Here is a 61334-nt window from a genome sequence, read left to right on the forward strand (position 1 = left end):
ATTTAAAATTTTTGGCTGCTAGGCGCCAGGCCGCTGGGCCGCCAACTTCACAAAAATGACAAACTTAAAAAATCTCTGAAAGTGATTTTTTCTTTAGATATATCGTTTAAATAACAATAATTATCTTTAAAACTTCATTAAATGCCGTTTTATTGTTAAAAAAACATTTTTACAACATTAAAATTTTTGGCTGCTAGGCCGCCAGGCCGCTGGGCCGCCAACTTCACAAAAATGACAAACTTAAAAAAATCTCTGAAAGTGATTTTTTCTTTAGATATATCGTTTAAATAACAATAATTATCTTTAAAACTTCATTTAATGCCGTTTTATTGTTAAAAAAACGATTTTTACAACATTAAAATTTTTGGCTGCTAGGCCGCCAGGCCGCTGGGCCGCCAACTTCACAAAAATGACAAAATTAAAAAAATCTCTGAAAGTGATTTTTTCTTTAGATATATCGTTTAAATAACAATAATTATCTTTAAAACTTCATTAAATGCCGTTTTATTGTTAAAAAAACATTTTTACAACATTAAAATTTTTGGCCGCCAGGCCGCTGGGCCGCCAACTTCACGCCGCTAGGCCGCCAGGCCGCTGGGCCGCCAACTTCACGCCGCTAGGCCGCCAGGCCGCTGGGCCGCCAACTTCACGCCGCTAGGCCGCCAACTTCACGCCGCCAGGCCGCCAGGCCGCCAACTTCACACATCTGATTTTACTGTATTTCCTACATTAATGTATGATAACGCATCCGCGCAGCTCTATTAGAAGTAGAGAAACTGATAGCGAACAGCATGGATCCTGATCAGACTGCGCGGATGATCAAACTAGCCGCCTCTGGATTACTAACCCGATGCTCTCTCTATTCAACTAAGCAGACAAACATACACATCACGTTTGTGAATATGGTATTCACTATTCATTGTGAAATTCGTTTTTTTTTTCTTTTTTTTTTTTTTTATAAATTACAACTCCAACTCTAGTTTCAACCTACGTTCAAAACCGAGTACACGAATGCTGGATTTCCGCAGCAAGTTCAATCAACAAATGTTGCTGGTCAAGAATGGCAACAACCACCCGCCATGCACTGCCATTGATATAAGCTAATGGGCATGTTGCCAAAAAAAAAAAAACCAAAACAAAAAAAAACACAAAAAAAAAATCAAATTATTCCGGTGCCTTAAAATAGCAAGTGTAGCTACAAAGGTTTTACTTGTTTGATATTTCTAGCATGTGTAGATATGACAATATTTATAGGCCTACATGTATGTTTGGTTTGTCTCTTACTAAAGAGAGTGTTCTTCAAATATGTTAATATATGTTTAAAAAACTCAAGGCTCATCCTTTCGATATTTTTTTCTCTCTCTAAGTATAAGAATATCTATATTTTGGTTTGCTTTTATACCTGCATGATTGCTTATGTATGTAGAGATGTTATTCCGATGATAAACTTGCGGATGCATAATACAAACTCTCCATCTATATTAGATGCATGTTCACTTCTACTTGCTGAATTGAATTACAGATTTCGTTTATTTTCTTGCTTCAAAAATTAAAACAGCGTAATAATGAAATCGACGTAATAATATTTTTATGTTCACCGAAGGGAGAGCATAAAGTCGCTGCTTTGTCCGTCCGTCCGTCCCTTTGTCCTATGATTTATTGAAAAGAATTCATGAAAACAAACATTTTAATTAATCATTATTATATCTTTGCGCTCAAAGCAATACTTGCTGCTTTTTAAAAATGGCGTGAAAATTGAAGGTTTTTTTACGCTATGTAAAATTAAATTTGATTGGCTAAATAATTTTGGATTCCAGCCCTGACAGATAAATTTTGTAGAAAGCTGGAAGCCAAGCTGCGATTAAATTTTTGGATGGATTCGGAGTTTTAGGTTGTTCTTAGTAAAATCCTAACGTAATACCGGCTCTGCTTTAAACTGAATCACACAACACGGAATAATGACGGATTTATTCGTGTAAACACACGTCAGAGTGGGTGTATTTCATTAATTATTCATAAATCTTCGATTACAATTGCATATTTTGTATTGAAGATGTGAAGATAGGACCGACACACATTCATCAACATTACAGAGGCTTAAATTCAAAAAAGTTATTAAAGGTAAACTGACGGCACCTGGTTTTGTGTTGTTGAATAAAATCGCTTAAAGCAAGCATATATTAATATAGTTAATTATTTTTTCTTCTTTATTCTATAATGGTTATCATAATTGAGGTTCATAGCAAGTACCTTTGTGCTCCGATATACATAGGCGCTAACTGGTCAAAATATCTAAGTGTACGCTTGGTTTTGGTGCGATTAAATAAATGTACGCTGTTAAAAGTTCAATATTTTTTTATTACCACATATGTTATATATGTTATCCTATGATTATTTTAAGAGAGCTTCCATAATTATATGTGTCCGCTTCTGGATTTCTGAGAAAAAGTTTTTATATCTTTTTCTTTCTTTAAGGATTTACTTTAATTACACACCTCCTCTATTGTTTGTGACAGGTCTATATTTTTCAGATAGACCTGTTTAAACAAAAGAAAGCCCGTTATGAGGTCTATCTTTTGCACGTGCACAGGTCTGTTCTAGTCAGACAGACCCGGTCATGAAATACACGTGAAAAATAGATCTGCCCATGCGCAGACAAAAAAATATGAAGTGCAATCAAAAATTAAAAATTGAAATAAAATGTAAATGATTGTCAAAATGTTCCTGTCTTACAAAATCGTGATACATTTTTTAAACAGGATAATGTTTATTGAATGCTCTAAGCAATTATTGTATCATAGCTTGGGGACCTTTCTGTTTAAAATGTGTCAGAGTTAAATCGTATACATATACATGCACAGTGCGTTAACTGGAGTGCAGGTATTAGTTACCCGCACTGCAGAGCATGCCCATTGATTGGTTCATTTTGTCTGGGGTTTACCTATTGTGACGGAAGAGAAAGGGAAAGCGATAGAAATGTCATATTCAGATGCTCGCTCATTGGTACTTTTTCCCGGGGTTTCATATTGTGACAACAGGGAACGTGTTTTTATGTTTGACTATGATACAAAAGGGAAAGAACATCAAAACACTCGGCAATCTGATTAATACTCGGGGGCTACGCCCCCTCGTACAAATCAGATAGCCTCGTGTTTCGATGCTCTTTCTATTACTTCCAGCATCCTTATATTAAATTTTTGAATAAAAATAATGGATAACATATCAAAGTTAGGACACATATAACATTAATTTAATCGCGTCATTTTTTAAGTAATAGTAATCTAAGTGGTTCTTCTGTCATTAAGTTCACAATATAACAAGTTCATATCTATGAAACTATATAGCAGTAATCATAGCATACCTATTACGATTTAAGCTATAAGTGATTTGGTGTAAAATAAATATGATGAACGATCATATTTTATTCTAGAACACTTTATAATCTGCTTCTATATAGTTTCGGTTTGCAATTGCCAACAATATACATATGCAAGTCTTTCGTGGTCTGCTGGGTATCCAGACATTGTCTTTTTGGACAGTTCCCCCCTCGGAAGTTTGCCCCCTTTTTGCAGTGGCGGTCATTTGCCTCCTAATATCATTGGAAGGAGTTGGAAGGGGCGGACATTTGACCCTCCCCTCCCTGTTTTAAAAATGTTAAAATATGTTATTGTTGAATTGTTTGCTACCAAAATTCATCCCTGTTGTTCAAATTTCATTGTGCTGAAATACACAAAAATTCTCGCGCAAATTTGTGAAAGTCGGAAAAGCATCCATAAATAAATGAACTATAATGTTTTTCATTGGAATACAAAGAAAATATACACGAGATTACAAGTGACAAGTCACAACAGCAAAAAAAAAGAAGGGACAAACGTCCGGGGTGGCAGCTGTTCGGGTACAAATGTCCTAGAATCTGCATTGTCTGATACGAAATACTATCAACATAATTATTCATTCTTTAACATACCTTCCATTACAGATCTATTCACTTTATTATTGACAAATTGCACATTTAGCTTTTTTGATTATTATTTTAAAGGGAAAAGCAAAATTAAATGCAAAATATATATTGTATTTAAGCAGAACGTTGATAAAAGCTTACCTGTATATGCGTTGTGTTAAAAATAATATTTGTGCATTACATCAAATGCTTCGGATCAGCCATTGCTCAAGCCAATATAGTTTTACGGTGTGTAAGTTGGATATCGGCCTCGTACATCGATCTTTCTGTTTAAGAAAGACCTGGTCACGAATTTCATGAAACACCTCGAGCGCTACGCGCTCTCGGTCTCACCTGAACAGAAAGACCTCGTACTCGGTCGATATCCTATACATAAAAGTTTCAAAAAGGCGTTGAATCTGTGTAATAATTCTGTACCATATAAGAAAAAAATCACATTTTCCGGCGTTACCGGTAAGCACTATTCACGTACATCAACGTTACATCATAAAAACGACTTGAACCCTATTTTATCATCTTATTTCATTTTTCTATATATTTAGAAGTTTAGTAAATGTCACTTGCCTACCTAAAATCGAAATTATACCGTATAATATGCATTGTTGTGCTTATAAGAGTCAACAAAAAGTCAAAATCTCGCATAAAACGGTTGTCAAGTCATCATTTTCACGAATGATCTTGAAAAGTAAACAATTTCGTGGAAATAATCTTGATGAGGGATAAAGATAAATGTCTTTGCAGCCGTATGCAGCTATTCACTTTTTTCAGTTCGGTTAAATAAAAAATATATCGGCCAATTGTCTTACCGCGTTGGAAATCCTGTCAGGTATCCGCCATTTATTGCACAATTCTGCGTTACTTATTGCAAATCGTGCGTTGTTTTCACACTCCGGCGTTACTGGATATTCACGGTGATACTGTAGGGTAAGGCCCCCACGGTTACACGTTTAAACGGATTCGTTTCTATTTTAAGTCGTAAATGTTTACGATAATTTATCGTTTAATCGAAATTACCATATTGTCTTACAAAATATCTTAATCATGGCCTGTAATTAATGTAATCGATCAATTGTAATTGGTTTATTCCAAAGTAAAATAAGGAAAATAGGTATTTACAACCCTCCACACAGCATTACCGTGCAATAATCGCTCGTGACATAATACATTTTTGGAAAAGTTGGTTTTCCTTGATCTTTCAAAAGAACGAAATGAGGTTACAATGCAGAAAATGTGTGCCGACCCAATCGTGATGAGCCTTGAACGTAATCATTTGTACTTGTGTTAAAAATAGAAAGTAAGTCATCATTTGCGACTTGAATACATGGTGTAGTATAGCACATAGAAGTACAATCATTTAAGCGGTATCGTTTCGGTTCTTAGTATTCGTGTAAACATTTAGAAAAAAATGCCTTACTGTAGGGTATTTGCTTGTTCATGTTGATCGACAGGATATAGTGTCTGATAGCTCATGCCGATAGCTCAAGTTATTTCCCTTGGAAGTAAATCGTACATGAATGTGATTGATAAACACTTCACGTGATCAAAATATTGTAGACTCAACAGCTCAAGGTAGGTTTAATAAATGATAATATTATTTGTCAAATTTAACTTTCAAAGGGAAATAGTAATTCAATTAATTATTACATGCAATACTGTACTCAAACGTGCCAGGTAGAACTGGATAATTTTTAATCCCCTTTCCGCATAGCGTCAATATTTCATGTCCGCTTCATAACTTTTATACGCTTCTTTTTTATTGAAATATCTTGGCACAATTGATCACCATTATGAGGCGATGTGCACGGCGCAATAAATGGGTTGCTATCTCTAAGGTCAAGGTCACACTTAAACTGTTAAAGGTCAAGTGTTAAAAAGTGTACATTTCGTGTCCTCTCTGTAACTTTTTAACCGCTCAAGATTTTTTTAAATAACTTGACACAAGTGATCCCCATTAAAAGGTTATTCCAATCATCTTTCTTAGAAAAGATTATTCCAATCATCCTTCTTAGAAAAGATTATTCCAATCATCCTTCTTAGAAAAGATTATTCCAATTATTCTTCTTAGAAAACATTTTTCCAATCATTCTTCTTAGAAAAGATTACTTAGAATAAGGCTTAGACAATAAACCAGGTGACCTGATCCTAAACTAAACTAAAAGTATCAGCTGGACGAAAGCATTTAAAAATTCGGTTTAGAATCATTATGTATTTTACACCCAATCCTGTCGATTTCCTCTCCGTTAACTTATTGATAACAATGTAAATATTAAAGGGACTCCACTGAGGTTTTTTGACATGATAGGACTGAAAATATTTTTTCCAGATAAATGTAGTATTTGATATAGGTTTAGACCATTAATCTTTGTGCAGAATTTCAGATCATTCGCGCACTTCGTTTTTCCAGAATAATTATTCAAATTTTGAAAAAATGACTCAAAATGAAAAGTGTTTAAACGATTTTTACTCAAATCGTGCTAAGAAAAGCATGAAAATACGATTTTCAATTTATTTCAAAGTATATTTCTTAACTATCTTTGCATATAATTTTGTTTAAAGTGCCACAGCTCATTTATGTAAGAAATTCAAATGTTATGATTTTAGGCTTTTAAACCTTAATGGAGTCCCATTATGCTCCAGTAATGATTAATTTGGTCTTCCGTAGAAAAAAAGAAAAGATGTGTTTTATAACATTTGAATAACTGTATACAAGCATGTTAGATGCTAAATACTTAAAGAAGGAAGAACTGGAAGTGAAATAAGTGTCATAATAGTTATGAAATGTAAACAAAATAGTATTTTGGCTTTTACACACATCATTTTATCAATACAATGGTTTTACAGGGTATTTTTTGTCGAAATTGTGAAAGGGCCTGGGCCTCTTCATTTTGTGCAAAAAGGGCGATATGTCATAAATTTGTGGAAAAAAATGACATATTACTTGGCATTTCGCGACATTTTGAAACCTTAAACGGTCGATTATAATTTCGAACCTGTGTAAAATCTGCTTCTAGTCGGTACATTAACCTGGTTAACATGCGGAAAAAAAACCATTTAACTGGATTAAAACTATTTTTGTGTTATTGCAATTGGCGTACAGAAGGTCAACAATGTATTTCGAAGACAAAGTCCCAATATTTTGTGAAATCTCTTTTGAATTTTTTTCTACCGCTTTGTGAAAAAAGTGCAATTTTGAAATGTGAAGGGGCCTTATATATCGGCCCCTGTTATAGAAGGAAAACGTGCACTGTTTAAACTAAATGCTAGAACGCAACAAAAACTAACGATGGTTTAGGTAATTGGCCATTGAGTATTTTTTTAGGAACTATAACAGGACCCCAAAAATAAAATGCTTTTAAGAAAAAGAAATATTTCCATATCTGAGGCATATTGGGCCTTTACATTTGGTCACGGAAATAATGGAAATTATCATCACATTGTTATGTTATTCTTTTTTTTTTATAACAAAGCTAAAACACAGTTGTTAAGAGGAAATGCCTAAAAAAACAATATTATAACAAACATTGTGTTGTTTTTTTTGTAGGTATAAGAACGAAGACTTTAGAACAAAGATGAGCATTCTATCAACCGATATCGAGAATGTGAAGGAAAACTTAATGTTCGTAAAGTGTGACTATACATCTACCAATCGTAGCCTTGTCTTCACGAGGCCCTGAAGATCTCGAAGGAAGCCGTTAACGAAATCCGATTTGAACGTGTACACCGATCACCAGGTCATATATTACCAGGAAAAAAGAGGACAGTTGTGGCCAAATTCACGTATTTCAAAGACCGGGAACAGGTGCGCAGACAATGGAAAAATTTACAGGGAACGGATTTTCAAATAATATATGAACAATTCCCACAGGAAGTAATTTCTAAAAGGAGAAAACTAGTCCCCAAATTAAAGGCAGCTCGAGATGAAGGGAAAAGAGCATGGATAGCGTACGATACGCTATTTATAGACGGACGACCGATCAAAGATTAGGGGTGCGACGGAGATGAACTTTCGATACTTTCATGGAATGTCCACGGACTTACTAATGATAAGAAAGTAAATAAAGATTTTGTTAATATTATAAGTAAACATGATATTTGTTTCTTATATGAATCATGGACACATTCTCAAAGTAATATTTCTATTAATGGTTACGTCACTCATAACTTTTTTCGAAAGTTTCAAAATAAGAATGCGCGCAGATGCAGTGGCGGAATAGTGCTTTATTATAAAGAACACTTAAAAGAAGGAATTCAAGTTGTTCAGAATCATTTTGATACAATTATTTGGTTGAAATTAGATCGTACTTTTTTAATGTTGATGAAGATATATATTTATGTGGTGTATATATTTGGGGCGAAAATTCACCTGTATATAATACTTTTAATACCGACTTATTTGAAACATTAGAAAATGATGTATTTACTTATGAAAGTCTTGGTTCTATATATCTTTTTGGTGACTTTAACAGTAGGGTAGGCAATAAAAATGATTTCATTGTACATGATAAAGTAAACAAAAACATTGATGACATAGATTATGAACCCGATAGTACCTCATGCAGGGCCACAATAGATAGTAAACATAACAATTATGGTATTAAACTGTTAGATCTTTGCAAATCATCATGTTTACGCATTATTAATGGCCGTATCGGGAACACTAACACTTATACTTTTTTTTATCTCATAACGGTTTATCTGTGATAGACTATGTATTATGCAACGAACGCAATTTTTCATTGATCAGTGATTTTACTATACATCCATTTAATGAATGGAGTGATCATTCCCCGTTGACCTTGTCACTTGTATGTAATAATACGCACGATAATAATGCAGGTCATTCTGAGATTAAATTTAAGTGGGACAATGATTTCAGGCAACAATTTCGTTCTGGCATAATTGTAAATTTACCTGTTTTTAATACTATTGTTAATACGTTAGATTGTAATAGTAGACAGTCTGTTAATGATGCATTGAATAAATTTACAGATACAATGCGGAGTATTGCAGATCCTCTTTTTTCTTATAATTTGCAATATAGAAATGTTCACTATTATGATGCAGAAAAATATATGAAACACACGGAATGGTTTGATAAGGATTGTATCGATGCACGAAACGTATATTTAGAATCGTTAAAATCATTTAATTGTTGTAAAACGGATGAAAATAGAGTAATTTTGTGTAATCATAAATCTGCTTATAAATCTGTTATTACAAAGAAGAAAAATATGTTCTATAGAAAGAAAATGCAAGAAATAGAAAATTTGAAAAAGAGTAAGCCGAAAGATTTTTGGAAATTTTTTAAAAAGCAAACAGGAAAGGTTGATAATAAAATAACTTTAGAACAATTTAGAGAATATTTTTCTAGTTTAAGTAATGATTTTTTTGAGTGTTACAACGCTGAAGCTGAGGAATTTTGTGAAAATAATGATTTTACAAATACTAATGACATTTTTCCTGAATTAGACGAGCCTATTACTTGTTCTGAAATTTTATCGGCTGTTAAATCACTGAAGCGTAATAAAGCCTATGGTAATGATTGTTTATTGAACGAATATTTTATAGAAAGTATTGATATTTTATCGTCTCATATTTGTGACTTATTTAATTGTATTTTAAACTCGGGCTGTTTTCCTGATAAATGGACCGAAGGTATAATTATCCCTCTGCATAAAAAATGGAATCAAAATGACGTTAATAATTATAGAGGCATTACACTTGTAAGTTGCTTGTCAAAATTATTTACTACAGTTATAAATAGACGAATCGAAAAATTTTGTAATGAACACAACACTATTTCTGATGCACAGTTCGGATTTCGTAAGGGAAGATCCACTGTAGACGCTATTTTTATTCTTAATTCATTGGTTCAGAAATTTTTAAATGATAATAAAAGATTGTATGTTATATTTGTCGATATGATGAAATGCTTTGACTCTGTTTATAGAAATGGCCTTTGGTTTAAATTGTACAATTGCGGAATTCAAGGGAAGTTACTCAGTATAATACGTGATATGTATCAAAAAGTAAAATCTTGTGTTAAGTCGTGTTCTAGCTATTCTGATTATTTTCTGTATGCTGTAGGTCTTCGTCAAGGGGAAGTTATGTCCCCTCTTTTATTTTCTCTTTTTGTTGAAGACCTTGAATTATATCTTCAGTCTGAAACTGAAGCAGGTCTTACTTTAGATGACATAGTTTTAATTCTTTTATTATTTGCTGGCGATATGGCTATCATAGGTAAAAACCCAGATGAAATACAAACTCTTTTGAATCTCTTATTGTCTTATTGTAATACTTGGGGCCTTAAAGTTAATACCTCAAAAACAAAAATTATGGTATTTCGAAAAAGGGGGTGCACTTTTAGCATCTGAGCATTGGACCTATGATGGCCAAGAAATCGAAGCTGTTAATGATTTCAATTATCTAGGTACTATTTTTAACTATACTGGTAAATTTATTCTAAATCAAGAACATGTAATTGGAAAAGCTTTAAAATCCATGAACATACTGTAATGTAAATGTAAAGAGTTTGATCTTAGTCCAAAAACATTATGTCAGTTGTTTGATGCCTTCGTTTCACCAATATTAAATTATTCATGTGAAATTTGGGGTTATTCTAAATCTAAGGAAATTGAAAGAATACATTTAAAATTTTGTAAAAGGTTGTTAAAAGTTAGATTAAATACATGTAATACTAGTGTATATGGGGAACTTGGAAGATATCCATTATATATTCATAGATATGTAAGAATTATTAAATTCTGGTTAAAACTTGTAAATACAGACAATATAATATTAAAAACAGTTTATACTCAAGCACTTGAAGATAGCAATAAAGGGCAGACAAATTGGGTTTCTAATGTTAAACATATTTTAAATAACTATGGATTTTCATACATTTTTAGCTCGACTTTTCTATGAAAAGGGGAGCTATCCTACTCGCCCCGGCGTCGGCGTCGGCGTCGGCGTCGGCGTTAGCGTTGGCGTCACACCTTGGTTAAGTTTTTCGTACCACCCCACTTTATTTCAGAAGTATTACAAGTATGGCTTTGAAACTTACCATACTTGTTCACCATCATAACCTCCATCTACAGACAAGAGTACATAACTCTGTCAAGGTTTTTGACAGAATTATGGCCCTTTTTTGACTTAGAAAGTGTATTGAGCTTGGTTAAGTTTTTTGTACCACCTCACTTTATTTCAAAACAATTGGAGGTATTGCTTTGAAACTGACCATACTTGTTTACCATCACGACCTTCATCAACAGACAAGAGGACATAACTCTGTCAAGGTTTTTGACAGAATTATGCCCCTTTTTGACTTAGAAAATACATTGAATATGGGTAAAATCCACTTATTGCCTTAACCCTTTGAGATATTGCTTTGAAACTTTTAATGCTATTTCACATCATTACCCCCATCTGTACGCAAGAGAAGGTAACTCTGTCAAGGATTTGTTTTAAAAATTAAGGCCTTTTATCGACTTAGAATCTTGGTTAAGTTTTTAGTACCAGTCCACTTTTTGACTGAACTGTTTGAGATATTAATTTGAAAGTTGGAATACTTGTTTACAATCATGATTCCCAAACATGTCCAGGAGAAGGTAATTCTGTCAAAGATTTTATTTGAATTATGGCCCTTAACTGTCAATGTTTTGTATTATAGGCAAGCACTAAAAAACTTAAAAAATCTAAAAAAATTCATTCCTATCCACTTGTTCACTTTACCATAAATTATGTCATATAAACATTGCTGTAATATTCAAGGGTATCAAACAACTAGTTCACTTTAAAAATACAGAGATTCTTGTATTGCCTTTTACTGCAAAAACTTTTTTTATTGGCAAGCAATAAAAAAGTCGAGCGCGCTGTCTTACGGACAGCTCTTGTTGATAATTGTAACAACATAGACAAGGTTATGTTTTTATCAGAATTTAAATGTCGCCTTATTGATTCCTTCAAGCAAGAATGGTTCAGTAATCTTGAAAAAAGTCCTGTTTTATGTATATATAGAAATGTTAAATCTTGTTTTGAATATGAATGTTATCTTAATATACTACCTAGGTGTTTTAGATTTTATTTTTGTAGATTAAGAATGAATGGTCTTCCGCTTAGAATTCAAACAGGTAGATTTAGTAGAAATAGGATTCCTCGCGAAGAACGATATTGTTTGTGTTGCAATAATTTAGATATTGAAGATGAATACCATTTTATTTGTATATGTAAATGCTATGACGTTATAAGAAAACAACACCTAAAGACTTACTATTACAGAAATCCATCAGTATACAAATTTACTCAACTGTTAAACTCAAAAAATAAAAATGAGCTTGTACGTTTATCAAAATTTGTTAAAGAAGCTCTTTCCATTAGGTATACACTTTTAACTAATAATGTCTGAATTGAATCAATGTTCATTCTCCAAATGATTTGTTTCCATGCCAATAATATTCATAATTAATCTTATTTATCTATAAAAGTATACAGAAAATGCACATCTTTTTTCATAGCTATATGCATGTTGTTTGTTTGTTTATTAGTTTATCTACTTATATTTTATTATGAAACTATTGAATACGTAAAATGTGATATCCAGATTTTGTTTGTAAATTTTCATGCAGCTAAAATATATGTGAATATAATGTATTGTAGATGATGTACTTTGTACAAGTCTTAATAAAATTTCTGTTCTGTTCTGTTCTGTTCTTGTCAAAGAACACGTGACAGTAGCCATTGACGTGACGAAGTGTCATTGTGAAATATGCGATAATGTGAATTTTAACAACAGTAGCATCAAAACGCATATGAGAGTGGATACAGGAGAAAATATTACGCATGTAAAATATGTGATAAGGCATACGCACATAAAGGAAATCTTAAACAACACGTGTGTTAACACACTACTACTGAAAAGAATTGCAAATGTACAATATGTGAAAAGGCATTTGCAAACCGTGCTTATCTTAAACAACATACAAATACAGTACACTCAGGTGAAAATAGACACAAATGCGAAATATGCGAATATCCGAGTTATAACCTTAGTAGTGTCAAAGAGCATGTGACTATTCATACAGGAGAGAAACATATTAAATGCCAACTTTGCGATTACACATGTGCTCGGAGCTATAAACTTAAAAGACACATGGTTATACATACAGGTAAGAAAGAATTCCAGTGTCACACCTGTGACTTTAAATGTAGCCGACAATCAACTTTGCTTTAACATTCAGCAGTTCACAGAAGTGAAAAGAATTTTGAATGTGACATTTGTGGCTATAGGTGTACCACGAAATCTTATCTTACACAACACATTAAAATACACACCGAGAAAAAATTATCATTGTGAGATATGTTAATACAAATGTTCAGTGAAATCTTATTTGATGATACATATGAGAAGACACACTGGTGAAAAGAAATTCAAATGCAATGTATGCGACTTTAGCACTGTACTTCGTAGTCACATGAACAGACATCTGAAAAGGCACACTGGTGAAAAAATATCCATTTTAAAGAGTGTGATTACAGATGTTACAACACCAGTGAATTGAAACAGCATAATTATGAATAAGCATAGTGACGAGAAAAATTTCCATGCAATATGTCAGACATGAGGCGATTACTTGACAATTGTAATAGATTAAATTATGATTATTTGTCAAAATGCTTGATTAAATTAAATTACTGATTTCTCCATTTTGACATTGTAATTGATTAAATTACTGATTACTGACAGGAGTAATCAGATTACATTTATGATTACTGATTACATGTTCATAAGTTAAGAAATGCAATGGTTCAACACTATCGTTTTATTGAACATTTCAATACAACAAATGTACAAAAAAATAATCCAGCTTAGTTTTACAGTAATTAATTCAGTCTACATATGTTGCCTCCTATTTACTAAGCTATATTCTCATATTACATTTAATGTTCATTAGTTTTTCAAATGTATTTGGTTTCAGGAGGCATTTAGCTCTCACATTGCCATCATCAGCAATTTTTTCTGGCAATATGAAGTATTAAAAACAGCAGGCATATTTCCTGTCATGCTTGCGTATTGCTTTCTTTTCGATATGATGAAAATCTTTTTGTACTTTTTGCTTCTACATGGACTTAACAATACTAAAATGTAACAGAAAATATAACCATATCTCACTTTTGTCAGTAATTGCAGCTTATACTTGCTCTTTCTGAACCTGTAAAGTCTTCTCAATAAGTGATAATATACCTATCCAGGCCATTGTTATAATTTCACAGCTAAATTTAAGTGGTATAATTGTCACCTTATTAAAACACAGGTGTCATCAAATCTGACCTGGGTGACTGCATTTAAATCACCTACACTACCTAAGACAATTAGAAGGCATTGACATTGGTACTTTTTTTACCTTTATATGTATGTTTGTTCAGCATTTTTTTTTTAGCTTAACATGTTTTGTAATCATACATGTAATCATTGTGATTACTGATTAATTGGTCATGTAATTGATTAAATTATGATTAAATTACAGGAAAAAATTATGATTACTGATTACTGTGATTACTCAAAAAACTGTAATCGATTAAATTAAATTAAATTACCGATTACGATTACCCCATGTCTGCAATATGTGTGATTCTAAATTTAAGACAGCCCCTCATCTAAGACGTCACATGAAACTTCATAGTTGGGAGAAAATATCAATGTAAAATGTGTGACTTTACATGTTCTTTACGAAAAGACTTATGGAGCCATACACGAGTACACATTGGTGAAAAGAACTTCCATTGTGACATCTTTGATAACAAATATGCAGATATCTCTCATCTTAGGAGACACATAGTTAATCACTTTCCTGAGAAAAATTATGACTGTGCAATTTGTGGTTTCAAATGTCATCATCTGCAAAATCACATGAAAATTCACTCAGGGGAGAAAGAGTTTTAAATTGAATGTGATGTTTGTAGTTACAAGTGTTCCCAATAACTTACCTTGTTCAACATATGAAAATACATACTGGAGAGAAGACCCATCAATGTTCATTTTGCGATTTCAAATGCTGTAAAGCATGGAATCTAAGAAAACACAAGAGCACACACACTGGCATGAAAGACTACCATTGTTCTCTATGTGAATACAAATGTAATACAGCATTTAAACTTTTCAATCACAGACGGTAACATTCTATAAAAACATCTAGTAACGATGAGAAACTTGATATTTTCAAATTTTCAAACATGTATAAGAAGAAAACATATATATACAAGTATATGTAATACTTTGAAATACGACCTCTTTCAAAAGCAGACTATAAAAATGATTTTTCTTTTCTCCCCTCTAAACAAGATAATTATATAGATGAATAAAATCGTGTTATGGAATACCTCCCTTACAAATTATGGACATTTCAAATGACATGACAATTTACGTTATACCTTCAACAGATTATCAACATGTGCATAATTCTATAAATCATGAACTGTTCTTACTTAAAAATGTATTAACAATTATCAAATAGTGCTACCTTTTTAACAAATAGACTTTATTCCAGAAACACAACGTAAAACTTGAATATCAGCATTGTTGACAGTTCTCTTTTAAGAAGAGTATCACATTAGGATAGATAACTCTCGTCACAAAATGGTCAGATGACCCTAATTTATTTCCTGATGAATATCTAATAATTTAGAACATTTACAGTTACTATTATATATCACAAAGTGAATATTTACAGACATTATTGGACGATTCAGACGGCGCTTTCTTCTGTCATTTTTCATGTTTAAAAACACAGAACTTTGGAACTACTTATTTGTATTTCAGTCTGGCTTTTTATGAATGTATATTTGTTTACATTTAAACTTTCAGGATTTCTTATTTATGTAAAAATAATTGTAAGCCTGATTTGAGCCGGATGATTTTCTGTCATTATCATATTTTATTAAATGAGAACTGTATTATATCTGCGTAATGGAATACGCCTGCATATATTACTACGCTGGAGTATTTTGGACCGGCTTTTTGTTAATATGTATTTTTAAATGTTTTTTTCAGATATGTTTATGTGGCTTTTCAATTAATAGACTGATCACTGGACCTAGTCTTAAGCCGGGATTTTCATTGGCTGGAGCACTCTTTGTAGCGTCCCAAAAGTTTATAAATAGGGGTGACTGTCGTCATTTGGTATCTTCTTCTCAACCGTAACAACTTGAGAAGTACCAAAGCTACAAAGCTTAAATTCTTTGAGCCTTAAGTCACATTAAGTCTGACATATATTTCCTGCAACCACTTACTGGCTTACTTACAAGGTATCTACTATATATTGGATAAATAATAACTTACCTTTATTTGCTGAGCGTTAAGCTATCCAGTACTATCGTAAACAACAACAGTTTACTTACAGAAGTCTATTACAAATTCATTTGATGCTGAACCTAATATGAATTATCACGTTATGGCAGACCCTAAAAGATGCATTGGTCTTAGAAATTTCCAACATCCTGTCATACTTTACATTTATGTGTAACTAAATGTTCATAACCGAAAAAGATCCCATTGCATAAGCCTAGGTCCTCTATTGTCGAGTATTGTCAATGCCGGTATTATATCCATCGAAGAAGAATTGTTCATGCCGATATTAAATCGTTTATATCGATAGATCTACGTCACAGAGTAGTATTGTCAGCGGATATCATATACATATTTATTGAGATGCACTTGTTATATATGATGTCACATTATTAAATGACGTTTACATGTTAATCGAGTTACTGATGTCTTGTACCAGTTTCCTGTGTAACCAATGCAGGACTTACCTATATTTGTACACTCTATCCTAAGTAATAGGTTGTATAAATCCTGGTTATATAAATATCCTGACAAGATGACCAGATACTTACATGTACAAAGGATCCCTTGATGAAACTATGATGTCTCTATTATGATCTGAGTCTACCTCTTATGATGTATTGGTATACTACAAAGATGGCTAAGATGTGTTAAAGCTATGTCTGATGTTTAAAACAACAGCTACTTGTAAGTGTATGTAATATGGGGTAGAAGTATTGCCATACACTTACTAGTTAATACAGTGGCCGGTATCCTGATTAATAAGGATTTGGTAACTACCCTAGGGGGGTAGGTCCTTACAACTTGGTGTCAGAAGTGGGATATCCTTTTCTTACAGGGTATCCAGAGACGAACTCACACTTGGCAGACATAGCTTAGTCAGATGGTAGAATCTTGGGATGATAGAGTGGCGGGTTCCAGACACATATTATACTAACTATATCGTTTACTTTTAGATATTCAGATGATTGTGACATCACTTGCTGAGACAGTAACTAGACAATAGAAGGCGTATGCAGTGGTATTATTTTTAGTCTTTGGCAAAGGACCTTGTCAAAGACACATAACTAATGTATATATGTTATTCTTTATTTTTTAAGATCAAACATGGCAGATTCTGATCCTGAAATACAATTTAATACAATGAATAGCTGTGATGAAACAATAGAGGCAGCACATAATGATGACAGTGGAAATGAGGCAGAACAAACAGCATATTATACTTTACCATCAGCAACTGACACTGACGAAGATGACGAAGAACCGAAGGACAGTCAACAACGTTGTAATACTCCTATGCGGAATGATAATGTAAATAGCAGCTCTGGGCAGGGAGATAATCCTGAAGAGAAATCGAATGGAACCAGAAACAGTACTAGGAGATCTGGACGAAGAGTCAATTTTAATGAGGAAATTGGTGATGACGAAAACCAATACCATGGCCTGAACAATAGACGAGGAAGGCGAAGATATATCCGTAAACCTGAGAATATTGAACAATATTCTGATTCCGATGAAGACGACATTGACGAAAGACGGGTACATCGTAGACGAATTAAAGTAAACCGCGATAGTAGAAGAGAGCGTTACAACACCGAGGAAATATCTAACCGAAATTATGAGCTGGACACAAATGATAATCAAAGCAATATAAGTAATAAAAGAAACAAACCAAATCTTCCTGTAATTAAACCAACAATTTATGATGGTACCGAAGACTGGGAAAGTTATTTTTCTCATTTTTCTAATTGTGCAGATCTGGGTAGGTGGTCTAATGAAGAGGAGGTACTTGCTTTAGCTTCTTGTCTGAAAGGTTCAGCAATAACATTTTATTTAGGTTTGCGTCCAAAGGAGCAAAGAGTTTATGCAATACTGGAGCAAAAATTGTCGTAACATAGGTGAAGCGGTAACATCATATGGTGATGATCTAAGACTACTAGCTCGAAGGGCGTATCCTGATCTTGAAACAGAAGCTCTAGAGTCACTTGCACTTCACCAACTTTATAAAAATATCAGCCTAGACTTAAAGTATAGATGTATGGATAGAAATTGTAGCACAATAGAAGAAGCCGTGGAGATAGTGGAAAGATGCGAATCAATATTGGGACCAGACGATAGAAAGCGATCAACTGTACGCAATATAGCAAGCAGCGAAACAAGAAATGTAGCCGCAAACAACAAGACTTTAGTTGAAAGTGAACTAATGAGTCAAATGCACAACATCTTAAACAGACTTGAAAAAATGGAAACAAAAATTGAGAAGGCAAGCTTAGCTGAAAAAGACGACAGAAAAAGAACTGGTAGATATGACCGAAAGTTTACGGGGTGCTTCTTATGTAGCGGAATGGACCACTATGCGAAGGACTGTCCAAGGCGGGGTCAAAAGTCGGAAAACTACAAACCGCTAGTTTAATGGGCCAAACGCTAGCGGGTGATGTTTGGCCAGATGATGTTATAAATTTGTATAAAGAAAATGAAAAGAGAGTTGGTCATTTACTTAATTCTGGTATTTGGGATAATGGTCTTTATACTTGTTGTACAATTTTTGGTAAACAAGTCAACATGTTAGTAGATAATGGTTCATCTGCTACACTACTTTCAAAGAATATTTATTTGTCAATAGAGTCTGAAATCAGGCCAGAGCTTAGTCATATCGATAATACAATGCAAGGTGCAAACGGTCATGGTATAGAAATCTTCGGAATGGTTAATACAACACTTCAGTTAGGGAATGGCAACTTTGAGGTATCTATCATTGTTTGTGATATTGTTCCAGATGGTATTCTTGGTCAAGACTTTCTTCTCTGTAATGCATCAAATATAGATTATAGAAAATCTATCATATACACTGATAAAACACCTATATCTTGTTGGATTGGTGGGCAAGCTGAAGCCAGATGTAGAGTCCTGACATACCGTGAAGTGACGATACCTGCTTCATCTTTCGTACAAACACCTGTGAAAATAGAAAATGTTGGTTCATTAGCTAATCTCGCAATCATAAGCACATCAAATTCACTAGTATACGGAAAGTCTACGGTAGCTGTCGAAGGAGTTTTAGAGCCTCACACTGAAGAACCATATATTTTCATTGTAAATACCAGTGACTCGGACAAAGTAATACCAAGGAATGTACCTGTGGGAGTATGCGAATCATACTATGAAGTGAAAGATGCACCTATAATTGCAAATAGAAACATAAACATAGATGCTCACACAGAAAATGAAAATAATGAAATACCTACATATCTTCAGGACCTTTTTGATAGAAGTAAAACTGAACTAACAGATGATCAAGCTGACCAACTATCTAAATTACTAAAACAATACAAACACATATTTGCTAAATCATCAGATGACTTAGGTATGAATAAATCAGTACAACACAAAATTAATACTGGTTCAGCCGCACCAATACGTCAACCACCTAGACGGCAACCCCTGGGCAAAAGAGATATAGAAAAGCAAGAAGTAAATAAAATGTTAAGTAAAGGTGTTATTGAGCCTTCGATAAGTAACTGGTCGTCCCCTATAGTTTTGGTCACAAAGAAAGATGGTTCAACAAGATTTTGTGTTGTATACAGACGCCTAAATGATGTTACCGTGAAGGATGCATATCCTATTCCGCGTGTCGATGAATGTTTAGATGCTCTCTCAGGTTCCAAGTGGTACAGTTGTATGGATTTAAATAGTGGATTTTGGCAAGTTGGATTAGCCCCTGAAGATATGCATAAAACAGCATTTTCAACATGCCTTGGTTTATATCAGTTCACGGTTATGCCGTTCGGGCTTGCAAATTCTCCGTCCACATTTGAGCGTCTCATGGAGAATGTTCTTAGAGGTCTTCATTGGGAAGAATGTCTAGTCTACATGGCGAGGGCTTAACGCGAAACTAGTGTATGTGACATTTTTAACAAAAATCACTTTTTTCTATAATCATGTTTAGAAATAACATATCTGTCCCCTGTATAAGTATTTTCTATGATTTCCAACATTAAATTAGATAATCTCATATTATGACAAATGATGTAAGTGAAAATGCTCCATTTTTTTAAATGTGAAACTAGACTAAGTGACACGGGCACTTACATCAGTTTCACATTCAAATTTTTCCCCTATCCATTTATAAGCAAAAGGTTTAAGTGATGAAAGTATGCAAAAATGTTTTAAATTATTTAATATTAAAAAGAATATGACACAATATTAGTGATTGTAAGCAAGATAGACAACATTTCATTGAAAAAATATGAAGGTTATAAAGCATATGTCACTTACACTGTTTTCATATTCACAATTCAAGTTTTCAAAGAGGTTTAAATATAAATTTAGTGTAAGTGTACTCACCACTTTACATGTGATTACATCATGAGTGATGTCATCAATTTTATAAAACTTTATGTTTTACAGTCACAATGTATGAAGATGAGTAAATAAATAAATACATTTATTTATTTCTTATTTTAATCGGTATTTATGTTAATCATGCCCAAAAACAACAACTTATTTTGATGTCAAAGAAGATTTACAGATTCATAAAAGGTAAGGTATATTTTACTTAATATATAAAGATTCTATATAAAATTTAAACTTTATTTGTTTTAAAATGATATTATATAATAGCTGCAATATACAAATATTTAAGATATTCAAAGAGTCAAAACAGCTAGATCTATACCAAATGAAAACTTCAGTAACAATTTAAAGTTGATACAATTACATTGTTTTCATAAGCTGATTATAAGTTCTCAAATAGAAGTTTTAATATATAAAATGTCTGTTATTTAACAAACATGAATAATTTGCATATGAATTAGAATAACAAGTTTCAGAACAAAATATGCCCCTACTTTTTTGTGTTGTGATTATTTGGTGCATGTTTCTCTCACTATTAATAAAATATAATTATGAACATTTTTCTTTCATTTTATATATTTTTAAATTTCAAACAACATATTCATCTGATAATTATGTACATATTAAAGCCTGTTGGGTTTGACAATTTTACAATGAATCTTACTTATAGGGAACTCACATACAGGGTACACAGGGTTATATCTTCAATTGGTCCCAAGTTTTTTCACTTCTTTATCTTATATATATATAACTTTGTTATCCCCCGCCGATGGAATCAGGAGGGGGATATAGTTTTGGTGTTGTCCGTACGTCCTTCCATCCGAATTTCGTTTCCGGACTAGTTCTCTGCAACTACTGGCTGGAATTCAACGGAACTTTATGGGAATCATCAATATCAAGAGGAGATGCGCATATCGTCGGCTTGTTCCGGTCAGACCCTTCAACTCAGAGTTATAGCCCTTGATTAGTTAAGTAGTATGCATATATAGAGTAAAAATCGTTTCTGCTCTACTTCTCTGCAACTGCTGGCTGGAATTCAACGAAACTTTATGGGAACCTTCAATACCACGAGGGGATGCGTATATCGTCGGCTTGTTCCGGTCAGACAATTTAACTCAGAGTTATGGCCCTTGATTAGTTATGCAGTATGCAGTATAGAAAAATATTCGTTTCCTCACTACTTCTCTGCAACTACTGGCTGGAATTCAATACAACTTTATTGGAACCTTCAATGCCAAGAGATGCGCATATTGTCGCCTTGTTAGAGTCAGACATTTTAACTTAGAGTTATGACCCTTGATAACTTAGGCAGTATACAACCAGAGCAATAATCGTTTCTGTGCTACTTCTCTGTAACTACTGGCTGGAATTCAATGAAACTTTATGGGATACTAAGAGGAGATGTGCATATAGTTGCCTTGTTCTGGTCAGATACTTATAACTCAGATTTATGGCCCTTGATTAGTTATTCAGTATGCATACATCTCATTTGCATTTCCAGATATTACTATTTAACACAAAGTTATGGCTCTGGTATTGCCCTGAATATTTATTATTATCACGGAGCCGTTAATACAAGGTCAAATGAAAAAGTAGACAATTAATAAATGTTTATCTTATTTCATCATTATACCCGTTCCTGAAATAAAATGCTTATGATTTACAATTATGTTGAAAAGGTAGAACTATGTGTATGCATTGTAAAACGACCAAAGCTAAAGTAGCATGTGATTTTAAAATTGATAAAAATATGAAGTTTTAACACCTATATAGTTACAAAGTTCTGAATTTGTAATGATTTGACTATACTTTTATAATAAGAATAAATAACAGTTATAAATATTAAATAGTCGATCAAGTGAGCAGTTCGTTTTATGTTTGCTATATATAAGATGTTCTATTTCCTTATATTGTATATCAGAAACCTCAGATATAGTAAACTAAATGTCATGGTCCGAACAAATTCCTTATAACCGAGTTTCACTGTATATGCATGTTCATGAACACACCTTTGCATGGAACAAATTCATGTTCATGGGAATATTTAAATTTTCATATGATTGCACTCTGAATGCAAAATGTTTGCAATACAATTACAAGTGCTCATTAAGTATCTTAATAGACTTTTATAACTTTCACTGCAGAATGTTATCTATACAAGCAACAAGACATCAGGGTGATGGAATCTTCAAGAGTGCAGGAAAACAATGTAAGGCAAATAGTCTTGCTTCCATGGTTTTTGCAACTGAAAAGTCACCTGCGATTTGGAAAACAAGTGACCTTGACAAAATCCTAAATGATGGGGATGACTTATATCAATCCCTATGTGTAGACAAGTATCTTCTTGTTAGCGAACTTCCAAAACAGACGTCTCATTTTCAGATGAAAATGTTGAATGCTTTTAGTGGAACTATAAATAGGGAAACAACAGAGGAACCATTTTTCAATTTGTTCGACTCTTTAAAAGTTATCAATGACTTTTGCTTTTTAACAGTTGCCTGTTACACTATGGCTGTTATAAAAACAAATGACAAATTTTATTTGTTCGATCCACACAGCAGAAATGAATGTGGGATGCCTTGTTCCGAAGGGATGGCTGTTTTGACTGGACACTCCTCTCTGGAAAACTTAATATGTTTTATTCGACACCTGTCATCAGTTCTTCTCTCATGCACTGAAGTTTGTTTTGAAATTAATCATGTTACAATACTTAAAGGTAAAGAGTCTGACTGCTTTTCAGATTCTTCAGATTCTTCTAGTGATTTTTCAGGTTTTACAACAATGAGTGAAGGTGAATATGCCTGTAATCTTTATTTGATAGAAGAAATGAAAAGTCAACTTTTATCTGAATCAGAATTATCTGATTCAGATGACACAGACAAGTCTGATTCTGAATATTCTAGTTTTAGTGATACTGAAAAAGATGATTTAAATACTGAGCTAGTTAATAATACGGTTGAAGGTTCTAAGTTATATGATGACATAGCCTGTGGGAGTATAAAGGGTGGTGGTCATGATGATAGAGTTGAGGTAGACACAGTTCTAGGAGAAAATATGGTTGAGAGATGCGAGTCAGATGGTGAATTATTTAGTAAGAGTGTTAAGGGTGGTAGTGATCTTGATAGAATAGAGTTTGATACAATGATGGGAGAGGATATAGTAGAGAGTTGTAGGTCAGATGGTGAATTAGTTATTGAGAATATAAATGGTAGTGGTGATGCTGATAGAGTTGAGGTAGATACAGTGCTAGATGAGGATATGGTAGAAAGTTGTAGGTCCAATGGTGAATTAGTTATTGAGAATTTAAATGGTAGTGGTGATGCTGATAGAGTTGAGGTAGATACAGTGCTAGATGAGGATATGGTAGAAAGTTGTAGGTCCGATGGTGAATTAGTTATTGAGAATGTAAATGGTAGTGGTGATGCTGATAGAGTTGAGGTAGATACAGTGCTAGATGAGGATATGGTAGAAAGTTGTAGGTCAGATGGTGAATTAGTTATTGAGAATGTAAATGGTAGTGGTGATGCTGATAGAGTTGAGGTAGATAAAGTGCTAGATGAGGATATGGTAGAAAGTTGTAGGTCCGATGGTGAATTAGTTATTGAGAATGTAAATGGTAGTGGTGATGCTGATAGAGTTGAGGTAGATACAGTGCTAGATGAGGATATGGTAGAAAGTTGTAGGTCAGATGGTGAATTAGTTATTGAGAATGTAAATGGTAGTGGTGATGCTAATGGAGTTGAGTTAGATACTGTGATTGATGAAACTTTGGTTAATCTTAATAACTCTTCTGAATTTCTTCAATCCATTAATATCGATACTTTTGATGACCAAAGTAGTAGTGACACTATAGATTATGAAATAGATCAGACCAATTTTAGTGATATAGAAGAAAGCATGCCTTTAAGCTTTGTTTCAAAGAAATATCGTAGGGTTCTTAGGGGTAGTAAACATAAAAGAATTTCTGTCACAACATCTACACCTAGGACAGTTCACAGAATAGAAAGTGCTAATAACATAGGTCAGGCAAGTAGTTGTGAATATGTCAAACAAAAGGAAAGGGGAAGAAAGCGTCTAAGGGATGAATCCAATTGGAAAGTAAACAAAACAAAAAAAAGACGTAATGAAGGGCTAAGCTATGTAAATAGATATGGTAAATTATTTAGAAAAAGAATGTTAAAGCCAGCATGTGGTGTAAGTTGTAGGTTTAGATGTTCAAAGCAACTGAGTGAAGAGGATAGAAAGAATTTGCTGCACTCCTACTGGCAGTTGGGGTGTGTTACTAGACAAAGGCAGTTTATTATAAGTAATACTAATAAATGTGAGAAAAGTAGGGGGAAGAAAAAACTGACTTCACGCAGGAAATTTTCCTACAAATATTTTTTTCCAAATTCAGATTCAAATTCCCCTGTCCGTGTATGCAAACAATTTTTTTTGAATACACTTGATATTGGCCAGTCTGTTGTAATGACTGCTCATTCCAAAATACAGATACAGGGGGTTGTAGAGAAAGATTTTAGAGGGAGGTCTGATGGCAGCAGAATTAACTCAGTACCAGACACAAAACTTAATATTGTCCGGGACCATATAAAATCTTTTAAAACAGTTGATTCACATTATTGTCGTAAAAATAGTCAACGCCAATACATTGATTCTTCTTTAAGTCTTAAAAAGATGTATGATCTATACAGTGATTATTGTCACAGTCATAATTTTGAAACTGTCCCTGTTCATATTTATCGCAAAATATTTAATACTGAGTTCAACATCAGTTTTCATAAACCTGTAAATGATCAATGTGATCTTTGCAATTCATTTTCAAATGCAATTGGAGAAACAAAATTGCAGATGGAAGCGAATTACAAAGATCATATTAGAAACAGCAAGCTTGCTCAAGAAAGTAAAGTTTATGACAAAAATAGGGCAATATCAGAAAGGGAAATAACTGTAGCATGTTTTGACCTAGAACAGGTGTTACAAACTCCTCATGGAAAATCGTCTGCCTTTTTTTTCAAAAGGCGACTCAGTACTTATAACTTTTCTATATACAACCTGGGTAATAAAGATGGACATTGTTTCATATGGGATGAAACCACAGCTGGTAGAGGTTCATGTGAAATAGCCTCATGTGTCTTTAAATTTATACAAGAAAGAGCTAATCAAGGCTGCAAAAGATTCATTTTTTATTCAGATAACTGCTCTGCTCAAAACAAAAATAGGTATTACATTACAATGCTATGGTATTGTCTACAAAAATTTAATCTTGAAGCTATAGAACATAAATATCTGGAAAAAGGTCATACCTTTAATGAAAATGATAGTATTCATGCTGCAGTTGAAAATATTACCAGACACTTAAACCTTTACACAACTAGTCAGTGGGCAGGTATTATACAAACAGCTAGACGCAGGCATCCATACAAAGTTCATGAGATGTCCTTGCATGATTTTTTTGATTTTAAACTTTTATCCAAGTGTTTGAAAAATTTTGACTTAAATGAAGAAAGGCAAAAGGTATTCATAAGTCAAGTAAGAGTACTTAAAGTTGAGTCTAATGAACCAAATAAATATAAGTTTAAATACGATTATGACAGTCCTGTCTTTGAAGTCGTAAGTCTAGTGTCACGTATTAGACGCCATATTGCCAGTGTACCTGACCCTAAAGACTTGAGGCTGGCTAAATTAAGAAATGACTATATAAAGATAAGTGCTGATAAATATAATGACCTTATTACTCTGTGCCTTGATAACATCATTCCTAAAGCAAACCATTTTTTCTATGCTTTTCTGCCACATGAAACTAGTGTTGAACAGCCACAAAAATAATGTGGCTTAAAAATGATGCAAGAGTCCTTGAAAAAATCCTTGTATAAGAAACTTATCAAGATAAGTGATTTTTTTATAAAGATTGTTTATTTAATATCAATGTGATGCTTACCCATTATGCATTTATGATAGAAATTTTGAGTGGTAACCACACTTTAAGCTAGTTCATTTGGGGTCAATGTTCAGTTCAAGTTTATATTAAATTGTGCTACTTATTATAGCATTAGATTACATGTATATGCCATAAGTTATAAAAATGTTGTTAATTATTGCATAGTTGTGTGTATTATAGTCATTCTAAAGTAAATCTCTATTATATTTCATGTATATTTTGCATCTGCTAAAAGCAGCTATATCTTGTGCAAAGTAGATTTGAAGTTAAGTTTTGTTTGTTAAATTATATATACTGAATATTGTAATATTTGTTGATGTTGAATTGGTGATGTTACTTCTGAATACTGTATTAACCTCTTAATAAGGAGTAGCTTTGGAACACTTCAATCATACTGGCAGTTTTTGTCCTTGATGTAATTACAATAAACTTGATGAAAATACACTTAAACTTAAAATACTGATTTGTTCTTCATAAGTTTCTTCTATCTTGTGCATAACATAATAGATAGTTATTGGAAATGTATTAAATCAAAATTATTGGATTTTAATGTATAATGTTAATTTCTGGTAAGTGGCAATTCATACTAGAGGAGTTCTATTTCATGATTGTAGTATAATTATTATTAAGTGACTATTGTTATAATGTTACTGAGCTTTATGTGTTCCCTGTTTTTGTATGGTTATGAAAATGCTTGAACAATAACAAAGTCCATGTGGCATTTCAAGCTGTAATATATTATTTTTGCATTATAATTGTGTGGTTAAGGTATATATGATTTACCTACATGTTATTCGGCATACATATGCATGTATATTACATTTTCTACAATGCTAAACTGTAATTTATTAGAATTGTATCACCTGGGCAATTGCAAATAATGTGCCAATTTGGCAAATTAGAATTTATCATATGCACAAAAAGTTTTGTATCAATTGTGCCACAAATCATAAAGGTCAAATATCAATTGCACCACTGTAATTGCAATTGGTAAAATGAAAATAGCACAGTGCAAAATTTTACTATTTCGGTGCAGATCAATGGTATGTGACAGCAGTGCATTTAAAATGCCATTTGGCACAAATGATATCACCTGTTATTAAATACTTTACAGTAAATTAGCATTGTAAATAGTAACATAATATTGACTTTTATGTGTGAAATTTTTATGATAAGTTAATTAAGCAAACAAATGTATCTGTAATGATGAATTTCTCAGATTACCTGAGTGAGGCGACCAGGTATTCTTCATAAAAAAGTAGTGAATACATTATAAATCATCATGTCCAGATGCATTTATTTGCTTTTGTTTTTTACATTGGTGAATGAAAGTATTGTATGATTTACTTAAAGATAAATTGCATACTTAATTAGCCAAAATTATCAATTCTAGTTAAAGTTTAATTGAAATAAAACATTTAAAATAACATTGTTTTTCATTCTTTCCAATGTTTGCAAAATCCCATAAGAACATGACTTACAGAAAAATGCTTTAGTATGTTTTTAAGTATCTATGAAGACCTGGAATTGGCTTGACACTGTTTAAGGCCTTTTTAACTTTTTATATCAAAGTTGAACATGATGATCAAAGTAACATGACAATCTGAAACCAAATTGCGGTTCGAATTGCTTTCTAAACCAATATTCCCCTAATTGTCAGTGATAAACTGCGAGTGATACAGATTTTATTTCACTAATAAATTTCATTGAATAAAATTTAACACCAGACTCAATTCTTTCAATTATTCCCCTTAGATAACTTTTGGAACTTTGGTTGAGCTGATCCTACCAGTATGTAAGTGACAATGACAGACTTTCAAATGTCTGCATTTATAAATGTGAAAACAATGTAACTGACATTTTACAAAAAAGATGGATATTATAAAAAAAACAGCTCTTTAGAACCAAAACCACATTAATTGAGGTATGAATAGTTGAAATAATAATCAAGAATAGCTGCACTTACACACTTTTCACATTTAATTTTTTAAACATTTTAAAAAGTTTTTTAGCGTGAAACTGTTCTAAGTGACGTTTATTATAATATTTTTTTCTGTGATGAGTGAATCTGAAGATCAAAACAAAGATGTAGGGAAAAAAGTTGATTTGCACATATAATTGTAGTATTTAGTTAAAATATACAGTAATAATAAATATAAACAGTTATTTCCTTCTCCTGCAAAATGTTTGCAAATGCACTTACACTAGTTTCGCTTTCAGCCCTCGATGGACGATATCATTGTACCGGCATTTACTTTTGAAGAAGAGTTGGAAAGACTTGAACATGTTTTTCAAAGACTTGAAAAAGCAAATTTGAAGCTGAAGCCATCTAAATGCGTATTTTTCAAAAAGAGTGTTAAGTTCCTTGGTCATGTCGTTTCCGAAGATGGTGTCGAAACAGATCCTGATAAAGTTAAAGTGGTCAAGGAATGGAGTCGACCATTAAGTAAGAAGCAGGTCAGAAGTTTTCTTGGTCTGTGCTCCTATTATAGACGTTTTGTTCATGATTTCGCATCCATTGCCAGACCTTTACACAGACTTTGCGAAAAAGCTGTGAAGTTTCAATGGTCAGATGAAGCTGAAAATGCTTTTAACATTCTTAAAACCGCACTTACAACCTCTCCTGTTCTAGCCTATCCAAAATTAGGTCAACCATTTATTTTAGACACAGACTCTAGTGATTTTGCTTCAGGTGCTATTCTTTCGCAAGACTATGATGGTACAGAGCGAGTGATCGCGTACATGAGTAAAAGCCTAAACTCTCACGAAAGAACATATTGCGTGACAAGAAAAGAATTATTGGCCGTTATTGTCGCACTTAAAAAGTTTCATACTTATCTGTATGGCCAGAAAGTATTGCTGCGAACAGACAACTCAGCTGTAAGTTGGATGAAGAATTTAAAGACACCAACCGGACAGATGGCTAGATGGATTCAAGAGCTAGGCGTTTATGATCTTACAGTTGTTCATCGAAAAGGAAGGAAACACACTAATGCTGATGCCCTATCAAGAGTACCATGCAAAGTGTGCCGAAGGTATGCGGATAAACCTGAAGATATTGGTGAGATAGAAGAGCTTGAACAATGCAATCTTGAAGCAAATTACAGAGTAATATCCAATAACAATGTCAGAGTGATAACGAGATCACAAACAGAAAATAAACATATGGCCGAACTGTTAGAAGGATGGGATTCAGAAACAATAAAAGAAGAACAAAAGAATGATGAAGACATCAGAATAATTTACAACCTTATCGAGAAGGAACAAGCAAAACCAACATGGCGCGAAATATCAGAAGCATCACCACATACAAAAATATTATGGGCACAATGGGACAGACTGTCCATTCACTCTGGTATGTTATACCGTAACATGGAAACTGCCAAGAAGCGGTCAACTCAGCTGATAGTTCCTAAAAAGTACAGAGACGAAGTTGTGAGACTTAATCATGACATCCCAACAGCAGCTCATTTGGGTCAGAAACCTACACTGAAAAGGATACAACAAGATTTCTTTTGGCCAGAAATGAAAACTGATATCAAAAATTACTGTGAAAGGTGTGACATATGTAGTGCTCGTAAACCGAATCGTAAATCTAACAAAGCTCCCCTCGGTCAACGGTTAATTGGTGGTCCTATGGAAAAGGTATCGATGGATATACTGGGCCCGTTTATCATGTCTTTAAAGGGTAATAAATATGTGTTAACTATATGTGATGAGTTCACAAAGTGGACTGAAGCTATAGCTCTTCCTGATCAAGAGGCCTCTACTATAGCTGATGCTTTTGTTAATAATTTCATTTGCAGATTTGGTACACCCTTGCAGATACACACAGACCAAGGAAGAAACTTTGAGTCTAAACTGGTAAAAGAAATGTGTGAGCTGTTTGCAATACACAAGACAAGGACAACAAGTTACAGGCCGCAATCCAACGGAACTGTTGAAAGAATGAACAGAAGTCTGACGAAGATGCTTGCAGCATACTGTCAATCAAATCAGAAACTTTGGGACGTTCACCTACCTCAAGTGATGATGGCTTACAGGGCTACTGAGCATTCCACTACAAATATTTCCCCAAATATGATGGTTCTAGGGCGCAATATAACTCTACCTAGTCAAGCCGTGATTGGAAGACCTGATACAGACAAGGACGAAAGGGACGTTGATAAATATGTTGCGGATCTTCAAGATAACCTTCGTCGATGTCACAGTATTGCCCGAGAGAATCTGAAGAAACAAGCAAAATATAGAAAGAAATACTATGATTCAAAAGCAAAGTCCAGAAAATTGGAAATAAATCAACCAGTGTGGTTACATGATACAACAAGGAAAATTGGTGTGTGCAATAAACTTACTAATAATTGGAAGGGTCCATATCTGGTGTTGAAGCAGCTTGATGATTTGACTTACCTGATCCGTGCATCTCCGAAGATGGTTCCAAAGGTGGTGCATATTGATCGTCTTCTTCCTTACCGAGGTTCAAATCTACCGAAGTGGTTCCAAGACTATAAACCGAAGAATAATTGATATTTACTGTTGCAAGCTTTAGTTTCTTTATTTTCAACTTGTATGTACATTCGCAATAAAATGGTTTTAACTCACCTATGTTCATTCACTAAGGAGTGTTTGAAGGTACGAAGGATGATGTTGGATTCGCCTTCGTGGTTCATATATTGGGGAATATATGATTACAGGACCCAAGGGGGGCTCTGTGTTCTTTATGTATATGTGGTATATACATGGTTGTCTAAGCCTTGTGCACAGGTTAGACTGTTAACTTACCTCACGGTTGTTATAGGTGGGTAGATGAGGTAACCATCAATCTTGGACTATATATACAAGCCTTAACATCATTCGTTATAGCAACAGAAATATACATGACGTTTACATTTAAGCGTATCAAACTTTTCCGTCAAATCAGCGCGCTTCGGAAGCAAATAACCCTAGACGTATCAAATTCTGTACCGTTTCAAATTCCGTAATAAATCGAGAACACGTATCAGAGGAATGGCTGGCTTATGCAATGGGAATCCATGTATAAAATATCATGGCCTAAAACTTAACAAGATGTTGTATACCTGTATTTTCAGTATGGTTCACAAATGCTGGTCCTGTGGTAAAGGTTTTGAGACCAAGGATCAACTCCGTACTCATTACATGAATAAACCACACAGATTTCTGGAGGTTATGTGTGCCTGGTGTTTTCAGCTGTTCAGAAGACCAGTAGACCTACGTTCACACGTTAATAGCAAGCATCGTTCTGTAGCCAAGAAATATGGGCCTAACTTTCCATCTGATAAGGAAGCTTTCTTTGCTGCAGTAGAGCCAAGGGCATACCGGACATGCGTAAATGGGACACCTGCTGAAGTTCCAGGCATACACGAAATGAAGGAGCTACTGTTGAAGTGCCCCTCTCATTCATCTGATAAGTGGCAACATGGTTGGGACAGGCACGGCCCTCTGTCTACTGTACAGTATGGATCATGTGAAGCCCGGGAAAGGTCGTATTCCCCTACGAGACCAGCAATGTGGACAGCTGAATCGTTGGAGATAGGTTCCTTTGTTTCAAAGGTTGTTGTGTTTGGTGGAAAGGGCGAGCACTACCGACTGTCTCTGGAAAGTGTTGAGCATAGGGTTCGAGACCGAATGATGAGAACCATGGCCGCCATCAGGGAAGCTCCATCATTCATTCCAAAACAGTGGGAAACTGTTAAGTCATTTCCAGATGTCGAGAAGATGTTAAAGCAGTGGGTCTGGATGGTATTACAGTGATCAAGGTGGAGAGGAGTCGATGGAAGCCAGCTGTTGATAGCCAAAGCCCACCAGCAAAGAGGAGATCAATCTCGCCATTCTCTACTTCTTCCATACTGTCAATGCTTGCTATTCTTTCACCATTACATGAACCAGACCTTGTTGTTTATGATGTAGAACCAGAGTTGCCACATAAACAGCCTCTTTCTCCGGTCTCCTCTATAACAACTTCAACTGAAACTGTAACTGTAGCTACGTCATCAACTTGTTCTACGGCAACATCAGCTATGCCTGACATCGTGTTATCTACTACTGCTAATAAGATTGTCCTCTCATCAACTACATTATCATCATCATTAACATCTGCTGCCACTTCTTGGTCTTCTTCAACTGTGTATTCCAGTGTTAACATGTCATCCACTCCTGCTCCAGCCACTATTTCTACATCAGCAAAGAAAAGATCAAAACACAGTGACATTGTATCTTCAATGGACAGTTCTACAACTATTCGCTTTCCGACTGTCACAATTGAGAAGCCAGCTCCAACTATTTCAACTTCTGTACCTGAATCTGAGAATAACCTTATTTCAAATGAAGATATAGCAACTTTACTTTTGATGTCTGGGGAGATGCCACTTTTCCCTCCAGCAAGGCGTGACTGGGAAAAAGTAGCTCCTATAGAGATTCCACTCCCAGGTCCCATCACCACTTGGCCACCAGAAGACTGGAGAACGTTAAGTCCAGACAATAAACTTCTTCTGTGGACGACAGTTGCCACTTCACTGGCTATTCACTGGGGTCTTCCCTTAGACAGACATTACATTTTGGACGCTTTCCAGTTTTTGGCCCTCCCAGGAACCAGAGATGTTGAGATTTCTTCAGCTGAGGCTCGTCTCCGCCATTCAAACTTCACCATTGTCCGTAATATTGCTCAGAAGAAACCTGTTGTTGGAGCCGACAAACTTATCGCCATCTTTGAAGCTGGATATCAAAATAGCTTTTCCGCACAACCAGGACACTACAGGGATTTTCTCCAAGGTTTGAACAACATTCCGATCAGGATCTAAACACTACCTGAAATATAAAGTGTAATCTTAATTAATAAAAGTAAGTAAACAATTTAGGGACAATATCATGGACTTTAAAATTTAAAATATATGTGTAACAGATACAGGAGTATCTAATTCTTTAAGGTGGGGAGCGTGTAATGGAATACCTCCCTTACAAATTATGGACATTTCAAATGACATGACAATTTACGTTATACCTTCAACAGATTATCAACATGTGCATAGTTCTATAAATCATGAACTGTTCTTACTTAAAAATGTATTAACAATTATCAAATAGTGCTACCTTTTTAACAAATAGACTTTATTCCAGAAACACAACGTAAAACTTGAATATCAGCATTGTTGACAGTTCTCTTTTAAGAAGAGTATCACATTAGGATAGATAACTCTCATCACAAAATGGTCAGATGACCCTAATTTATTTCCTGATGAATATCTAATAATTTAGAACATTTACAGTTACTATTATATATCACAAAGTGAATATTTACAGACATTATTGGACGATTCAGACGGCGCTTTCTTCTGTCAGTTTTCATGTTTAAGAACACAGAACTTTGGAACTACTTTTTTGTATTTCAGTCTGGCTTTTTATGAATGTATATTTGTTTACATTTAAACTTTCAGGATTTCTTATTTATGTAAAAATAATTGTAAGCCTGATTTGAGCCGGATGATTTTCTGTCATTATCATATTTTATTAAGTGAGAACTGTATTTTATCTTCGTAATGGAATACGTCTGCATATATTACTACGCTGTAGTATTTTGGACCGGCTTTTTGTTAATATGTATTTTTAAATGTTATTTCAGATATGTTTATGTGGCTTTTCAATTAAGCCATATATGTGTTACTTATGTCTGTTAGAACTTTTATTGTAAATGCTATATTGTTAAATATTGTTTTAGACTGATCACTGGACCTAGTCTTAAGCCGGGATTTTCATTGGCTGGAGCCTTCTTTGTAGCGTCCCAAAAGTTTATAAATAGGGGTGACTGTCGTCATTTGGTATCTTCTTCTCAACCGTAACAAATTGAGAAGTACCAAAGCTACAAAGCTTAAATTCTTTGAGCCATAAGTCACATTAAGTCTGACATATATTTCCTGCACCACTTAGTGGCTTACTTATAAGGTATCTACTATATATTGGATAAATAATAACTTACCTTTATTTGCTGAGCGTTAAGCTATCCAGTACTATCGTAAACAACAACAGTTTACTTACAGAAGTCTATTACAAATTCATTTGATGCTGAACCTAATATGAATTATCACGTTATGGCAGACCCTAAAAGATGCATTGATCTTAGAAATTTCCAACATCCTGTCATACTTTACATTTATTTGTAACTAAATGTTCATAACCGAAGAAGATCCCATTGCATAAGCCTAGGTCCTCTATTGTCGAGTATTGTCAATGCCGGTATTTTATCCATCGAAGAAGAATTGTTAATGCCGATATTAATTCGTTTATATCGATAGATCTACGTCACAGAGTAGTATTGTCAGCGGATATCATATACATATTTATTGAGATGCACTTGTTATATATGATGTCACATTATTAAATGACGTTTACATGTTAATCGAGTTACTGATGTCTCTTACCAGTTTCCTGTGTTACCAATGCAGGACTTACCTACAATTGTACACTCTATTCTAAGTAATAGGTTGTATAAATCCTGGTTATATAAATATCCTGACAAGATGACCAGATACTTACAAAGGATCCCTTGATGAAACTATGATGTCTCTATTATGATCTGAGTCTACCTCTTATGATGTATTGGTATACTACAAAGATGGCTAAGATGTGTTGAAGCTATGTCTGATGTTTAAAACAACAGCTACTTGTAAGTGTATGTAATATGGGGTAGAAGAATTTCCATACACTTACTAGCTATCTTTAAGTTGTAATTATCCTGTTATATTTACATTGTGTAATTTCTGTAAATGCACTTTAAACTGCAGCCATGTTTAGACCCTGTAACACAACTTTTTTATGGTTTTATATTTTTAATCTGATGCTCTTGGACCTGTTCATTTTTTTTTTCAAATCAAAGCCCTCATGTCAAAATTGGCCCTGTCCCGGGGAACATCAGTATACAGTTTTGTTAAAACTTCAGAATTCTACAGATTTGAAGCTAAAGCTTTGTTTCCATAGCATTAAGTTACTTCATAGCAGCTATTTATTTATTTAAAGATCCTGTAACTCAATTTTTATGGTTTTATAATTATCATAAATATAATGCTCAAATGAAGATTTATCAATATTGTAGTTCCAAAAAGCATTATTTGTAAAGATACTACCTAATTTACATTTGATGTTAATAAAGGGAGGTAATTAGAAATTTATTTTCTATGAAGTCTGAGTCAATATTTTCAAAATGAAATGAATGCATATATTTTAATGATTACATATAATGTGAACAAATATTTGAATTACATATTTTACATATTCTTCGAAGTTTGAAAATTGTCTTAGAAGCATAATTATATACATATATAGAATTTCATTACGTGTGGTAACTATCTTAATTACTTTAATAGAACTGTAAAATTTCATGGCAACCAGTGACTTCCACCGCAAACAATATCTATCTTCCAATGACTTTAATAGCAAACCCACCATTTATTTTGTACAGTAACCAGTGACTTATAAAGGAACTTGTGTCCCCCTAACAAAAGCAACCAGTATTTTTTTCACATGGGCACTATTTCAGTTACAAATATGAACTTTGTGATATTAGATTAAGATTTTTAGAATTTCTATCTGTTTTTCTTTATTGTTTACAATATTACTTGTTCATTGCCATGGAGAGCATTAATATAGACTTGATATTTGGACCAGGGGTGTGATAACTGATGCTGAATTTAAATTTGATAGCAGCTGACCTATTTTTGATATCATTTGACCTAATTTCTTGCTGTTTTACGTACAGGCACGAATTTTGAACCAAATCATGAACTGAATTTTGATATCAGCTGACCTAATTTTGATATTTTTGATATCATTTGACCGACTTTCTTGTTATTTGACATACAGACTTGAAATTTAGATTGGTCAGGATGCATGTCTGTATATAATTGCTTGGATGAGTTCAAACATTTGTCATCTTGGTTACAGGAGCTAAAAATAGAAAAATCTTTTTAACACTCTAGATAGAGGCTATTGTTTTGATCCCGATATCCTGTGAAGTGGCTAGAAAGATTGCTTTGATGCTTTCTAGGTCCAGCTTGAATATGGGTCACCTGGGGTCAAAAACTAGGTCACACAGGCAAATATGGGAAAACCTTGCTGACACTCTAGAGGATACTGTTTTGTTCCAAATATCCTGGAAATTGGTCAATAGGTTGTTTTATTGATTTCTAGGTCAAGTTCGAATATTGATCATCTGGGGTCAAAAACTAGGTCACACAGTCCAGATATGGAAAACCCTTGCTTACACTGTAGAGACTACTGATTAGAACCAAATACCCTGGAAATTGGTCAATAAGGTTGAAATGATGATTTTTAGGTCAAGTTTGAATATTGAGCATCTGGGGTCAAAAACTAGATCACACAGCCCAGATATGGAAAACCCCTGCTTACACTGTAGAGACTACTGTTTTGAACCAAATATTCTGGAAATTGGTCAATGTACTTGAAATGATGATTTCTTGGTCAAGTTCGAATATTGATCACCTTGGGGCAAAAACTAGGTCACACAGCCTAAATATTGGAAAACCTTGTTTACACTATTCCGGCTACAGTCCAGACAAAATATCCTGAAAATTGGTTGTTATGATGATTTCCAAGTCAAGTTTGAATAAGGGTCACCTGTGTTCAGAAACCAGGTTACACTGCCCTTATATTGAAAAACCTTGTTATCACATTAGAGGCTACTGTTGTGATCCAAATATTAACCTAAAAATTGGTCAGAAAGGTTGTTTTGGTGATTTCAAGGTCGAATTTAAATACGGGTCATCTGTGGTTAACAACTAGGTCACACAGCCCAAATACAATAGGATTGGGCTTTTATAATCAGGTGAGCCATATAAGGGCCATTATGGCCATCTTGTTATAATGTTCTTCTTTGTTGCTTTAAAATGTATATTTGAAAACAAATTGTTACTTTTTACTTCACCTTAGGACAATGTGATGGCCCATTGTCCGTCGTCAACCGTCCGTCCATGCGTCAACAATTTCTTTAAACAACTTCTCCTCCTGAACAACACGGCCAAATTTGTTTGGAATGTTTATTGCATGAAGTTCTATCAAAGTTGTTAAAAGAATTAAATTCCATAAAGAACTCTGGTTGTCATGGCAACCGGAAGATTTGTTTCCAAAAATCTTAAAAAATCGCCTTGTGAAAAACCGAAAGAGCTAGAGCTTAGATATTGGGCATGACACATCTTCTAGTGGATGTCCAACTTTGTTCAAATAAAAGCCCTAGGATGAAATTGGCCCCGCCCCAAGGGTCATTGATTTTCCTCATATGTATATAGTGAAAACTAAAAAAAATCTTTAAAAAAAAACCGAAAGAGCTAGAGGTTAGTTATGTGGCATGGAACATTTTGTAGTAAGTGTTAACCAAGTTAGTTCAAATAAAAGGCCTAGGGTAAAAATTGGTTGAAGTTTCACGTTGGCACAATTAGAGATTATAGGTACACACATTCGTGTCCGGACTGTAACTTTTTCATGCATCAAATGATTTTGAAATAGGCATGAATGTCTACAACATCAGCACGTGTTGGGTTCAATACCAATGTCTCTAACTACAATGTCAAGGTCAGACCTAAAATTTGAATGATGCACTGTAACTTTGTTGTTCATTGAAGGATTTTTAAATTACTTGGCAAAAGTGTCTACCACATGCAGACAATGTATCGCGGCTAAGGCTCATATCACTACCTTGTATGTCAAGGTCATACTTAGAGGTTGAGTGTAAACATTTGTGACCAAACTGTAGCTTTGTCATGCATGGAAATATTTTTTTTAAAAACTTGGCACAAAAGTTAAACACATCATAGTGATGTGTTTCATTTAAGATCTATATCTGTTAGTCAAAGGTCAAGGTCACACAGTTTTAAGGTTTCACATTCTCAAAGGTAGAGTTTAAAAATACACACATTTGTGCCTGGATTGTAACTTTTTTACTCACGGTAGGATTTTTAAAATTAATAATGTAGCATACTAATATATGCCAACCACATGAAGACGACATGTCAAGTTCAAGACCCATGTCCCTACCTCCAAGGTCAGTCTTACATGGAAGTTACTTATTTTCTCAAGAAGGGTTTAAAGATACACATTCGTGTCGAGTGGTACTTTGTCATGCGAAAATAACTTTTCACAAATATCTACCACATCCAAACGACGTGTTGTGAGTAAGACCCATGTTTTCACCTCCAAGGTCAAGGTCACTATAATAGTTTGAAGGTTCATATGCCCATAAAAAGAGTTTGAATGTACACATTAGTTTCTAAACTGTAACATTGTCAAGCATTGGAGGATTTGGAATAACTTGGGATAAATGTCTACCACATCAAGATGATGTTTCGATTCCGAGAACCGTGTCGGAAGGTGGTAAGTTTGCTATAAATAACATTTCATTTCACAGGAAAAATATTGAGCAATTAGTTGCTTTCATTCTCTTTTTCTTTTCATAATATCTGAAAAACTTTAGAAACCTGTCCGGGGGGGATTGTCACTTTGCCTTACTGCTCTTGTCTTTCTGCATAAAGTAATAATATTATTAGATCTATATTGATCCTTGTATTTGGTAATCGGTTGCTTCTTTACACCTCATATATTATACTATAGTATTAATTTTAAAGATATTTCTTTGCCATAGGACTCATTTTAGGAGTGTATAGTGCCTCGTCTCCTATAAATTGTCCGATCCATCCTGCTTGATAATAAGTTTATTTTTGGTCTAACTACGTTCAGTATATTTGTGCATAAAATTGTACAACTTAACTTTCCTGTAATTGTAATTGTGTTCACTTTGTAAATGACCAATTGCAAAGTGACATAAAGCAATTTCCTAATGATATTTGTTTGCCATTAAATTATACATTTGAACATGCATCTCAAAATAATATTATTTTCTTTAAAGTTCTCTTACTTGTTCCCTCATCTTTTTTTACTTGACACTTTTGAATTTTATGTGATTTGTATCATTAAAAGAAGAATTATCAAAACAAGTTCACTATTATCATGTTATTATGCATCTCAGATAACTAAAGGTGTTCGGTCAAGTGTTTTTTTTATCTTACGGGGAAGGAAAATATCAGTTCAACGAATTTACTTGTTATCTGTCGGACTTTATATTCGTCAAAAAGTGAACCTCTGTCACACAGTAAAGATGGCGGGTAGTTTTCTGATTACAGTAATTCTGTTTGCGGGATTAACAGGTGATTATTTTATACATTTTATAACAATACACTTTCGTGAGAATGGAGTTACACATGAAGAAAAAAAAACTGAAATAAATATATAGGATCGTTGTAAAACATATAGCTCTAAACTCGTCTCATAGGAACTTCAAATTCTATCAGTGATATTTACAATTTCAATGAAAGACGTTAATACTATTCATTAATTTATTTTATTATTATTATAAATCATTTATTTATTCATTATTGATTTATTTATTGTTATTATTATTATTATTATTATTATTATTATTATTATTATCATTGTGATTTATTTATTTATATATTTATTTAATCATTTTTTCTTTATTCATTATTTATTTATCTATTTATTTGTTTATTTATTATTTGAGGGGGAGGGAACACTGCACCAACTTGATAAAGCTCATACGGCGACTTTAAAGCTTGACTTGAAAGACCTCCGGTGCCCGTCAATGCATTATTTGCTCGGACGGGCACCTGTGTAAACCCACCGACATTCTGTTAGCTAGATGGATAGCTTCATCTTATGAATAATCCCTAGCGGGGTTTCAAAGCCACAGCAGTGAGAGGCAAGTTGTTTAAAGTCAGATTGCCCATACAAAAGCCCATACTTGTATGTATATCTTTAACTAGACGCCTTATATTTCTGAAATAGCTAACGAAGGTCCGTATAAGCCACATGAGCATTCAATCGAAACTGTGATATCATCGTAAGATTAAACTTGACCCAATGAATGATTGTGAAAAATATTAACCACTTTTATGCCACTTTGCTTCCTAATGTAAACACTTTTGAAAGATAAAGAATTAGTTATATTAGATATATACATGTAGAATAACTTAACCATCCCCATAGTTATCATTAGTTACATCCTTTACCTGTTTGTCATTTTAACCATTATCATCCTGATTAGGCGAACAACAGGCCACTACCAAGCGTATTTTTCCGCCAAAATAAATGTAAAATTGGTGGTTTTTAGGTAAAACGCAAATAAAAGCATATGTCGTGCTTTGAGAGTACCTATGAGTTCAAAAATGAAAGGGTGCCTGTGATATAAAAATTCAAATGAAGAGAGGTAGCCCGTGCCGCTGCAAAACCACAAGTATGGTGTTTTTATGAATTTTACATTTATTTTTGACAATATACTCCATTTAGTCCGAAGATAATATGTATATGATACGACACTTTCAGAGATAAACTAAGGTCATCAGACTTGCATTCTCTTTTATCTAATGACAACGTAGATGAGTCAGCGGACATTGTATCTAAAACAATTATCCAAGTAGCATCCGAAACTATTCCTAACAAAGAAGTAACTATAAGACCTGGTGACATCCCTTGGATGAATAACGATATCCGTAAAATAATCAGAAAATGAGCCCAACTTCACACAAAAGCCAAACAAAACAATACCGATTTTTATTGGTCAAAATTTAGAAAAATTAGAAACGATGTCACTACACTAATACGAAAATCTAAATTAATGTATCAAAATAAACTAATTGAAAAAATCAACTCAAATAATGTAAACCCCAAAGAATTGTACAAATGTAGTAAAAACATTAACAAAGAAGCAATCCTCAAATTCAATACCTTCACTAAATTACAACAATATCATTGCATCATCCGATCAAGAGAAGGTAGAAATTCAAAACGATTTCTTTAGTTCGCAATCAAAGGTAGATGATAAGGATTCAGCACTTCAACCCCTTACTGAAACAAACATTCCTAGCCTATCAAACATTAACATAACGCAGCAGGATGTGCTTGACTCATTATCCTTAATAGATCTCTCAAAAGCATGTGGCCCAGACCTTGTAAGCCCTAAATTACTACGAGAAGCCGCGCCTGTTTTAGCCAGTCCACTCGCAACCTTTTTTAACAAGCTTATTCGTTCTTCTTCCTTTCCTACACCCTGGAAACTTGCTAATGTAACTCTTATTTTTTAAAAATCTGATCCAACACGTCCCTATCTCATTGTTAAGCTGTATTGGAAAATTGATGGAAAGATGTGTTCATAAGTATCTGTATTTAATCATCTTGTCACTAATAATTTGCTTACTCCTCAACAATCAGGTTTTATAAGAGGTGACTCAACAGTTAATCAATTAGTTTATCTATACAATGATATTTGTCAAACTCTCGATCAGGGTAAAGAGGTTAGGGCTGTATTTTGTGACATCTCCAAGGCCTTTGATCGAGTATGGCATCAAGGTCTTCTCTACAAACTATCTTCATTGGGTTAAAACGGATCGCTTCTTCAATGGTTCTCCTCCTATTTGTCTTGCAGGCTACAAAGAGTCCAGTACAGAAATGTATCCTCAGCATGGGTTTCTATCTCCGCAGGTGTCCCTCAAGGTTCAATTATTGGTCCCCTTTTGTTTCTTGTTTACATCAATGATATCGTAAATGACATATCTTCTAAAATTAAACTTTTTGCGGAAGACACGCGTTTGTATATAGTCGTAGATAACCCACTTACTGCAGCAACCAGTCTTAACTCAGACTTAGATCGGATACATTCTTGGGCAATACTTGGCTTGTTTCTTTTATCCAGAAAAAAAGAAAAACAATTACTTTTTCAAGGAAATTATCTAAACCGGTTTCATCCTACACTTAGTTATAGCTCTATTCCAATATCTCAGGTCACATCACATCTTGGTGTTACTTTATCTCATGAGCCCGTTGGAAAACCCATACTCATCTATTTACTTGATAAGGCATGGAAAAGAATCGGACTACTCAGAAGTTTTAAATTTCTTTTATCACGAATAAGTTTAGAACGCATGTATTATTCATTCGTCCGCCCACTTCTTGAATATGGGGGGGGGGGGGCTGATGTAGTCTGGGATAACTTAACTGACGAACTAAATAAGGAAATTAATCCGTTCAAAATGAAGCAGCTAGAATTGTCGCAGGCGCTACCAAACTGGTGTAATATTAACAAACTCATCAGGAACTTAAGTGGGAATCATTAGAAAATAAAGAAAAACACAAATTAATCATGATAAAAAAACCAAAACACCTTTTTATTTTAAAAATCTTCAACCCCACCAAAAAAGTACAAAAACCTTAAAACATTTGACGTTAACTCCAGTCAAAAGAACATTTTTTATACTAAAAATCATTTCTACCTTTCACTATTCCCGGGGGAATTTCTCCTTGAAACCTTTCTAGCCAATTTAAACTTTTAAAGCAAAAAAACCCCCAAATAAAAGCCCACCGTTACTATAAAAAGGGCACACTAAAGATAAATCCTTCACACAAGTTTAAATTGGGATTATTCAGAATAGGATCTGTTTACTCATTGTGGAAAGTCCAACATGCACATGCGGAATGAGAGAAACTGTATCTCACTTCTTATTGCAATGTACCAAATACAGAAATATACGCGAAAGATTTCTCACTAATTTAAATTGTCCGGCCACAGTAAATAATCTTCTTTACGGCAACGAACATCTCTCTTCTGATGAAAACAAAACCCTCTTTCAGAATGTCAAATACTTGAAGGTATTATACTTACTATATGTGTTATTATTTTGCCTCAATCAGATTACAGTTTTACCGGCAGAGATAAAAATATGCTCAATTTCACGCATATGTTCTGAAAAAAAAAAAAAAATAATGAGGCAATACCGTACCAAGAAACAAATTCAAAAGCACTTAAAATCGGTGTATTACTCTTTCAAGCAACGAGATTAGTCGAATGCGCTGGCTGTCTTTCCGGCAGACTGATATTCATAATGTCGAAATAACAACCGATTCATTCATTTAGTGATAAATTCATAACTAAATACATGTTATCATTATTTTTGCTCTGGTTTCCAGGCGTATTTGCGGGGACACATTGTAGTTCATCGTCTGACACTTCGTATGGATGGTATAGCCAGATATATTGTGAAAATGGTTGTTGTGGAAATTATGACAATCGATATTGTTGTACCGAGTACACAGTGTAAGTCATTAATTTTTCTTTCATTATCAAACGCAAATAATGCCAGTGTCATGTGTTTGTTGTATTCTCTCTCTCTTTCTTTCTTTTTTTCTCTCTCTTTTTTTTTCTTTTTGTTTTCTTTCTTAAATTCGGATTTATTAAAGGGTATAATGAGATAATTTAAAAAGATTAAAAAAACCGGTAGAATTATGATGTTTACATAATCCCATGATCGATTCTCGAATTCGTTGCAACATAGAATATTCCTGTTATTAAACACACATAAAAATTATGTGTGAACATAATACTATGTTCCGGAACGAACTATTAAGCTGAAATTTATGTAGATATTAACTGTTTAGCAAGGATTGTGTGTATGTGCCATTCTCTCGAAAGGAAATATACTAAAAAATTCCTTTCATTAATGCATTTTGGAATTATTCTTTTTTTCCAAAATTCAAACAAATATTTTGTGAATTACGGACAGTACTTAGAGATATAGCTTTATAAATACGTTTAACAGTTTATAAATTAAATCCATACATTGTGTCATATTTCATTCGTGTGATTTAAAAGTTTTATAGTATTTTAAGTATTTTGTTAGGATTGCATAGCAGTTGATTCCAATATTGTATACATTTGTATATCTATGTAAATGTTTCTTTGTGCATACATTTGGGCGCGAATTCATAATAATTGCTATTCCTTTCTTTAAGATAGCTTTGCTAAGATAATGCAGACATTTCTTAAAATGACATAATCCCCATCCAAGGGTATATATTGAGTGATCAGGTGAAAGTAAAAATAAGTTAACTTTACATTTTGCCATTTTTCCTTCAATGTTATTATTTACTTTGCAGGAATGATGAATAATTCAGTTGGCCCAAGGAAATTTCTCTAAATTACTCTTCGTTACGCTCAATTTATATAAAATACTGGGGCAGTCTTTTTTATAATTTAGGCAGTTTGATATTTAAAATTTATCCTATAAACGTTTTCCAATACCAACCGTTGGTCAATCAATATTACAACATTTTTTTTAATATATAGTCATTTCAGCTCAACTACAAAATGACAAAATGATCATCATGTCACTTTAGTAAAAATATGTTTGTCAAACGTTATTTAAGTGGTGCACGTCAGAAGAGGATTACAACTGATCTAGTTAAGTGCCCAGCTATTTTGACATTGTTATCTTAACAAAAATTCAGAATGACTGAAACAAAAATGTACTGTACCAACTACCGACCAGCCATTTCAGTTATATGCCATACAATTTGCGACAGAAATGTTACTGCTTTTTGTGATTTATTCTCTCGTGATAGAGTAAAACCACGTCCGATGAATAAATTTTACATCACTTAAAAGTTAATCGTATAACTAAAGGTCCTCGTTTGGTTGAACTGATGTCACATCAAGACTGTTAACTTAGTTTAAACTTTATTTATTCAATAAATTGTACATAAATGACATTTACAAACATTGCACAACAATGTAATTCAGACTGGATTTGAAAACACGTAAAACAATACTTATATCAATTCCTCTCCAGTAAAAGTAATTTTCAAGATAAAGATACAAAAATGTTGCGGTTAGAATGTAAGCTCTTTGAATGTACAACAAAGAATAAGAGAATAATAGATTGTTGAATTATCACTATAGAAAATCTAAAGTAAAATTAAGGTGAAATGCTAAAAGAAAGGAAGAATGTAAGGAAAGGTATGATTGAATATATATATCGGAGTTTAATGATTAAGATTAACCTGTAAGGAAGACTGTTAACTTAAAGGTCAAATTGCGAATTTGCCAGGTTTCTAAGTGGCGGGAACCTCATTTGCACCTCTGTGCTATATTTAAGACACGAGCTGATACGCGGCCTCCGTATTTCCTCTCGCACAAACAGAAATAATCTGAGGTCCTTGGCGATATTCGAACCTACAGAGTTGAGGGACGTGTGGTCCGAGGACATGGGCATTTACTTTTTAAACCACGTATTTATGTTTTAACCCTTTTAGAAAACATTAAAATATTTTTAAAATTTACCATTTTTGGGTTTTACGTTTTTTTCAGGAATGTTGGAATGACCCTTTGGGCATTGTGTTGGGTCGGATTTTCTTTATAGGACTTTTAAAATTTCCTTTTGTTGTCGAAATTTGTGTTGTTGCCGGAAGCCTAGAGCCCCAACCCCGGACAATAGTCCGGGCCCATGGTAGCCACGGGTAAATATTTACCCCATAAATGACTCAAAAAAAAATCACGGGGGAAATAACATCACGGAAACAGGGGGGTTTATAAAAAAAATTTTGGGCCAAAAAAAAAATTTCTTTATTTAATAAAATTTGTATTTGCGCTCCCCGGGAGATGTTTTGGTTTTTACGGGGGAGGAAGGTAGTCTATACTGGTGTAATCTCAAACGATGTTAAAAAACACCCGCCTATATGTACTTAAATACTGGGTTTGAAAAAAGCCGTAAAAAAAAACAAAACAAACGTAATTGCGCTTTTACTGAAATTTCCGTCTTATTTTTTATTATAGATGCAATGAATACGTGTAGATGTCATTCAGCTGAGAAAAATATTATTTTTAACAGGCATGCGAACCAATCAATAATGTAACGGTTAAATAAAAATATACAATCCATTATCAGTTTTTTTGAAGTGGAAATTTATAGTTTGTCTTACAATCAAGTTCAAATATTCGAAGATGGGGCTGGATTCTAACAATTACAGACCAATTAAATAAACTGTCTTTACATAACTCTATTTTTAAATCAATAATTTTCAAATAAATTATACATTTAACGTCATTTATATTACTTAAAAATTGCTTTCTATATGCTTCCAAAGAGCCAAGGTTTTATGATAGACTCTCGCTGAGTTGAATACCATATGCACGATCAATGTCGGCAGGAATGGCAAAATATTATTCTATGATATATATATTTCTTCACCTCTCCTTTTTTCATCATAAAGAAACTTTAGATAGAGTTATATGATTTGCAATGATTGTTAAAATTATGCAGGTGATTATAAATATGTATATGTTATTTATTATTTCAGTTCAAGCATATAATGTACCTGAGCGGATGGGTGCGGGCTCGCCTGTAACAATTATGACCACAAACGCAAGGCCTGGACCTGGTCAGCAGCAGTGGCAACAGCGAAATCAACCACCAGCACGCTCTGAAAGTGCCTCAAAATTTTGAAAATTTTATGTTATGCAATTAGGGCACTGATTGTGCTTATGAGATAACCGGTGATATATACCTAAAACAAACTTCAAATTTTTCTGCGCCATAATTATAAATTATGCTAATTATGTGGTAAAGCGTATATGTATATAGGCTCAACGCGTTTTTCTTTATGAATTAAAACCAGACACGTTCAAGTATAAATGTTAGAAATGAAATACAGAGACACCTGCCTTTACGTCTTTGAAAGCCCCCCCACCTTGGAGATGTCTACACATTTACGACCGTACCTTTAAAACACAGATTTTTTTATACATTATATGCATTGGTACCCCAAAAGTCCCCCATGCAAAAACAAATAAAAATTTTCAAAGTGTTTGAAGACTATTTATCTGAAAAAGTAATCTTTTTTGTTCTAGAATATTTTATTTTTGTATATAAAAACATCAAATTGGGACCTTGGGGGCACCCCCTCCCGGAAAATTTCCGTTTTTATTTTCGTGGTTTTTTTTAATGTCAAAAATAATTTCATTTTTAAAAAAAATTTAAAAGGTTCTTTTTTGTTTTTTTGTTTTTTTCAATGAGGGTTTGAAAAGTTTTCCTGAGTTTTGTGTACAAACATGAATTCGGGCCCAAAAAACTTTGTCTTAAACCCACTTACCTGGGTTTCAACTAATCGTTTCATTGTGAAAAACGACCCAAAAAAATGAAACACTTTTTACGCAAATCCGACGAAAAATGAACCAAAAAATAATCAACTCATAATTTGATTTTGCGTATATTTCTATCCTATCTTTTACAGATTTTTTCCATTTTCAGTGCTTCACTTAATATTTGTAGGATTTTCAAATTGTGTGTATTAGGCCTTTAGATCTCAGTGGAGTGTTTCATGTAATTTTTCAGTCAGCAGGATGCATTTTCACTTGTAACAATAATGACCAGAAATGCAAGGCCCTGGATTGCTCATACGTGGCAACAATCAGGATAACCAACGAAACACGGTGAAGCTGCCTACGTGCACTGATGTGATAACCGATTATCACTGATTTTCTTCTGTGAATGTCCTAAATTTCTGATATACTAGTTATGTTCTATTTTTCTTTTTTAATCCTGCAAGATATAATTGTGATCAAAATTCAAAGTAAACCAAATTTTAAATAAGCTGAATTTCGAGCTAGCACGAAGATCGAAATTCAAAATTTGCAAAGGCCGAATTTCGAGATTGGTTTCAATTTCGAGCTAGTTGGAAAAACAAGTTCAAAGTTAGCTAATAATAAACCAAATTTCGAGCTAACGTTGAATTTACAGCTAGATCGAGGATTAAAATTAAAAATTTGCAATGGCTGAAATTCGAGATAAAGTTGAAATACGAGCTAGCTCGAAGATAAAAATTCAAGGTTAGCTTTAGCCAAATTTTCAGGTAGAGTGAATTTCGAGCTTGTTCGAAGATCGAAATTCAAAATTTGAATAGGTCGAGGTTCTTGCTGGGGCTGAATTTCGAGCTAGTTCGAAGATAGAAATTCAAAGTTAGCTTAAGTCGAATTTTCAGGTAGATTGAATTTCGAGCTAGTTCGAAGATTAGAATTTAAAATTTGCATAGGACGAATTTCGTGCTGGGGTTGAATTTCGAGCAGCTCGATGACCAAAATTTAAAGATAGCTTAAGCCGAATTTCGAGCTTCGTGTTGAATTTCTAGCTAGCTCAAAGTTTGTTTGCATTGGCCGAAAGTCGTACTAGAATTGATTTTCGAACCAGATAGAGATTCAAAGTTAGCGTACGCCAAACTTCAAAATGGGGTGAAATTTTGAGCTAGCCAGAAGATCGAAATAAAAATGTGTGCACAATGTCGAATTTCATGCTGTAGTTGAATTTCAAGCCAGCTCGAAAATCGAGATTTAAAGTAAGCTTAAGCCAAATTTCGAGCTGAATTTGAATTTCGAGCTAGCACTAAGATCCTATTCAGAGCTAGCTTAAGCCGAATATCGAATGAGAGTTCACTTGCAAGCTTGCTCGATAATTGAAATCGAAAATTTGCAAAGGGAGAATTTAAAGAATTTCTTGGTTTTTTTACAATCAACATGGCTCTGTAACACCGCACAACGTCCGTTCCGCAAAACGTACGTATATGGACGTTTTGCGGCGCATATCGTCCACATTTTTCGGACGTACATTTTGCGGCAAAAATACATGGCCCTTCCGCATAACAACCATATGTTTAAGTTTATATGATTTTCGTTAATTTTGACCAGTTATTATCAGGTGTAATTGTGTGTTAATTTTAGCTCACCTGAATATGCGCCTGTCTATCTGTCCGTCCAAATTTAGCTTGTTACCACTCTAGCATCCGCATACCCTAAGCAATATGTCCAGAATTATCTGCCCTTGAATTACAATATCTGTTATATTTCACATTGTTACCACTCCAACGCTTTCATTTCTTCTTCAATCTTGACAATTTTCATATTATGTGTCATACTTGGTCTTATTTTCTTTTAAAATCCTTATATATGACTTGGCGGTTATAAGCCCACAATCCGACAAAAGCTCTCACGCACGCTCAAATATGACAATGCGACTCCACAACCCTACAAAAGCTCTCTTGCTCAAATACTAAACGACTAAAGCCCCACCCCGACAATAGCTCTGTCGCTCAAATATGACTAGGCGACTAAAAGCCCGCAATGCAACAAAAGATCTCTCCCTCAAATATGACTAGATGGCTTAAAGCCCGCAACCCAACAATAGCTCTCTTGCTCAAATATGACTAGGCGGCAAACAGCCCCCACACACCCCCTGCCCCCATCCCCGATGAAAGCACTCTTGCTCAAAAAACGATAAGGCGGCTTAAGACACCCTTTATCACAACTATAGCTCTCTCGCTCAAATATGACTACGCAGCTAAAAGCCCGCAACCCGACAAAAGATCTCTTGCATAAATATGACTAGGCGGCTAAAGCACATCCCCCATCCCAACAATAGCTCTCTCACTCAGATATGACAAGGCGGCCAAAATCTCCCTCTCTCGACAAAAGCTCTCTCTCTCTCTCTTTCTCTCTCTCAAATATGACTAGGCGGCATAAAATAGATAACTATATACCTGTAAAATTAATCTAAGTAACGGAGTACATCAATGCTTTTAATATTTAGAATCCTAAAGATGACTGATTCTAAGAAATGTTCTTGTAAGGTACATGTATTATTGTCTCACTCGTACTATAAATATTATAATTGTAAATTTTAGATACAAACATTAATAAAATAATGACCAAATGGATTAGTTCACAATTACATCTTTTCAATCGAAAATTATTGTATTTTTACCAAGAAAAACTGAATATATGTATAACATAGATAACTATGTACATGTTAATGTATGTAACGGAACACATCAATGCTTAGAATCCTAAAAATGACTTTAGAATCCTAAAAATGACTCTGATTCAATGTAATGTTCTTGTAAGGTGCATGTATTATTCTCTCACTCATACTATAAAAATTGCCAAAATAGTTACGTGTAATAAGTTAATTTTTGGTCTAACATTTAAGCTTAATATTGCACAATTACGATTAAAGCCTGTAATTATTGTAAATTTTAGTTACACACATTAATAAAATAATGACAAAATGAATAAGTTCACAATTCCATTTTAAAGTGACCTTTTAATGCCATTTATATATTATTATATCTGAAAAGGATATTTTTACTGTAATAAACTGCTTTTGTTTTGTTTTATTTCATTATATTTTTCTTTTCGTGACACTTTCAATATACATGTATTTGGGTTTGTATCTGTATCAGTCAAGTAGTGATTTCTATCTAACGGGGGATGCATGATATCGTGCTCGCTATCTTTAGAATTTAATGTGCATAAGTCACATGCCTATCACATAGTGTCATACAGTGAAAATGGCGGATAAGTTTTTGTCTACATTAATTTTGATTGTAGGATTAACAGGTGATTATTTTAAACATTTTATAACAATACAGTTTCGTGATATGATATAGATGCTGGGTGGTTATACCACTTATATATTAGATTTAATTTTAGAAATAAAATTTACTGTTGTGAAAAAGAAAGTGGCTCTAATCTCGACTCTTAGCAGCTTGAATTTACTTAAATGATAACAATAAAGGACGATTTTCAATTATATACATGTAGCCCATCCCTATGAACCGCCGTATGAACTCATCTGTGGCTGTTTATAAAATTCAAAATTTCACCATTTTTTATTTTTAAATGTTGAATTCGATTAACCCGGTGCTAGAGGACGTGTACGGTAGCTTGCAATTAACACTGACTTAATCATTCTAAGCCTGCAACATTTTCAATTTTGTCGTTTTGGACGTTCTTTATGGATTCTGGTTTCTCTACTGTTATATTTCTTACCAGGTTGGTCTATATCTTGTCAATGGTTGTTTCTATAACTTTCGATTGTGGAAAAGTGGTCACTTGGGTCAAGGTCAATGTTATGAGACTGATTAAAAAATATTTTAACAATTTTGCCCATATACTGACTTTATGTCTTTCATAATTAATAGATAGATACGTTGAGTTGTCCTTTTACTTTAGTGGAGTCAGACATAACTTTGTTCAAGGTGACAGATAATTTCTTTTAGATGTTTGACACCTTTATTGACTAAACTGTTCTGAAATCATTGACACATGCGCCGGTTATGGAAGCATTCTACGCTTCATGTATGTCCTTGTTAATTAATTGAGAAATACTAGCTAGGTACATGTATCTTGCTACCGCGGATGCTGAAAAACTGACAGGCGAATATGTGTATTTATTTCTTTGACAAAATTGCGTCTGTTTCTGAAGTAACTTTCTAAAGCTAGTAACAGGAAAATGTGCAATCAATGATATGAAATCAAAACCGAGAAACAATCGAAAGGTATGCCTGGGCTCTTTTTAAATACTGGTGTTATGTAACTGCCCTAAGATCTAAATACTTGACCATTTTGACCATCTATGATATGCAGGCAATGCCTTTACATATTTTCCCTTAAATCGTTTTGAAAGATAGTGAACAATTATACATGTATTATAATTGAACCACCCCTTTAAGTTATCGTACGTACTTTTATCTGGTACATGTATTATCGCCCTGGTTAGGCAAACCAAATAGACGCGTGTTAAATCTCTCTTTTATTGGAACCTACCTGTAAAACCTCAATTTTTAGACAACACACAATTCTTGAATGTAGGTCTCATTATAAGAACTATATTAATACACAAACTAATTGTCTTACAGAATGTCAATATGACCGGTCCGTCCATTCGCGAAAGCAGTTTATGTTTATAAGTTGCGATGATTATATTGATAAAAACTGGAAAGTTGCGTTCAAATGGAAAGGAAAGTTATAAAAATGGCCATATTGTTGTAACGATGCAATTCAGCCACGATCAAGTGTTAATTACAAACTGTATTGTAAATATGACGAAGTTTGTAGAGCACTGTCTTTCCTTTTAGACAACATTTATGTCAGGTTTGGTAATACCCTTTTTAAACAAATCATAGGAATTCCTATGGATACAAATTGTGCATCCCTGGTCGCCGATTTGTTTTATATTGCTATGAAAGAGACTTTATGTTGAGTCTCTCTAAAAATTCACAACAACATGTCATATTAGCATTAAATAACACTTCCAGATACCTTGATGATATATTTAATTAAGATAATCCTTATTTTGATCAAATGGTGTCTAATATTTATCCCAATAAGCTACAATTTAATTAAATGAATTCTTGAAATTGTAGTATAACATTTTTGGATCTTCATTTAACTATCAACAACAATTCTATTCACACAAAAGAGATGACTTTGATTTTTGTATAGTAAATTATCCACATTTAGATGGAGACGTACCCTATGCAACATATTACGGGTATATGTATCTCAGTTAATAAGATTTGCTAGAGCTTGTAGCAACGTAAAGGATTTAAACGAACGAAATATTTTCATTTACTTGCAAGCTTCTCAAACAGGGATTCCGCTATTATAATACATACATACATTACATACATATTTGACAATCTTAACATTCAAAAGAAATTTAAAAACATTTCTGCGACAAGGGATTAGGCAACCTGATTTTTATGGGGAGGTAATTTCAAATTGAAAATCTTGAGTCATTGTAATTTTTATGTTTTCTTTACTAAAAGTATAAAACGTTTTATTAAAAAATTTTATAACTCTTTTACTTTATGACATACCGCAAGCTTAGTGTTCAACCTTGTTCAATTCTATTATGTTGACACTTATAGGTTCCTTCTTGTAAGTAGCTTCCGTTTTGCCCCTAGTTTTTTTTTTAATTTGTGCATCTTCCCTAAACAAGGAAAGGCGGTGCAACTCTTTTGAGGATGAAAATATAACAACATTAATTGCATAAATAAGAAAGGTCCCCTTCCTTTTGCCCTTTTGTTTTGTTGGCCTGTTAATCAATTGTATTTTATTTCCTTGTCGGTAACCATTATATCCTTTTATGTGTTGTTGAAGGGACTATCCTGTCCGTGCTCTGCCTTGTGTCCTGTCCTGTTTTTGTTTGCGGTCCTCCTGAGTTCTTGACCGCTGAACTTGTTGGGGTTACGTTGGTTGGGCGCAATAAAATAACAAAATATATATCTGTTAAGATACTTGATACATGTACTAGAAATGATGTTTGTGCTTACGATAATAACGAAGATTTTCAATTTGATATATGTTTCGCAAACTTAAAATTTATTTATTTAAAATTGATTGTTGAGTATACATTTTACTTGGTATTTTTAGTTTCTTGTATTTGGACTTTTTCAATTTGGGTGGTTCCGGTATTCCTATTTGAATACTGTATAATCACCCTAAGGATATGTTGCCTGCTTTTTAAGTGTGTCTTTTGACGTCTTGTCTGTGATATGCAGGCTTCATAACCCCAGATCCCCTTTCAAAATTCCATTTTATTTAGTTCCGCCTACTGTTTTCTCGTTTAGGGCACACGCATTCATTTACATGGGGACCATACGCCGCTTTTCATGGAATGACATAACTGTTTCACATTGAAGGTTCCATAATAAACGCCGTATGAACACATATGCGGATGTTTCTAAATTCAAAATTTTACCATTGTAATGTTTCAATGTTGAATTCTGCTTAAACCAGTGCTGGGGGGGGGGGGTGGACGGTAACTTGCACTTTCCAGTACCGTCCATAAACAGATTCGATCAAACCGAACCTACAACATTTTTCAATTTTGCCGTGTTGAGCTTTCTTGAGAGTTTCTGTTTTTCTCTATTAAACAGTGGATAATGGAAGTGTCTTATTTTTAAGGGTGCATGGTTTAGTACTAAAGGTATCTAGAGGAAAAATATTATTAGCGGCCTGGTGAGCAGTTAAGATATATATTTAACAACGGATTATGGCGTAGCTTACTTATTGAAAATGCCCGTTTTGAAATTTAACAATGGAAAAGCCGCTAAACACCGACAAAGGCTTTTTGCTACTGAAAGAAAAGAAAATAAATTGGCAAGACTGTACCATGAATTTGAAAGAATAATATCCCAATTTAGATGAAAGAGTTGTATCATACTGTCAAACTCTGAGGGTATTAGAACACGCTAGCTGCCCGTTCGACCGACAGACCTTCCTTTTGCATTTAAGTGTCTTGTGTTATGTTAACAACTTTAAATTCACTGGTAACTTCCAGTTGGTTCGAGTGTGTTTTAAAAGCTTTTATAGCTTCCAAAACAATCAAACTGAAATAAATTTGCATAAACTAAACTAACAATTGGTTCATTTAATCATTATGTCAACAGATATACGACTTTCCTTCTTTCATCGGTTTCTGAATATATCAAGGTTGTCACAAATTTTGTTGCTTTTAATGAACACAACTACTCAAAGCAATTCTTTATTTGTCATTATTATTTCATCTCTGATTTGCAGGTGCATTTGCGGAGATTTGTACTAATGCTAAATATTCTGCTACATATGATTTGTATGAGAATACAGTGTTGAACTGTCTACATGGTTGTTGCGGAGATAATAACAATCAATATTGTTGTGTTCATAACAAGTTAGTAATTAATTCCACGTCATATCAATTTAAATTCTGCGTACGATTAAAAATGTGATTTCCTTACATAACACATTATGTTTCCTAGTTACAAGAAGTCTTAAAATTATGAGAAGCTACGTTGGAAAAAGACTAGACAGATCTGCTCTGGTTAAGTGCTAGGTCATTTGACATTGTTTGGCTACATGATAAATGCGCAATCATTTGACATTGTTTGGCTACACGATAAGGCAAATTGATGATGAATAAAATATTTTTTTGGGATTCCAGCTACCGACCAATCATTTTTTTATTTATAGTACATGCATCTGCAAAGATTGTAAATGGTTTACGTGGTTTTTGTTTTACATCTGAGGAATTAACAAATTAATCAAGAGAGTTGATCAAGTCCACTTAAAGAGTTTAATCAAACTCAGGTCACATTTGTTGAATTTCGATACTTTGAAGGTCAAATGGTGAATTTGCAGCGTTCCTAGTTGTCTAGTTGTAGAAAGCTCATTTCCCTTCTGTTCATTATTTCGGACACACGCTGGTATGCGAGTGTTGCCACCAATGTACTATTATTTCCTCGTAAGAATAGACCGAATCTAAAGTCCCTAGCGTTATATTTAAATCTACAGCGGTGAGGGACATATGGTTCAAAGAAATCGACATTTACCACTTAATCACATATCAATGGTCAATGACTTTACCAAATTATACGTAAACATGTAAATTTACCTCTCTCGATTTTTGTTCGTTTCAGTAACGTTGGGTTGATTGTTGGTATTTCGTTAGGGTCAACATTTCTAGTAGCCGGTGTAGCAACAGTCATTGTTGTCGTAATGTGTTGCTGTCGGAAATCAAGAGGACAATCAGGACATGTTGTCCAGCCAATGGTATCTACAGGTAAGTACTTGTACATTAATAAATCGCGATGACCCTAAAATAAGAATTATGCGATATACTCCTCGCGAGATAACTACAAAGCAGTTTGGCTAATGCAAATTACAAGAATATACATTATGTTTTTGCGCGTTTGAAACCTCCATGCATATGTTCAGTATCTGAAATGGAAAAGTTTATATTTAGGTCAGACAAACTTATTTCAACCGGCATCGGCCTCTGTTGATTTGAAATTGTGGAAAGATATAGTCTTAAAGAAAAAAAATATATATGTTTGTATTCCGATTCAAAGAACATACCCGGTTTTGGGAAACTGCTCTAGATCGATGTATTTTAACAATTAATTATACATCTTAAAGTGGTTCATGTAGTTAAAATCGCTTTCTATTAACTTTTTAAAGAACTAATGCTTTGAGATAGAACCGCGCTGATTTGAATACTATATTAATAATCAATATTGGACAGGATGGTTAAATAAACAAACTATATTACATTTTTCACCGATATTTTGATCACTCTTCTAATTTAATTTTTTAAAAAGAAATGTTGGATAATACGATTTTTCAATTTTGCAGGTAATTATAAATAGATTATGTTATTATTACAGTTCAAGCATATCATGTACCGGGACAGATGGGTGCGGGCTCGCCTGTAACAATAATGACCACAAACGCAAGGCCTGGGCCTGGTCAGCAGTGGTAACAAAGAAATCAACCACCGGCACGCTCTGAAATTGCCTCAAAATTCTGAAAACTTTATGTTATGCAATTATGGCACTGATTTTGCTAGTGTGATAACTGGTGATAACCGATGGAACCTCCAAATTTTATTGTGTCGTAATAATTGTTATAAATTATGTTAACTTTGTGCTATCATTATCTTGCATAATGTATTTGTGTTAATGATAGAACAGAACATAACAGTAATTTTATTTCGTAGCGTATGCAATGTATTTGTGTTAATAACGTTTGCGAAAATACAATTTATGACATGGAACATACACGTGCTCGTGAATAACAAAGCAAATGTGTATCTGTGATTTTATTTTTATTGAAAACAACTGATCAGTTCAGAAGATGTAAATTAATCGTTGGTTTTCATTGTAAATAGTTTTTGTCATTAGTTTATACATACGTTATATTAACAATAAACAAATTACAAACAATAATTTGATTAGGCATGCTCAGGAGATTGTTATTACGAGAAAAGGGCGTATTCACATTATCAAACAGCACCTGCAGCTAGAGTGTTGTTGAGGGTGGGGGTGACTATTTTTTGTCATGCTGCGTACTACATGAACGCTCTCTACCGCAGGATGCCTTAAAGTATACACGGCAGTACTCGCACGTATAAAAGCACTCTAAATTACCAAAAATATGATATGAGCTGTGACATGACAAAACCAACATAATAGGTTTGCGACCAGCATGGATCCAGACCGGATGCGCAGGCTGGTCTGGATCCATGCTGGTCGCAAACCCATTATGTTGGTTTTGTCATGACACGGCTCATATATAACGCGCCAAAATGAAAAACCAAAAAAGGACAAAAGAAAACCAACAACAAAAAAGAAAGAATTGAAAAGATAAAGTGAATTTATTAATATATTACCGGTTTTCGACACAATATTTGTAAATAATTTAGCTATGAGAGACCTATAGATAACAAGATATAATGAACTTTCACGACACATATGTAGTGTGTGTTTACTGTTAAGATATTCAGTGTGACCTGCTAAAAATAGAAATCGGGTAATATATCATACTTATAACAAACGGTGGTAAACAAACAGACATAATGTACAAGATTTTATTTACGTCTATTTTGTTTGCAGGGATTACACAGTAAGAAGTATATTTTAAAATCTATTTTATATCGTTAAGATATTTAACTTATTAGATCTACCAGTTAAGGGAGACTTAAGGGTGGCTGAATGAAAAAAAATCTGCACCTTAATTTTAAAGATAAACTTTAAATATTTATACTGTAGTATCAAAAGATCTACTAGACTATCATAGGTAATTAATGACAATTGGATGATTTTGTACTTTTTAAACCCCATTTACCATTGTCACGGACGAAAATGTCACTAAATGTATCAGATAAAAACAAGACTTTGTGTCAAATTAGTTGTCACTGTTGAACATGTCAAATATATCAAACATAAGACTCAGACCCAAGTCGCAAGCTTTTATATGACGTCATGTTAAAAACAAGAAAAAAAGTGCGAGGAAAAGAAGTTTGTGTAGCTCATCGCTTTAGATTTTTATGATAGCGATTTTTATATAGAGCTAATTATTTGTCAGTAAATGGTATTCCATGAACTTGTAAGTGAAAAAACTGCACATTTAGTGAAATATTGAGGGTAAACAGGGCTCTCGTTTGATTAAATTTGGGGCCGAATATGGTCCCCATTCCCCCATTAAAATAGTGTGTTTTCCCCCCTGAAACCCCCCAAAAAAACATAACTCCTCAAAATAATATTCAATGGCCATAGATCAGGGATCACGTTTTAAGTTGAAGTTTTATGCAAAGTATGTATTTTTATGTAAAGACATATGCATTTGCATTAGAAATACAATCTATTGTGAGGGAATAACACATTATAATACTGTAACACCTAAATATTTATTAAAAGAGGCGATAAATAAGTATGGTGGCTGATTGTGCTATGTCGTATTTTCGGCCGGTAATATTAGTAAAATTACCTTAATTAATACTCATAAGTATCGAGGCAAGGGCTCTGGATTTTTATATTTCATGACGTAATTTAATAACTGCCAAACCAATGGTAGGATACTACGTCATCGCGCACCTGCTGAATGCTCCCACTTGGACCATTTTTTCGCCGACTCGAAGGTAAAATACAATTTTATTATAAGAAAACGTAAGAGTATTAAAAAGTCATGTAGCGCACCAAAGAATGACTATAGTACTTGAGGTAATTGTAAAAAAAGTTTATAGATTTATTGCCTGGTTTAGGCATAAGTGTTTATCTCTGAATGCTCTCACTCGGACTTCTCCCGAAATATATATGAAATAAGGTTGAAAACCTTCTTTAAACTTATTTTTAACGTACCGGAACATAAACCGAGTCATGTATACCCATTATTCTATATACGTTTCAAATATTTCTATACAAAAGTCAGTTTTTCTTAATTCTTTTTATAAAAATTGAAAATGCTCCCACTCGGACTCAACTTCAGAGATGCTCCCACTCGGACCTAAATATATACAAATTTTGAAAGCACATTGCTGTGTTAAGATATTATTATTTTTTCAAAATATCTTTATATTCACGTTCATATATTCATATAATCAGTGAGCATTCAATGAAACAGCATTTTTAAAATACGATACTAATATTTAAATCACTAAACAGTCTCGTAAATAATTGAGCCGCGTCATGACAAAACCAACATAGTGCGTTTGAGGCCAACATGGATCCAGACCAGCCTGCGCATCCGCGCAGTCTGATCAGGATCCATGCTGTTCGCTTACAAACCCTATTACAAGTAGAGAAACTGATAGCGAACAGCATGGATCCTGATCTGGATCCATGCTGGTCGCAAACCCATTATGTTGGTTTTGTCATGACGCGGCTCATATAGGATTAGTTATCGGCCTGAGAATAAATAAAAAAGGTTGTGTTGAAACAATTCCTCGTTTAAAAGAGTCGCTTAAATAAGAAACAAATTGATTATACATTTTAAAACTATAATAACGTTTTGTTTTGCAGAATGTATTTGTGTTTGTGACCAGTATGGGAAAAGGTATAAACCACATTGCGACGTAAGGAAGCACATGGCAGGACATCTTGGCACGGCATAGCTGGAGCAAATATTTTAGATACCAACTGTGGATATATCTCAGTGAGGAGGAATTCTCTAGAAAACACAAGAATAATAGTTCTTTGAAGTAATTGTCTTTTGCTCAGTTTTTTGCGTTAATTTTTGGACAATATGTCATAAAGGATCTTTTCATCTGAAACTTCACTGGAGGATATATTTCAATAAAGTAAAATACCGCAAACAAGAATGACAATTCTCCAGATTTGGAGTTATTGCTCTTTGTATTCACTATCATTAGTTTGCAAGGACCATACCTCTAAAGGTATTTGAGATATAAACTTGAAACTTTATATTGAACATGTTTAATAGAAGTGAATAGCAGAGCATAATGACCAGAAGCGTCACTTAATGCTTCTTTGTTTTTTTTTTTTTATTTTTTAGTTTTATTTTTGTCATGATTTTTATGTCTAGGCCATAACTTTTCATTAATTTTCACGAGTGTCATTACTTGGAATTTTTACATGTATGTAAGGGTTACTTCCCCTATGAAATGTACTTCCTCCTTTTTCGGCAGGGTTTTGCTGTCTGTGATTTTCTTGTATTATTGTTATTATTTTAACGTCATTTAAAAATGCTGAAATCATTTTTATGGTTTTATATCATAAACATAATGCTCAAATGAAGATTTTTCAATAGTGTATGTTCCGAAAAGCATTATTTGTAAAGATAATACCATATTTACATTTCATAAAGGGAGGTAATTAGAAATATATTTTCTATTAAGAGTAAGTTGAATTCTTCAATAAGAAATGAATGCATTATGCATTCATGTATATTTGAATGATTACATATAACAAGGACAAGCATTTGCAGTACGTATTTAACATATTCCTTTATGTTTGAAAATTGTTTTAGTACCATAATTATTAATACATATATACATGTATATACAATTTCAATTGGTAACAACCTGAAACATAACTTACATGATCTTTAATTACAAAGATATGGTAAAGACTGTGATAAAGAAATAAATATGATCTTTGTTTTCTTATTTTTTTAATTTTGTTATTAAGGTAACAAGAGGGCCATGATGGCCCTGAGGTCGCTCACCTGTATATAGGCCCCCGGAGCGGGGCCAGTTTAAACCCCAGGGCTTTTATTTGAGCAAACTTGGAAGACACCCATTAGAAGATGTTTCATGATGTTAAGTTTTACTACACACATATAATGAAAAACAATGACCTCCGCCCCCCTCCCCCCTTTGGCAGGGCCAATTTAAACCCAAGGGCTTTTATTTGGACAAACTTGGTAGACACCAACAAAAAAGATGTTTCCTGCTTAAAATCTAACCTCTAGCTCATTGGGTTTTTTAAAAGAAGATTTTTTAAGTTTTTACTATACACATATAGTTAAAAACAATGACACCTCTGGGGCGGGGCCAGTTTTAACCCCAGGCTTTTATTTGAACAAACTTTGTAGACACTTACTAGAAGATGTTTCATTTCTTAATATCTAAACTCTAGCTATTTGGGTTTTTTTTCATATAGAAGATTTTTTAAGTTTTTGCCATACACATTTAAGGAAAATCAATGACCCCCGGGCGGGGCCAATTTTGACCCCAGGGCTTTTATTTGAACAAACTTTGTAGACACCCCAT

The 61334-nt window shown here is 33.7% G+C and overlaps 2 protein-coding genes and 1 long non-coding RNA gene across 3 annotated transcripts; all 3 read left to right on the forward strand.

The window, feature by feature from the left end:
• Window positions 1-20181: 20181 nt before the first annotated feature.
• LOC132731127 (uncharacterized) lies at window positions 20182-28148 on the forward strand. The gene is made up of 2 exons (XM_060717253.1): window positions 20182-20840; window positions 22799-28148. Exon 2 carries the CDS (start codon window positions 22800-22802, stop codon window positions 26478-26480), a length of 3681 nt encoding a protein of 1226 aa, XP_060573236.1. The 5' UTR covers window positions 20182-20840; window position 22799; the 3' UTR covers window positions 26481-28148.
• An 11536-nt stretch (window positions 28149-39684) lies between these two features.
• On the forward strand, window positions 39685-45842 carry LOC132731126 (uncharacterized). The gene is made up of 3 exons (XR_009625834.1): window positions 39685-39815; window positions 43648-43774; window positions 45824-45842. It is a non-coding gene; the product is annotated as an uncharacterized LOC132731126 (long non-coding RNA).
• A 4904-nt stretch (window positions 45843-50746) lies between these two features.
• On the forward strand, window positions 50747-57051 carry LOC132731128 (uncharacterized). Its single transcript, XM_060717254.1, has 4 exons — window positions 50747-50899; window positions 54869-54998; window positions 55744-55886; window positions 56491-57051. The coding sequence occupies exons 1-4, from the start codon at window positions 50851-50853 to the stop codon at window positions 56583-56585; spliced, it is 417 nt and encodes a 138-aa protein (XP_060573237.1). The 5' UTR covers window positions 50747-50850; the 3' UTR covers window positions 56586-57051.
• The last annotated feature ends 4283 nt before the right edge of the window (window positions 57052-61334 follow it).

The sequence above is a fragment of the Ruditapes philippinarum genome, unplaced genomic scaffold (genome assembly GCF_026571515.1).
Source record: "Ruditapes philippinarum isolate M1 unplaced genomic scaffold, ASM2657151v2 ctg5842_1_1_1_1, whole genome shotgun sequence".
NCBI lineage: Eukaryota > Metazoa > Mollusca > Bivalvia > Venerida > Veneridae > Ruditapes > Ruditapes philippinarum.

Bases quoted from the DNA above. Each gene is read 5' to 3' on its own strand.
- LOC132731127 (XM_060717253.1), top strand. From the start codon at position 22,800: ATGTTATCTATACAAGCAACAAGACATCAGGGTGATGGAATCTTCAAG.
- LOC132731128 (XM_060717254.1), top strand. From the start codon at position 50,851: ATGGCGGATAAGTTTTTGTCTACATTAATTTTGATTGTAGGATTAACA. The intron at 50,900-54,868 runs GTGATTATTTTA...TCTGATTTGCAG, and splicing joins TTTGATTGTAGGATTAACAG to GTGCATTTGCGGAGATTTGT. The intron at 54,999-55,743 runs GTTAGTAATTAA...TGTTCGTTTCAG, and splicing joins TATTGTTGTGTTCATAACAA to TAACGTTGGGTTGATTGTTG.